Raw genomic sequence first — 72,089 nt, 5'->3', positions numbered from 1 at the left:
AATGCTTAATACTAATAACAAGATTAGTTCCAACAGGCGTGCAGCCCGTCGTCCTCGTCCGGGAGGAAGACGCACATCGAGTACCGCGACATGGCATCATCACCGGCCTTGTAGGGGAGCTTGAGCACCTTGAAGCCTTCATTGTATGAGACGAAGAGCTCGCATGTTCCCGGCAGGGTCATGAAGGGGACGTCGACGGGGTCGGCGCCGTCTAGGCGGTGGAACTCATGGTCCTCGGTGAGGTTCTCTGGGAAGCGGGTCTCCCACGCGCCCTTGAAGTAGATGGCGTTGGTGAGCACGAACCTCGAGTGGTCGGTCAATGAACCCTCCGGCAGGATCTCCCAGATGAGATTGTTCGTCTCCGCCGCCGCCCACTGGTTGATCTCCTTCCTGGTCTCCTCCCTGACCTCATCCTACACATGCACGTTGTAACAAACAATGACGTACCATTGCCAATATGAAACAGCGATCAACGTCAGAGATGAAGAAAAAAAGTTAGAGTGCTACCTCAGCGAAGTCGACGGCGCGTATCTCTGCCTTGTAGGACTCGGTGGCGGTGTGGAGGAAGTCCAGCGTGAGCTCCATGTGTTCCTGGTGAAATACACCGTAGGTGTAGGTGATGACAGGCCCACTGGAGCCGGACGGGTCGGAGGGGAGGCCGTGCACGAACCCGGCGAGCTCGTCGGCCGACGCGGCACCGAGCAGGGCTAGGAGCTCATCCAGAGTTCTGCCGCAGGCTCCGGCGGCCACCAGGCCGAGCGTGGTGTAGAGGGACAGCGGCGAGAAGGCGATGTTGCTGCCCCTGGTGTTGTCCCCCTCGGCGAGCTTCTTGGCCAGGCGGAGCGCGAACGCAGTCAGGCCGTCGGAGCCCATGGCCGGTGGCGGCGACGACCTGCGCTCCTTCTTGCTGTTGGAAGTTGGAACTCGCCTACTTGTTCTTCTCTTTATATTTTCTCCTTTTCTCAACTCCAGCGGTTCAATCTTCACGCAGGGTTTATATGCAACTACCAACCGACTAGCAAAGTCCTTTTCCTATACGTAGACAGCTAACACGGTTACCACATCCTTGCAATACTAATTTGACTACGTACTTCCTCCTTACCAAAATTCTTGTCTTAGATTTGTCTAAATACGGATGTATATTAAAACGTGACTTGATACATCCGTATTTAGACAAATTTAAAATAAGAATTTTGAGACGGAGGGAGTACTAACAATGCCGAATCTGACTACTACTAGGACTCTACACCCAGGACACGTACTGCTACGACGCAAACCTAGACAAGATTACCCAACACTTGCTTCGCCTCTCCGGCTCTTGGTCTGCCATGTGGTCGATGCGATTGACGGTGCTCAAGTGTTGGCGTAAATTAAGAACGGCGGATTGGCTGCGGGGTGCCTCTATGCACTATCGGTGACTCAAGGTTACGCTCCACGCATTGCCTTGGAGAGAGAGTTCTCATCCAGCGGATGAGATGTGACGACCACTGCGCCGGATGGGAGTAGTCGTCCTCTCGGTCGTGGTAGAAAGACCCGTCGTCAATGCCGCAGGAGTAAGCGGAGGCGAGTCTGATGATGTAGCAACCCCTGGCCCCACTGGTACAGCTTCTTGTTGCGCTCTCTAGCTGGGCCAAGTGGAACCACAACAGTCAGAGCACGGTGAGGCGCAGACTTCTGCAGCGAGGTCGATGACGCAGGAGTAGGGAGATCTTGGTCTGGGTGTAGAAAATGAGGCTAAAGCGTATGCTCTTAGCAGGGACGCGTGCATGTTTATATAGGCACAAGGCCGCGAGATATACAAGGGTTGTTAGGCTGTGGATTGATCTACAAGTCATAATCTAGATAAGACACAATCACAACAGCCCAACTATGGTTACAACTAACTACATGCACGCACGCGTATACGGTTTATAGATACACCGTATATACATTGTTTAACACTCCCCCTCAATCTCAACTTAGACTTATCTAAGTTGAGGTTGCGTCGAAATGCCTCCAGCTCCCTCAAAGAAAGGGGTTTAGTAAACCCATCTGCAACTTGATCACTAGTAGGAACAAAGCAAACATTCAACAGCTTGTTGGCGACCCGTTCCCGAACAAAGTGATAGTCTATCTCGATATGCTTTGTCCTAACATGAAAAACAGGATTGGCAGATAAATACGTCGCACCCAAATTGTCACACCATAGTGATGCTGCCTTGGGATGATGAATACCCAACTCTATCAACGTGTTTTGGACCCAGATCACTTCAGCAGTGGCATTAGCTAGGGCCTTGTACTCAGCTTCGGTGCTAGACCGAGACACGATAGCCTGCTTACGAGCACTCCATGAAACCAGATTTCCTCCAAGGAAAACTACAAAACCTCCTGTGGATCTCCTATCATCAGGATAGCCTGCCCAATCTACATCAGAAAACGCACTAATGAGCATGGAGTCTGACTTGCAAAGCTTAAGCCCATGACTCTGTGTTCCTTGAAGATATCTAAGTATCCGTTTTACAGCAGTCTAATGAACAGTAGTAGGAGCATGCAAAAACTGACAAACCTTATTGACAGCATATGCAATATCTGGACGAGTCAATGTTAGGTATTGTAGTGCTCCCACGATGCTCCTATACCTGGTGGAGTCTTCGGTTGCAAGGATGTCTCCATCATGAAGGGATAACTTCTCGAAGGTGGCTAAGGGTGTAGGCGCAGGTTTATATCCTGTCATGCTCATCCGCTGAAGTATCTCTTGCACATATTTTTCCTGTGATAGAAGAACACCACTTGCAATGTTTTTGACCTAAATACCAAGAAAGAAATGCAAGGCACCTAAGTCTTTCAGTGCAAAATCCATACTCAGATCCTTAAGGAGTGTTGTAACTGCTTTAGATGAGGATCTTGTAACAATAATATCATCAACATATATGAGCATAAAAATAGTTACTCCATGCCGATGATAAAAGAACAGCACCATATCTCCCTTTGACGCAAGAAAACCAAGGGATCGAAGTTTGGAGTACAAGCAATAGTACCAGGCTCTTGGTGCTTGTTTCAAGCTATAAAGTGCATTATCAAGTTTGCAGACATGTCGTGGTGAGACCGAGCTCTCATGCCCAGGAGGCTGCCTCATAAACACTTCCTCTTCCAGAACACCATGCAAAAACGCGTTCTTTACATCTTGTTGACGCATGCACCAATTCCGATAAATTGCAATCGAAAGAACTAGACGGATAGTAGCAGCTTTTACCATAGGGCTAAAGGTGTCCTCATAGTCAACTCCATACCTTTGCTTGAAGCCTTTGGCAACCAACCAAGCCTTGTACCTGTCAATAGTGCCATCAGACTTCCTTTTGATTTTGTACACCCATTTGCACTCAATGACGTTCCTCCCTTTGACAGGTGGAACGAGGCGTCACATTTTGTTATCCATAAGAGCAAAGTACTCCTCATCCATCTCCTTCCTCCACTTGGGGTCACCAAGAGCATCTTGTAAATTTCTTGGTTCACCTGCAGCACAAAAAGATCCCCAACGAACACACCCGTCTTTGTAAACTTTTGGTTTAGCAATGCCACTTTGAGACATGGTGTGAGTGCGCTGAAGGAAATATGCCCTAGAGGAAATAATAAAGTTATTATTTGTTTCCTTATATCATGATAAATTTTTATTATTCATGCTAGAATTGTATTAACCAGAAACATAATACATGTGTGAATACATAGACAAACAGTATGTCACTAGTATGCCTCTATTTGACTAGCTCAATGATCAAAGATGGTTAAGTTTCCTAGCCATTGACATGGGTTGTCATTTGATTAATGGGATCACATCATTAGGAGAATGATGTGATTGACTTGACCCATTCCGTTAGCTTAGCACCCGATCGTTTAGTATGTTGCTATTGCTTTCTTCATGACTTATACATGTTTCTATGACTATGAGATTATGCAACTCCCATTTACCGGAGGAACACTTTGTGTGCTACCAAACGTCACAACGTAACTGGGTGATAATAAAGGTGCTCTACAGGTGTCTCCGAAGGTACTTGTTGGGTTGGCGTATTTCGAGATTAGGATTTTTCACTCCGATTGTCGGAGAGGTATCTCTGGGCCCTCTCGGTAATGCACATCACTTAAGCCTTGCAAGCATTGCAACTAATGAGTTAGTTGCAGAATGATGTCTACGGAATGAGTAAAGAGACTTGCCGGTAACGAGATTGAACTAGGTATTGAGATACCGACGATCGAATCTCGGGCAAGTAACATACCGATGACAAATTGAACAATGTATGTAGTTATGCGGTCTGACCGATAAAGATCTTCGTAGAATATGTGGGAGCCAAAATGAGCATCCAGGTTCCGCTATTGGTTATTAACCGGAGACGTGTCTCGGTCATGTCTACATAGTTCTCGAACATGTAGGGTCCGCACGCTTAACGTTTCGATGACAGTTATATTATGAGTTTATATGTTTTGATGTACCGAAGGTTGTTCGGAGTCCCGGATGTGATCACGGACATGATGAGGAGTCTCAAAATGGTCGAGACATGAAGATTGATATATTGGAAGCCTATGTTTGGATATCAGAAGTGTTCCGGGTGAAATCGGGATTTTACAGGAGTACCGGGAGGTTACCGGAACCCCCTGGGAGGTTAATGGGCCTTAGTGGGCCTTTACGGAGAATAGGAGAGGCGGCCAGGGCTGGGTCGTGCGCCCCTCCCCCCTAGTCCGAATAGGACAAGGAGAGGGGGGCGGCGCCCCCCTTCCTTCCTCTCTCCCTCCTCTTTCCCCCTCCCAAGTCCTAATCCAACTAGGAAAAGGGGGGAGTAGGACTCCTCCTGGCGCGCCCTCTCTCCTGGACGGCCGCACCCCCCTTGCTCCTTTATATACGGGGTAGGGGGCACCCTAGAGACACAACAATTGATCAGTTGATTTTTTAGCCGTGTGCGGTGCCCCCCTCCACCATAGTCCACCTCGATAATACTGTAGCGGTGCTTAGGCGAAGCCCTGCGTCGGTAGAACATCATCACGTCACCACGCCGTCGTGCTAACAAAACTCTCCCTCAACACTCGGCTGGATCGGAGTTCGAGGGATGTCATCGGGCTGAACGTGTGTTGAACTCGGAGGTGTCGTGTGTTCGGTACTTGATCGGTCGGATCATGAAGACGTACGACTACATCAACCGCGTTGTGCTAACGCTTCCGCTTTCGGTCTACGAGGGTATGTGGACAACACTCTCCCCTCTCGTTGCTATGCATCACCATGATCTTGCGTGTACGTAGGAATTTTTTTGAAATTACTACGTTCCCCAACAGTGGCATCCAAGCCTGGTTTTATGCGTAGATGTCATATGCACGAGTAGAACACAAGTGAGTTGTGGGCGATATAAGTCATACTGCTTACCAGCATGTCATACTTTGGTTCGGCGGTATTGTTGGATGAAGCGGCCCGGACCGACATTACGCGTACGCTTACGCGAGACTGGTTCTACCGACGTGCTTTGCACACAGGTGGCTGGCGGGTGTCAGTTTCTGCAACTTTAGTTGAACCGAGTGTGGCTACGCCCGGTCCTTGCGAAGGTTAAAACAGCACCAACTTGACAAACTATCGTTGTGGTTTTGATGCATAGGTAAGAACGGTTCTTGCTAAGCCCGTAGCAGCCACATAAAATTTGCAACAACAACGTAGAGGACGTCTAACTTGTTTTTGCAGGGCATGTTGTGATGTGATATTGTCAAGACATAAGGCTAAATTTTATTGTATGAGACGATCATGTTTTGTAACCGAGTTATCGGCAACTGGTAGGAGCCATATGGTTGTCGCTTTATTGTATGCAATGCAATCGCCCTGTAATGCTTTACTTTATCACTAAGCGATAGCGATAGTCGTAGAAGCATAAGATTGGCGAGACGACAACCATGCTACGATGGAGATCAAGGTGTAGCGCTGGTGACGATGGTGATCATGATGGTGCTTCGGAGATGGAGATCACAAGCACAAGATGATGATGTTCATATCATATCACTTATATTGATTGCATGTGATGTTTATCTTTTATGCATCTTATCTTGCTTTGATTGATGATAGCATTATAATATGATCCCTCACTAAATTATCAAAGTACAAGTGTTCTCCCTGAGTATGCACCGTTGCGAAAGTTCTTCGTGCTGAGACACCACGTGAAGATCGGGTGTGATAGGCTCTACGTTCAAATACAACGGGTGCAAAACAGTTGCACACGCGGAATACTCAGGTTAAACATGACGAGCCTAGCATATAACAGATATGGCCTCGAAACACGGAGACCGAAAGGTCGAGTGTGAATCACATAGTAGATATGATCAACATAGTGATGTTCACCTTTGAAACTACTCCATCTCGCGTGATGATCGGACATGGTTTAGTTGATATGGATCACGTGGTCACTTAGAGGATTAGAGGGATGTCTATCTAAGTGGGAGTTCTTAAGTAATATGATTAATTGAAATTAAATTTATCATGAACTTAGTACCTGTTAGTATCTTGCTTGTCTATGTTGATTGTATATAGATGGCCCGTGCTGTTGTTCCGTTGAATTTTAATGCGTTCCTTGAGAAAGCAAAGCTGAAAGATGATGGTAGCAATTACATGGACTGGGTCCGTAACTTGAGGATTATCCTCATTGTTGCACATAAAAGTTACGTCCTGGAAGCACCGCTAGGTGTACCACCTGCACCAGCAACTGCAGACATTGTGAATGCCTAGCAGTCATGTGTTGATGACTACTCGATAGTTCAGTGTGCCATGCTTTACGGCTTAGAACAGGGACTTCAACAACGTTTTTAACGCCATGGAGCATATGAGATGTTCCAGGAGTTGAAGTTGATATTTCAAAAGAATGCCCGGATTGAGAGATATGAAGTCTCCAATAAGTTCTACAGTTGCAAGATGGAGGAGAATAGTTCTATCAGTGAGCATATACTCAAGATGTCTGGGTACTGCAATCACTTGATTCAACTGGGAGTTAATCTTCCGGATGATAGCGTCATTGACAGAATTCTTCAATCACTGCCACCAAGCTACAAGAGCTTCGTGATGAGCTATAATATGCAAGGGATGGATAAGACAATTCCCGAGCTCTTCACAATGCTAAAGGCTGTGGAGGTAGAAATCAAGAAGGAGCATCAAGTGTTGATGGTCAATAAGACCACCAGTTTCAAGAAAAAGGGCAATGGGAAGAAGAAGGGGAACTTCGAGAAGAACGGCAAGCAAGTTGCTTCTTAGGAGAAGAAACCCAAGTCTGGACCTAAGCCTGAGACTGAGTGCTTCTACTGCAAGCAGACTGGTCACTGGAAGCGGAACTGCCCCAAGTATTGGCGGATAAGAATGATGGCAAGGTGAACAAAGGTATATGTGATATACATGTTATTGATGTGTACCTTACTAATGCTCGCAGTAGCACCTGAGTATTTGATACTAGTTCTGTTGCTAATATTTGCAACTCAAAACAGGGGCTACGGATTAAGCGAAGATTGGCTAAGGACGAGGTGACGATGCGCGTGGGAAATGGTTCCAAAGTCGATGTGATCGCAGTCGGCACGCTACATCTACATCTACCTTCGGGATTAATATTAGACCTAAATAATTGTTATTTGGTGGCAGCGTTGAGCATGAACATTATATCTAGATCTTGTTTGATGCGAGATGGTTATTCATTTAAATCAGAGAATAATGGTTGTTCTATTTATATGAGTAATATCTTTTATGGTCATGCACCCTTGAAGAGTGGTCTATTTTTGTTGAATCTCGATAGTAGTGATACACATATTGATAATATTGAGGCCAAAAGATGCAGAGTTGATAATGATAGTGCAACTAATTTGTGGCACTGCCGTTTAGGTCATATCGGTGTAAAGCGCATGAAGAAACTCCATACTGATGGACTTTTGGAACCACTTGAATATGAATCACTTGGTACTTGTGAACCGTGCCTGATGGGCAAGATGACTAAAACGCCGTTCTCCAGTACTATGGAGAGAGCAACAGATTTGTTGGAGATCATACATACAGATGTATGTGGTCCGATGAATATTGAGGCTCGTGGCGGATATCGTTATTTTCTCACCTTCACAGATGATTTATGAAGATATGGGTATATCTACTTAATGAAACATAAGTTTGAAACGTTTGAAAAGTTCAAAGAATTTCAGAGTGAAGTTGAAAATCAACGTAACAAGAAAATAAAGTTTCTACGATCTTATCGTGGAGGAGAATATTTGAGTTATGAGTTTGGTCTTCATTTGAAACAATGTGGAATAGTTTCGCAACTCACGCCATCCGGAACACCACAGTGTAATGGTGTGTCCGAACTTCGTAATCATACTTTACTAGAAATGGTGCGATCTATGATGTCTCTTACTGATTTACCGCTATCGTTTTGGGGTTATGCTTTAGAGACGGCCGCATTCACGTTAAATAGGGCACCATCGAAATCCGTTGAGATGACGCCTTATGAACTATGGTTTGGCAAGAAACCAAAGTTGTCGTTTCTGAAAGTTTAGGGCTGCGATGCTTATGTGAAAAAGCTTCAATCTGATAAGCTCGAACCCAAATCGGAGAAATGTGTCTTCATAGGATACCCAAAGGAGACTGTTGGGTACACCTTTTCTATCACAGATCTGAAGGCAAGACTTTTGTTGCTAAATTCGGAGTTTTTCTAGAGAAGGAGTTTTTCTCAAAAGAAGTGAGTGGGAGGAAAGTAGAACTTGATGAGGTAACTGTACCTACTCCCTTATTGGAAAGTAATTCATCACAGAAACCGGTTCCTGTGACACCTACACCAATTAGTGAGGAAGTTAATGATGATGATCATGAAACTTGAGATCAAGTTGTTACTGAACCTCGTAGATCAACCGGAGTGGGATCCACACCAGAGTGGTACGGGAATCCTGTTCTGGAGGTTATGTTGCTAGACCATGACGAACCTACGAACTATGAAGAAGCGATGGTGAGCCAAGATTCCGCAAAATGTCTTGAGGCTATGAAATCTGAGATGGGATCCATGTATGAGAACAAAGTGTGGACTTTGGTTGACTTACCCGATGATCGGCATGCCATTGAAAATAAATGGATCTTCAAGAAGAAGACTGACGTTGACGGTGATGTTACTGTCTATAAAGCTCGACTTGTTGCAAAAGGTTTTCGACAAGTTCAAGGGATTGACTACGATGATACTTTCTCACCTGTAGCGATGCTTAAGTCTGTCAGAATCATGTTAGCATTTTCTGCATTTTATGATTATGAAATTTGGCAAATGGATGTCAAAACTGCATTCCTGAATGGATTTCTGGAAGAAGAGTTGTATATGATGCAACCGGAAGGTTTTTTCGATCTAAAGGGAGCTAACAAAGTGTGCAAGCTCCAGCAATCCATTTATGGACTGGTACAAGCCTCTCGGAGTTGGAATAAACGCTTTGATAGTGTGGTCAAAGCATTTGGTTTTGTACAGACTTTTAGAGAAGCCTGTATTTACAAGAAAGTGAGTGGGAGCTCTGTAGCATTTCTAATATTATATGTGGTTCACATATTGTTGATTGGAAATGATATATAATTTCTGGATAGCATAAAGGGATACGTGAATAAGAGTTTTTCAATGAAATACCTCGGTGAAGCTGCTTATATATTGGGCATCAAGATCTGTAGAGATAGATGAAGACGCTTAATTGGACTTTCACAAAGCACATACCTTGATAAAGTTTTGAAGAAGTTCAAAATGGATCAAGCAAAGAAAGGGTTCTTGCCTGTGTTACAAGGTGTGAAGTTGAGTAAGACTCAATGCCCGACCACTGCAGAAGATAGAGAGAAAATGAAAGATGTTCCCTATGCTTCAGCCATAGGTTCTATCATGTATGCAATGCTATGTACCAGACCTGATGTGTGCCTTGCTATAAGTCTAGCAGGGAGGTACCAAAGTAATCCAGGAGTGGATCACTAGACAGCGGTCAAGAACATCCTGAAATACCTGAAAAGGACTAAAGATATGTTTCTTATTTATGAAGGTGACAAAGAGCTCATCATAAATGGTTACGTTGATGCAAGCTTTGACACTGATTCAGACGATTCTAAATCGCAAACAGGATACGTGTTTATATTGAACGGTGGAGTTGTCAGTCGGTGCAGTTCTAAACAAAGCATCGTGGCGGGATCTACATGTGAAGCAGAGTACATAGCTGCTTTGGAAGCAGCAAATGAAGGAGTTCATATCCGATCTAGGTGTCATACCTAGTGCATCGGGTCCAATGAAAATCTTTTTTGACAGTACTGGTGCAATTGCCTTGGCGAAGGAATACAGATTTCACAAGAGAACCAAGCACATCAAGAGATGATTCAATTCCATCCGGGATTTATTCCAGGTGGGAGACATAGAAATTTGCAAGATACATACGGATCTAAATGTTGCAGACCCATTGACTAGCCTCTTCCACGAGCAAAACATGATCAGCACCAAGGCTCCATGGGTGTTAGAATCATTACTGTGTAATCTAGATTATTGACTCTAGTGCAAGTGGGAGACTGAAGAAAATATGCCCTAGAGGCAATAATAAAGTTATTATTTATTTCCTTATATCATGATAAATGTGTCAGGACCCCGATTCCAAGTCACATCAATCTAGCCGGTAACACCTCATATCACATTGCGGCCTCACGCACGATATCCCCACGGGTGTCGCCTTACCATGGCCCGGGACCGTTTGCGCCTTTTGGCTCACGTATATGATAGTGTCGCTAGCATCCATATGACAGAGAATCCGGGCCGACATGGCTAGTCGTGAACCCAAAGCGGCGCAGACCTATGGAGACAGGCATACATGAATCACATCGAGCATGTCGGTAATCAGTGAGTAAATCCAGGCTGTAGCACACTGGGCTAACAGGACTCCGGGGAACCCGGGCTGTAGCAGGCTAGGCAGAACTCCGAAAGTCACCGCGTGACATTTCCCCGAAGGGACAGACATAGGAACGAAGTGAAACACATGCTGGCCAGTCAAGTGTCCTGAGCAGTAGTGCTGGGCTAGCAGGACTCCGGTGAACCGGGCTGTAGCGGACTACTATGGCTCGAGGAGCACTAGACTACGTTTCCCCATAAGAAAGGCTGCCAAGGATAAACAACTAGATTGTTGGATCCCACACATACCAAGCATTTCAATCATACACACAATATGCTCGATACGTGCAAATACAACATGGCATCACAACAAAACTCTACAATTCAAGTACTTTATTTAAAGGCTCCAGAGAGCCATACATAACATGTTCATACAGGTAGGGGTCACATGACCCGACACTCAAGTCATACAAACATACAAGCACATGCGGAAGCAAATAGTCTGACTACAGACACTAGAAAGCAAGAAGGCTTCTCAAAGCCTGTCTATCTACATAGGGCCCTCCACACTACTAGAAAAAGGGCTATAGATGGGATTGACAATAATGGCACACCAGACAAGCGGTGTGCCATTAGTATATACTAATGGCGCACCACCTTCTGATACGCCATTAGAGTTGAAACTACTAATGGCGCACCTGGCCCAGGGTGCGCCATTAGTATCAATTTTTTTTGAACTAGTGCGCCTGTCCAAACATACTAATGGCGCACTTTTCCCTTGATGCGCCATTGCTATTTTTGATACTAATGGCGCACTTTTCCATGCGGTGCGCCATTGTGGTTTTGTAGGCAAGTGCCGCAGCCCGACCGCCCACCATCTCTCTCCTCTCTCTCTCGCACGGAAACCCTATCCTCTTCTCCCTCACCCCACGCACACACGTCTCTCGGCCTCGCCCCGGCCCCGATCCATGCTGCCTCCCAGTGCTCCCTCCTCTTCCTGCGCGGCGGCCCTTGCCCTCCTCTCTCTTCGTTCCCCTTCGCGCCTCCTCACGGCAGTCGCAGCCAAGGAGCCCGAGCTCGGCGGCGACGGATCGGAAGGCAGCGTCGGCGCTGGATCTGGGAGTGGTGGAGCCACCGCCGTCCCCGCTCCACCCTCTCCCGCGCCCCCCACCTTCTCTCCCATCCGCAGATCGAGAACCTTCTCTCCCATCCGCGGATCGGGAAGGGAAGGTCCCAGATCCACATCGGGTGGGTGGGTGGGTCCTTGCGCTTCGGCGCGCCGCCGTCCACCTGGGCCGCGACCACCGAGGTCCTCGAGGCCGGCCATGGAAGTCCGACCTGCCAGCAGCCATGCCTCGCGCCCGAAACCCTAGCATGCATGCCGCAGGAACGAGGTACAGCACCGGACCCCTATGCTCCTCCTTCTTCCATGGACTTCTCACCATGAGAGGTCTCATCTCTGTAGGAAGGAGGACAACGCCATGCAAGCTGCTCCTTCCCCTTCCCCACCAGGACCACGCACGCGATGGAAGGTATCCTCTCCTGTTGCTGCTACCTTAGCTCTTTTTCCATCTCCAGATCTGATTCCTGAGCATTTGTGTCTCTGACCTGATTTGGTCAAGGGGGAGAAAGAGAAGCTGCTCCCATCCGCCTGTGCCTTCAGATTTGGCAGCCCATACAGTACGCACACGGTTTAGGGTTGCTCAAATCCATTTACACTAGTTTGGATGAAACAGAGGCTGTCACAAATGCATCACCTCATGTAACTTCTTGGTCCGCTAGCAAGTTAGTAACTTGCATGTATTTTTTGGTGACAAACAAGTCTGACTCCAATGGATTAACTCTGTCCGTATCGCAAATTTGTTGGATTAACCCAGCAACGCTTTAGTTTTACTTCCCCCTCCCCCCTAGCTAGCTAACTCTTTTAAGGTCCAGTAGTGCGCTGTGATTAATTGTTCGGTTAAATCCAGTCCTGCTAGTCCGGCACACACAGATTTACTTTACTGGCCATGAATGGGCTTTATATGTTGTTGTTCCATATTATCAAGGGTTCACTGCTCTTTAGCGAGATTTTTTTAGTGCTAGTAGTATGAAGTCTTGTTTAATTAGTGTTTCTTCCTTTCTTGTGCATTTTTTTTGGATTCCTTGTCATGTAGTGATGACGTGTTAGCATCACTGGCTGAGTGCTAGTGCTGCTTTCATGCATACTACACCAGATACGTTAGTATCATTGGCACATGGTGACTGTGTAATTACCAACATGGTAACATGGCTGAGTTACTCGTTTTCTTTTTTGCTTCGGTTCGCTACTTGCTTCTCATCGGTAGAAAATCTTCTAAAGTCTCTCACTTGCAGATTGGGTCGATGTGGACTTCATCACTCTCCCCACCAGCATGGACTTCATACAGGTAGCACCTCCCAAATGCCACTCCATTTATCTGTATTCATGCACTCTATACCAGCTTATTAAAACTACACGAGTGTGTTGTATTGTTGGCCTGTGTCATCTTGTTAATTCTGGTTGGTCTCTATTTCTAGAATCCCTGCCTGCCTGTGATATTTGTTTTTTGGCAATGACAGGGCTGCCTATATGGTCCTATATTGTAAGTTTGCAGACTCGTATGGAACAATATCTATATTCCTCTATCTCTAGAATGTAGGCAGTTTGCTTCGCTCACATCACCAAGTTCTCCCACTATGCTTAAATCTACTCTACTCCATTTCCTGAGATGAAATTGTGATGATGGGAGTGACATTAAACAGCTTGAACATCTAATTGTGCATGTACTCCATTGTTATATACTGATCCATCTTGTCTTTGCCTCTTATTAACATTCAAATTGTTAATTGCATTCAAAGTGTTAATTGCAGGAGCAGACACAGAGGAGGAATCTGCTACCTCAAAGCAGTTGATCGACGCCGGGAGGGTGGGTACGTGATGTCGGAGGCTGCCGGGAGGGTGGTGACGAGCTACCGAAGAGATGAGTTCTGGCTCTCCTCGATGCCAGGACGAGGCGCTGCTACCGATCGGACGTGGACTCGATTGATTTTGATTTGAAATATGACGGGTTGTAATGTAAAATGCACTTCAGTTCAAAATTTCCTCCCCTTGCGAGAGGTATTCTTGGACGGAGGAAGTAGAAGATTAGTTATAGGATTTTGTTTTATTTCTGTGCAATTTTCTTTTTATTGGATACTTGTAAAGACATGGTAATATTCTTGCTATAATAAAAATTATGGTTCTATTTCATTTTTTGTTTTTAAATTATTTTTCCTTATAGGTTGTTTTTTTAAATTTTGTATTTTTTTTGTTTTTCAAATATACTATTAGTGGCGCATTTCAACCTTTATTGGTGGCGCACCTAGCTTTTTAGCTAGTGGCGCACCTCTAAGTTTACTAGTGGCGCACTTGGCTTTATTACTAGTGGCGCACGTAAGGGTTAGTAATGGCGCACTATTAGGTGCGCCATTACTGTCTGGGATAGTAATGGCGCACCAAATGTGCGCCATTACTAAAACTAACTAATGGCATGCTAGTAATGGCGCACCTAATGTGCGCCATTAGTAGCCAAAATAGGTGCGCCATTAATAACCTGTTTTCCAGTAGTGCCATGGCCATGATCACCACCTGGGTGGCAAGTCACTCATCAACGTCGAGATCTACATAAAACCCATCAGAGGGGGCGGTGTTGTCGTCTGAAAACAGCAATTAAGCAAACATGAGTACAAAGGTACTCAGCATATCTTACATCAGAACCTACTATACATGCTCATTCTCAAGAAGGGGGTGGAGTTATTGCAGCAAGCCAGCTTTGACTCTTGGCTAAGCTATCCTACGGAACTCCACTAGTAAAATAATTTTCGCACATGAGTCCACTAATCACCAACACAATACTCCACCGGGGATCCTCCCTCGTCATCCTACGAGGGGGCTGTCGGTGTCAAAACCGGCGGATCTCGGGTAGGGGGTCCCGAACTGTGTGTCTAGGCTGGATGGTAACAGGAGGCAAGGAACACGATGTTTTACCCAGGTTCAGGCACCTTGATGGAGGTAAAACCCTACATCCTGCTTGATTAATATTGATGATATGGGTAGTACAAGAGTAGATCTACCACAATATCAAGGAGGCTAAACCCTAGAAGCTAGCCTATGGTATGATTGTTGTATGATGAAGTTGTCCTACGGACTAAAAACCTCCGGTTTATATAGGCACCGGAGAGGGTTAGGGTTACACAAAGTCGGTTACAATGGTACGAGATCTTGAATATCCGCATCGCCAAGCTTGCCTTCCACGCCAAGGAAAGTCCCATCCGGACACGGGACGAAGTCTTCAATCTTGTATCTTCATAGTCCTGGAGTCCGGCTGAAGGTATAGTCCGGCTACCCGAACACCCCCTAATCCAGGACTCCCTCAGTAGCCCCCGAACCAGGCTTCAATGACAACGAGTCCGGCGCGCAGATTGTCTTCGGCATTGCAAGGCGGGTTCTTCTCCAAATTCCGTGTACCTGCTGAATAATGTCCGATTTTCATAATGTAGCGCACCTTGGCTTCCATGCCCAATAATGGTCGTCTTCCACATATCAAACGAATGCGAAAAGTCAGGGTATTTTTACATTCACACCCCTAGCTGCATAAACGAGCCGCCTATTTAATGGGATGGGGATTCAGATCCAAACCACACCTTCTCCTCTCCGCGAGTAATCATCAGAGCGCCTCCAGCAAAGGTCCATTCCAACATGGCCAGCCGTCGCAGCTCCTCCTCTCGCCCTTCCAGTCCTAAACCTAGAGACTGGGAGAGGTGCTCCATCCCACACAGCGAGCTTGTGTCGCTTCAGGCCAAGGGATTTCTCCCTTAGGCCTGTATGGTCCGAGTCCGAGCCGGACTCGCCACCTCTAATGGCGGAGAGCAAGCGGAGAGCACCCCCAATCCCTCCAAAGGAGAGCGGGTGTGCCTCGTCCCTTATCTCATAAGAGGACTTGGATTTCCAATTCATCCATTTCTCCGCGGGCTTCTGGAGTTCTACGGCCTCTAGCTGCACAATCTCACGCCTGGCTCTATATTGCATATCGCGGGCTTCGTCGCCCTTTGCGAGATATTCCTGGGTGTTGAGGCTCATTTCGCGCTGTGGAAGAGGTTATTCTGCCTGGTGCCCCGCTCTAAGGAGGGGTCAATGTATCAAGTGGGCGGAGCCGAAGTGTGGCGCATCGCCGGGACGGGATATCTATCCGGAACCCCAAAGAAGGCGTCCGAAGACTGGCCTTCGGAATGGTTTTATATAGAGGACGTCCCACTGCCGGATCCTGTTCGGATCGGCCTCCCTGAGTTCGATAGTGCTCCCTTAAAGAAGCGCCTGAGCTGGCGTCCACGGAGCCCTCAGAGGGAAAGTGACAGGGAAATCATTTACTTGATGGGCCGAATAAGATTGTTAGCCCATTTCGGACTGACCATAATCGGGGTTATGGCCGAATGCATTATGTGGGGGGTGCAACCACTTCAGTATAGAAGCCACCCCATGTGGGACTTCAACGGGGAGGACGACGCCACCCACTACGGCCGTAAGGGGCCGGATTCGGCTGCCGCTCTACTAAAGATCTTGTCCACTTTGTATAAGGGAGAAGAGGAGGAATTTCTCCGCGTCAACCCACAGGGTGGATTCTCTATGCACAATCCACCAAGATGGGTAAGCGGCCGCATTTACCTGCCCATCCGTTTTGTATTCCCATTGTTAAATATTTAGTCTAACGACTTCAACGCAGGAACTGCGCCGGGCTGTTAAGGAAATAAACAGCCCTCCTCCACAACCCGAGGACCCAGGAAGGTCCCTCGACCCGGCCTCTCAAGAGGATCCGGACATATCTGTGGAGCTGATTGATGGAGTGTTCCATCAATTGAACAAGGACAACGCCTTGGTGGCCATTACGGCCGATTACCCAGGGCTAATCCCGGCCTCCCAGGTAACTAAGATCGAAGTCCCAGTACCCCGAATAGGTGTCCGCCCTCTTGTGTTTGCAGTTTTCTGATTACAACCGAGCTTTGCAGGGGAGGTTTTTGAGACGGGAGGCCGAACCTGCGGCGGCAAGCCAACGAGGGGCCGCAGGGCCCCGTGGGCAGAAAAGAGGTGCAGTCCGGACCGAGGCGTCAGCGCAAAGGTATGGCGCGCCCCCTTATCCCTGGTGTTACACCTGCGAGGCATATTAACACTCGTGCTCTCTTCAGGACAAAGAGACCTCGCCAGACTATACCCGGAGAGGCTGCCAACTGCGCCTCCACCAGCCAGGCTCCAAAGCCTGGTCCGGAGGCGGAGGCGAACACAAGGCGCGCACCGGACGCTCCTCCGATGGAGGATGTGGACAGGTTGTCTGCCACCAACTCTGAGGTGGAGAGTGCCATGAACCACAGGCGTCGCCGGACAATTCTTCGCGACGCTTGTTTCTCCCAAGAGGCATTAGATGCCTTTAATTCGGGAGATGTGTACCTCCGTGCCGCTCAAAATGGTCTAGCCAGAGCCATGGAGCAATATGTAAAATACATACGGGCAAGAAAATTTTGGTAATTATATATATATACCAGTAGCCCCCGAGACTTGAAACAGTTAGGGTAACTGATTTAAGGATCATTTGTTATGCAGGTTCTTACAGAGAAGAATACCGTACTGTCCCAGGAGCTGGAAGAGTGCAAATCCCAACTAGAGGCCGCACTAGCCGCGGCAAGGGAGCCCAAAGAGACCCCCTCTGGTAAGATACACTTCGAAAGATTAGTATCTTGCGAAGTGCGGCGTGGGTGTAAATCTGACAAATCATATTGCAGATGGCGCCGGACTGGATCCGGAGAGGCAACAACTCTTACGCCGGCTAAAGGCCGGTGAGAGTATGCTGACAAGGGTGAGGCGGGAGAAGAATGATCTTTAGGACGCCAACACCAAGCTGGACGTTGAACTTAAAGATGTTCGTGGCCAGCTATCGGACTCCACTAAGGAGAATCAGCGGCTTCGACGCGGCATATTTAGTAAGTGCTTAAGCGAATCTTTGAAAGAAAAGAGTTCGGCGAGGAAGTTGACTAACAGAGTAATGTCTGTAGGTATGCTAACGGGTCGTCCTGCAGAGGAGATGCCCAGTTCTACGGGTGACCTTCTTCCCGAGCTCTCGCAACTGCACAAGCGAGTTCGGCAGGCGATGCGAGGCGTTGCCCAAGCCTTATGGCCTTCCCACTCCATGCCCGAGGGCCTTGGAGAGCTTTCGGAGAAGCTTAAGGGAGCTCAGCGGCGCTTCCAGTTGTGGAAGATATCGGCCTGCCAACAAGGCGCTAGGGAGGCCTGGGCCATGGTGAAGACGCGGTACACGAAGTCTGACCCAAACCACATGGCCGAGGTCAGACCTGTGGGGCCTGACGGGAAGGAGATCCCTGTAAGCTTAGTGTACGGCCAAGTAGAATTGGCCGCAAAGTATTCCCAGCAGGACTGTAAGTTAGACAGCCTGTTAGATGGTATTGAAGAGGAATACAATCAGTCAGAGTGACTATGTAATTTTTAATTGACATGTGTAATGCCTTCTAGCCGGATTGTAGACCGTTTGTCGTTGCCGACCTTTTGCTTCAACCTCAGGACCTGAGGTCCGGAGTGTGTCCAAATACCCTACCAGTTATGTAAGAACCGGGGTATGCATGGAGACCAAGCGTAGGGGTCATTAGTGCTTTATCAGACAAGTGCCCAACTAGTTATGTTATATTACATGGTTAGTAAGAAACATCTTCCAGAGAGAATAGTTCCGTTAGGGGTTCCTTTCTCTGGGAGGCATGCCCTAAAGTGCATGTCCGGACTGCAAACGCAGGAAAATCATCTGGGAGCATATATATAAATAAGTAAAAAAGGTCATCTTTTAGTTCACCGACCAAATATTCCCTTAAGAACGCTAGCTTTCAGCTTCACCTAGTCTGAGGTACACATCCGGCTGATCCGGCAGTAACAATCGCAGAGGTGCTCCCTTTACCACCTAGCCGGACAATCGGGAACATAGGGGTAAGCACAGGAGCCAGGCAACCCAGCTTGGCCAAAACTTAAGTCATATCGATGCATATAATGGTGAAGAAAAGGTACATGCAGAAGTTTGACACATGTGGTGGGCGTGAAGCCCGAGTAAATAAGCTTCTGTTAAAGAAGCCCCCAGGTTTAATGAGCGCAAGTAGCACATCACTTGAGGAGCCTTTAAGGGCTATAAAAGAAAAGAGGGGAAGGAGAGAAATGTAAGACAGAATATGTAAAAAATGGACAGAGGAAGGAGACAAACACAGAGTCCAGCGCTAGGCATAGAATCTTCGGAGACGGGCTACGTTCCATGGGTTCGGCTCGAGTCGGTTATCCGACGCATCTCGCAGGCGGTATGCTCCACCAGTCAGGACTTGGTCGATTATGAAGGGACCTTCCCACTTGGGCTTCAGCTTGTCCTTTTTCTTATCCGGCAGGCGTAGAACTAATTCGCCAACGTTGTAGTTTTTGGCCCGCACTTCTCTGCTTTGATATCTTCGAGCCTGCTGTTGATAGAATGCGGAACGGGCTTTTGCCACGTCGCGCTCCTCCTCTAAGGCATCCAAATTGTCCTGCCGATCGAGCTCGGCTTCCCTTTCTTCGTACATGCGCACTCGAGGTGAGTCATGAATTATGTCGCAGGGCAAGACCGCCGCTGCGCCGTACACCATAAAAAATGGTGTGTATCCGGTGGGGCGATTCGGCGTGGTCCGCAGTCCCCAGAGTACGGAGTCGAGCTCCTCTACCCAGTGCGTGTTAGATTCCTTGAGGGACCGCACTAATCTGGATTTGATGCCGCTCATGATGAGACCATTTGCACGTTCGACCTGACCGTTAGTTTGTGGGTGCTAGACGGAAGCGTAATCGAGCTTGATGCCCATGTTTTTGCACCAGAGTTTTACCTCATCGGCCGTAAAGTTCGTGCCGTTATCGGTGATGATGCTGTGGGGGATGCCACAACGGTGTACGACCCCGAATATAAAGTCTATCACAGGTCCGGATTCGGCCGTCTTAATAGGCTTGGCTTCTATCCATTTGGTGAACTTATCCACCATGACCAGTAAGTATTTTTTCTTGTGGGTTCCGCCTTTAAGGGGTCCCACCATGTCAAGCCCCCAGACCGCGAAAGGCCAAGTGATGGGGATAGTTTGGAGGGCGGTGGGTGGCATATGGCTTTGGTTTGCAAAAAGCTGGCTACCGGCGCATTTTTGGACCAAGTCTTGAGCGTCCGCCCGGGCCGTTGGCCAATAAAAGCCTGTACGGAAAGCCTTGCTTACAAGGGACCGGGCTGCGGCGTGATGGCCACCGAGTCCGGCATGAATTTTAGCCAGCAGGTTCCGCCCTTCCTCTTCGGAGATGCACCTTTCAAGGACTCCGGTAGTGCTTTTCTTATAATGTTCTCCCTCATGGACTTTATAGGCTTTAGATCGCCGCACTATACAGCGTGCCTCGTTTTGGTCCTCTGGGAGTTCCTGCCTAGTAAGGTAGGCTAGGAATGGTTCTGTCCACGGGGCGATAATGGCCATTATTACGTGGGCTGAGGTTGTGATTTCATTGGCAGAGCCTCCGATTGTGTCAGATTGTTCGGCGTCGGACAGTGCGGTTGGGTCCGGGCTAATATTGCCATGTTCCCCATCCCATACTACGGATGGCTTGAACAGCCTTTCCAAGAAGATGTTGGGGGGGACCGCATCGCGTTTTGCGCCGATGCGTGCCAGGACGTCTGCCGCCTGATTGTTTTCTCGGGCTATATGGTGAAATTCGAGCCCCTCAAACCGAGCTAACATTTTGAGGATGGCGTTGCGGTAAGCTGCCATTTTTGGATCCTTGGCATCGAAGTCTCCATTTATTTGGGATATCGTGAGGTTCGAATCCCCGCGCACCTCTAGGCGTCGAATGCCCATGGATACTACCATCCGAAGACCATGTAAAAGGGCCTCATATTCGGCTGTATTGTTGGAGTCCGTGTACATAATCTGGAGTACATATTGAACTGTGTCTCCTGTGGGGGACGTCAAAACGATGCCGGCCCCTAGTCCGGCCAACATTTTGGAACCGTCGAAGTGCATGATCCAGTTTGAATATGTGCCGTACTCTTTACGGAGTTCGGCCTCCGTCCATTCTGCGACGAAGTCGGCCAAAACTTGCGATTTGATAGCTCGCCGTGGCCTATAAGTTATGTCGAACGGGAGGAGCTCGATGGCCCATTTTGCAATCCGTCTCGTTGCGTCACGGTTGTTTATAATATCGTTGAGTGGTACTTCCGATGCTACTGTGATTGAACACTCTTGAAAGTAGTGTCGTAGCTTCCGGGATGCCATGAATACTGCATATGCAATCTTATGATAATGTGGGTACCGTGATTTGCATGGGGTGAGGACAGTGGACACGTAGTAAACCGGCTTTTGAAGGGGTAATTTGTGTTCGTCGGTTTCCCGCTCGACGACGAGTACTGCGCTGACAACTTGATGGGTTGCTGCAATGTACAATAGCATTTGTTCGCCGATGTTTGGCGCGGCCAGGACAGGGTTTGTTGCCAATACGGCTTTTATTTCCTCGAGACCGACTGTGGCGGCATCCGTCCACTCGAAGTGTTCGGTGCGCCGAAGGAGGCGATAGAGGGGTAGCGCCTTTTCTCCCAAACGGGAGATAAAGCGGCTTAGAGCTGCCACGCATCCGGTTAATTTTTGTATTTGTTTGAGGTCCTTTGGGATATCCAATTGTGACAAAGCTCAGATCTTGGCTGGATTTGTTCGATTCCTCTACCGGATACAATGAAGCCCAAGAGCTTTCCGGCTCGAACGCCGAAAACGCATTTTTCCGGATTTAGCTTGATGTCATATGCTCGGAGGTCGTCAAATGTAAGCCTCAAGTCGTCTGCTAGAGATTCGACATGTCTTGTTTTTACGACCACATCATCCACGTATGCCTCTACTGTTTTGCCGATCTGGTTTGCCAGACATGTCTGAATCATGCGCTGATATGTTGCGCCAGCGTTTTTGAGCACGAAAGGCATTGTGTTGAAGCAGACTGGGCCGTATGGGGTGATGAATGCCGTTGCGGCTTGGTCTGACTCTGCCATCTTGATTTGATGGTAACCGGAGTATGTGTCGAGGAAGCACAACGAATCGTGTCCTGCAGTGGCGTCAATAATTTGATCGATGCTGGGAAGGGGGAAGGGATCCTTTGGGCAAGCCTTGTTAAGGTCTTTGAAGTCAATGCACAGGCGCCAGGATTTGTCCTTCGGTACCTGTAACGCCCTCGATGCGGCTATATCTCCCACGTGTCGAAGCACGACTTAGAGGCATAACCGCATTGAAAGCAATGTCGCAAGTGAGGTAATCTTCACACAACCCATGTAATACATAAGGGAAAGAGATACATAGTTGGCTTACAATCGCCACTTCACACAATACATGAATAAAGCATTACATCATCCAAATACAATCAAGGTCCGACTACGGAACCAAAATAAAAGAAGAACCCCAAATGCGACAAAGTACCCCGATCGACCCCAACTGGGCTCCACTACTGATCAACTAGAACGAAACAACATAACGAACACGATCTTCATCGAGCTCCTCCTGAGCTTGGTTGCGTCATCTGTACGGACTCATCGGCACCTGCAAACTGGTTTTGGAAGTATCTGTGAGGGTCACGGGGACTCAGCAATCTCGCACCCTCGCGATCAAGACTATTTAAGCTTAGTAGGTAAGGCAAGGTAAAGTATGTGGAGCTGCAGCAAGCGACTAGCATATATGGTGGCTAACATACGCAAATGAGAGCGAGAAGAGAAGGCAAAGCACGGTCGATAAAAGTATGATCAAGAAGTGATCCTAGAACAACCTACGTCAAGCATAACTCCAACACCGTGTTCACTTCCCGGACTCCGCCGGAAAGAGACCATCACGGTTACACACGCGGTTGATATATTTTAATTAAGGTCAACTTCAGGTTTTCTACAACCGGACGTTAACAAATTCCCATCTGCCCATAACCGCGGGCACGGCTTTCGAAAGTTCAAATCCCTGCAGGGGTGTCCCAACTTAGCCCATGACAAGCTCTCACGGTCAACGAAGGAATAGACCTCCTCCCGAGACATTCCGATCAAACTCGGTATCCCGGTACAACAAGACATTTCGACAGGGTAAAACTAAACCAGCAACACCGCCCGAATGTGCCGACAAATCCCGAATCGGAAGCTGCACATATCTCTTTTCAGGACACACTCAGATGAGCCAAGACGTCGGGTAGGCCAGCCTAGAGTTGCCCCTGGTAGCCCCGGACATCGCTCAGTTGGCAACACTCAGAGGCACTGGCCGGGGGGGGGTTAAAATAAAGATGCCTTGAGCGCGAAACCCAAGGAAAGAAAAGGCTAGGCGGCGAATGGAAACCAATGTTGGGCATTGCTGGAGGAGCTTTACTTAAGGCGAACTGTCAAGGGGTTCCCATTATAGCCCAACCGCGTGAGGAACGCAAAATCCGGGAACATAACACCGATATGACGGAAACTAGGAGCAAGTGGAACAAAACACCAGGCATAAGGCCGAGCCTTCCACCCTTTCAAGTATATAGATGCATTAATTAAAAGAGATATTGTGATATCCCAACAAGAACATGTTCCAAAGGAACAATATCTCCATGTCAACAAGGAACAAAGCTTCAATCTTCACCTACAACTAGCAACGCTATAAGAGGGGCTGAGCAAAGCGGTAACATAGCCACACAACGGTTTGCTAGGACAATGGGGTTAGAGGCTGAACATGGCAATTTGGGAGGCTTGAAAGCAAGTGGTAGGCATCGTAGCATTGGCATAGCAAAAGAGAGCAAACTAACATAAAAGATAGTAGTGATTTCGAGGGTATGATCATCTTGCCTGAAATCCCGCAAGGAAGAAGAACGCGTCCATGAAGAAGACAAATGGACAGATGAACGGATCCTCACAACACGACGTTACCGGAACACCGAAGCAACCGAAAAGAAGCAAACAAATGAAACAACCATCACATAATTGTCATGGCACAATCAAGTATGATGCATGTCCGGTTTAAATATGCATGGCATGACAAAGTGCACAAACAATCCTACAAATTAAGTGGAGCTCATTATGCAACGGAGTTGCATATTGAAGAAAACACCACATCAATTATTTAGTTCGATCTCGTTTATGTACCCAACAATATTAAATGTTGATTAACATGGCAAGGGGTGAAGCACACCAAAACTACCTATCTAGGCAAGTTTAAATGAGGCCGGAAACAACGAACAACAGTTCCGGTAAATCCCCATGTGCATATATTAGGTTTGGTCCTGTTCTGCCCTAAACCATATTTTAGAGTTATTAAACATGCAAAGTAATGCCACCATGTTAAACTAGGCAAAATTCTACCCCATTTACATATAAAGTTTATTAAATTCGGAGTTACGGTTATTTAGTTATGAGATAAATCATTTTAGCATGGCATAGGGGCAAATTTAAACAAACATCATTTTAAGCATTTTAAACATGGATGGAAAAGACATATTATTAAACTAGACAAAATTCTGAGCAAGTTTCATATATAAATCATTTTAATATGATGCATCGTTTGTGAGTTATTATATGCATGTTGTTTAGGGGGCTTTCTATAAAAACTGCAAACTCTGGGATAAATAGACAAATTCGGTCAGGGAAAAAATATGTCCTGGGCCAAAACTGCTGCATAGCTGGGCTGAACAGGAGGGGCTGTGGGGAGCTCACCCATGGGCCGAGCCCGGCTGAAGAGGAGGAGGCCCAAACGTTGCAGATCTGGCCTCGGGTGTGCTTGTGGCCCAGGAGGCTGGCCACGTTGGCCCTTGAACGGGTCAACGAAAGCGAGCGGGCGAAGCAGAGCAGTACGACAGGGGCCAGCGGGCACGGCAGCACGATGCAGAGTAGCGCCAAGCTCCAGCGAGCGGGCAAGACAGAGGGAGAAGGTGGCAGCGAGGATCTCTCCGGCGAGGCGGTACTTGGCGCGGGGTCAACGGAGGCGCGGCAGGGAAGCTCGAGACGGTCAGCAGTGGTGCAGGCGGGGCGACGAAGAGGAGCAGTATCGGACAGGCGCGGCTCCTGCAGAGGGACTTGGCGGCGCTGGAGGTCAACCCCGACGGGGAAGGCAGGGCCCGGAAGGAGAGGGCACACGGCAGCTTCTATCGTCGGAGGCCACGGCATCAGGGGCGAGCCCCTTTCGTATCCTGGCAGAGAAGAAAACAAACGAGGGGGAAGATTAGAGGAGGAAAGATAGGTAAACAGGGGAAGAAAGGGGATGGGCGGCGACTCATCTGCTAGTCGGCAGCCGCTGAACGGAGGCGCGCGGGAGCAGGGGCTGGAGGGCTCCTGGTGCTCCGGTGGTTTGTGGTGACAGGGGGATCGGGCGAGCGGTGCTGGTTGGATGGATCGAGGGAGGAGGTTTGCGGGCTGATTGGAGGAAGAATGGGAATGGATCCTGAGGGAGATTTGGAAAGTGGCGGCGCGAGGGGGAAGGATGGGACAACTCTCCTTGATTTTAGGGTTGGACTGATACATATATAGCATGTGGATTTTTGGGTAGGGGCTACCTCGTCCCTCCGATCGAAATCGGGCGGTCGAAGAAAAAATATATTAGGAAGTCCAATTAACAAAGCGGAGACGTTTTGTAGATGTTTGGGGATGATCTGGACCCAATGGTGACGACTGCCCGGGTCGGGTCCGGGACAACTTTCGGACGCGCGCGCGAGGAGGGGCTGCGGGCTGACGAGAGAGGTTAGGTTGGACCTGGCGATAGGTAGTGAGCTGTGTAGATGTTCTCGAGCTGAGAGAAGAGAAGAGAGGGAGGCCCGGCAACAGTTTTCGGAGACCGAAAACGTCCGACGTTAGACCGGCTATACTGCCGGTATAGTTATCCGTTGGGGCGTCAAACGGACTCCGAACGCGATGAAACTTGGCAGGCGGTCTACCTACACGATAACAAGACCGCACGCCAACTTTCAACCCATTTCGAGAACATTTTCCGATCACTTATAAAATAATATTTCGGACATGTCGCGGGTGTGTGCAAGTGTGTCTGGGCTCAGAACAGAAAACGGACGGAACGAGGATACCGGGACGGATGCAAGTTTTGAAAACATGATGATGCAATGCATATGATGACATGACAAGATGCAACACGCAACCAAATGACATGGCAACGACAGCGAATAACTGGAAGACACCTGGCACATCGGTCACGGGGCGTTACAACACTCCACCACTACGAGAGGATCTCGTCCCGAGATCTAGAATGGCACCGGAGGGGAAAACGGAAGAGAAAGAGAAGAGGTCTAACTAAGTTGCTTCTTTGACAAACGAGTGAAACCAAAGAACCTTGAAAAAGGTTAAGCCATTTCGAGAAAAGAATGCAACGGAGATGAACAAAGTTGAAAACACTCCGATAGAAAGGAGGAACAAAGAAGAACAAATTCGTATAGCACTCCGGTTGGGAAGAGATGCAAGACTTGATAAGGCGAAAAGATCTAGAAGAGATGACACCACGCTCCGGTTAGATGGAAATGCAAGAAAGAAACAAGGTCCTGACAAAAAGAAAGAAAGGTTGAAGATAGCAACAAGACAATGCCTCCGGAACAAAGGGAAACAAGATCTTGAGAGAGCACGGTTACAACAAATTCTAGAACGGAGTTGTTGAAAACCAACAACGAAAAGAATAAGCTTGATATGGTCTTATGGAGAACATCTCAAAACTAAGAGGTGAAATTCTGCCACTAACGGAAACAATAGATTGGATTGATATAAACAAAGAGACGAGACTATATTTCACCGGGAGGATAGATGAAGAACTTGGGTCACTTATAAGCACCATAATTAGCAACAATCCTTAGGGAAGGCTTTGGTGAAATATAACCCAATATAATTCCAATGAAGAGATTGATGGATTTAAAATACCTCATTCTTGATAACTTGTGACTCACGAAGCACGAAGGGGAATTATCAAGAAGGACATAATACCACATCCAAAGATACGGTAGAAAGAAATTGCACTCCGGATAGCAAGATGAAGAATGCATGAGTTTCTTAAAAAAAGAATCTCGATGAACACTTCGAGAAGAAATATAAATCCTTGATGAACCATCATGTAGAATTTCCTAGAAGAACTCCGGTAACGAAAGGATGATCAAAACGGAATGAAGGAGAAGTTGAAAACACAAGTTGAACCCTTGCAATGATTAGATAGATCTTTGGAATGATAATTAGAGCTTGGAACTCTGGGAAAGAAAATATGAGCATCTCGAGCTGAGAATGTGATACGATGAACCACTCCGGAAAAGAAATTGAATAAACTTGATGAAACAAGAATAAGAATTATGTTATGTGTATCCTTCACCAATTTAATTTATGACGAGCAAATGGATTTGGCACACAACTTATTCTCGTAGCAAGGATAGCGCAAACTTGAGAAGGTCTTCAACGAACCACCGGTAGAATTGAAATAACAAATGAATTGATATGATAACAAGGTAAGAAGAATCTTGAACGAACCACCGTAAGAATTGAAAATGAATGAAGATAATATAAAGAAACACCGGGAAGAATTAGCAAATGAATGATGATGCTTGAGAGAATTTAGATACATGTGAACAAAGAGATCACGAGTCGATTAGAGTTCACTTGAACGAAGCACCGGTAAAATTTGGAGAACCATAGCTGAAAGTTGAGAATGAATAAATTCTGAGATGATGGGCTCCGGAGAAACAAACTGAAAAAAAACTCTTGAATATCTCCTGATGGGTGAAAAAGATTCTCACAATTGAAAACAATTATGAGAGGATGGCAACAAGCTAGAATCACGAATCTTGAAGAGAATAGATTAGATTAGGAGGAAAAACTCTTCTTCTGTCTTCAAATGTTGAGAATGACGACGAGAAACACCACCATGAATAATTTAGACACTCCGGAAGAATCAAAAGCGAAGAGGTTGAGCCAACGATGAAAAGAATTTGAAAGATCTTGGAGAAAAGCATTTGACTGGTGATAACTCATTCTTACGTCAAACTTGGAGAAGAATTTAGGATAGCTCCGGGAAAATAGAAGAGTCAGGTAAGATCCTGGGAAAAGACATGTGGGTTAGGGCCCACTCAAAATAAGCACCGTTGGAATGATTACTTGAAAGATATTGCACCGGTTGAATTAAATGACTTGAAAGAGATAACAACCTCGAAATAGATTGAACTGATCTTGAATGAAAAAAAACGAGCCTTCTGAGATATCTTGAGCACTCCGGGACAATAGAATAGCGAGAGGTGAACGATTTAGAATTGCACCGGCATGAGAAAGTATTTGAAACGAGGAAAAAGGATATTGTCAACACCGCAAACTTGGATTAAATCTACCGGAGAAGGGAAAAGAACGAAGGATGACGAACTTGATGCTCCGTTAGAATCTTCATGAGCAACACCGGGTAAGAATATTGAAAGAAAAGAATGAAGAGGCTTCACATGAATAAAATGGATACTTGATTCAGAAATCTGGTTCCTTGAAGTAACAAGGGTGGGAGGGAGGGAAAAACAAAGGCAGCTTGGGACGAATGAAACAAACACCGTTGAGAAGAAGTGATAATTGATCTTGCGGGAGTTGAAATGATCAGATCCACTTGAAGAGAAACACGCCGGTTTAAAAGAAATTGGCATGACAATCTCGATTATCCAGAAGGATTAGTATTCACATCGGAGTATGAGAACACCATTTGGGGAAGGTATGGAATCAACATTTGCCTTTGAAGCAACTCGAATACCACAAGTCAAAACAAAAAACAAAGAATTGGCTTGCAGAATAAGCCGGAACAAACATATGATAGAGATTTCGTCCGAAGTTTTCGTGGTGGGGCCTACACGGGCTCGATCGTACAGCACCATCATGTACAAGGCAGTGCACATGACATGCGAAGCGTCCCCGAGTCGGCATAGCCAAGGACTCTTTAAGACACAACGAGACCACTGTAAAACCGACCGTGAATAGGCGGACCACTAGACGTCGAACCCCAATTTCATATCATACATCTGTCAAAAAGATATCCTAAGAGCTACTTGAATTCCCACCTATGAAACTCCCGAAATTTTCCGGTTATGCAATCAGGTGTTGGGGATACAGGGGAAGCATAATATCTCACCCAAATCTAGCAAATCCTACATCCAGCTGTATCCATCCTTCAACACATAACCAAGAAAAACTTCGGAAACCATCTATCTCAACCTTCGAAAAGCATCCGTTATACAAGTTATGGCGATACTCCCGAACTCCCGCCCCAGTACTGGGTGGCGTCGAGGTTATCTCACCAACGAACTGCATAAAAGAGATTTTCGATGTCGGCGTACTAAACTCAAGTATTCCAGAACTGCAACGATAAAATTATGACGACAACACCTCAGAGCTCAACTCCCCGGGACACTTCCACAAAACCCCTGATAGGAGGCACCAAGACAATGTTCTCGTCACAAAACCATCGGAATGATTCCAAGATACCCGCGTGATCCTAAAATTTTTTTTAGTGAAATTTGAGAAGAGAAGAGTCAAAACTCTACGTCAGGATGCCTTACCAGAGCGATGAGGAGACTGGGAAGTAAAAAAGAATTCCTAAACTCTCCGATATATAATTCCTAAATGACTCAAATATTTTTCTAGACACAACTCGGCCGCTAAAAACGATCAAGCAATGGGGCTCCTAAGGTTGGGGAAGGCTCTGATTACCAGCTTGTAACGCCCTCGATGCGGCTATATCTCCCACGTGTCGAAGCACGACTTAGAGGCATAACCGCATTGAAAGCAATGTCGCAAGTGAGGTAATCTTCACACAACCCATGTAATACATAAGGGAAAGAGATACATAGTTGGCTTATAATTGCCACTTCACACAATACATGAATAAAGCATTACATCATCCAAATACAATCAAGGTCCGACTACGGAACCAAAATAAAAGAAGAACCCCAAATGCGACAAAGTACCCCGATCGACCCCAACTGGGCTCCACTACTGATCAACTAGAACGAAACAACATAACGAACACGATCTTCATCGAGCTCCTCCTGAGCTTGGTTGCGTCATCTGTACGGACTCATCGGCACCTGCAAACTGGTTTTGGAAGTATCTGTGAGCCATGGGGACTCAGCAATCTCGCACCCTCGCGATCAAGACTATTTAAGCTTATGGGTAAGGTAAAGGTGTGAGGTGGAGCTGCAGCAAGCGACTAGCATATATGGTGGCTAACATATGCAAATGAGAGCGAGAAGAGAAGGCAAAGCACGGTCGATAAAAGTATGATCAAGAAGTGATCCTATAACAGCCTACGTCAAGCATAACTCCAACACCGTGTTCACTTCCCGGACTCCGCCGGAAAGAGACCATCACGGTAACACACGCTGTTGATTCATTTTAATTAAGGTCAACTTCAAGTTTTCTACAACCGGACGTTAACAAATTCCCATCTGCCCATAACCGCGGGCACGGCTTTCGAAAGTTCAAATCCCTGCAGGGGTGTCCCAACTTAGCCCATGACAAGCTCTCACGGTCAACGAAGGAATAGACCTCCTCCCGAGACATTCCGATCAAACTCGGTATCCCGGTACAACAAGACATTTCGACAGGGTAAAACTAAACCAGCAACACCGCCCGAATGTGCCGACAAATCCCGATAGGAGCTGCACATATCTCTTTCTCAGGGCACACTCAGATGAGCCAGACGTCGGGTAGGCCAGCCCAGAGTTGCCCCTGGTAGCCCCGGACATCGCTCAGTTGGACCAACACTCAGAGGAGCACTGGCCCGGGGGGGTTAAAATAAAGATGACCCTTGAGTCCGCGAAACCCAAGGGAAAAGAAAAAGCTAGGCGGCGAATGGTAAAACCAATGTTGGGCATTGCTGGAGGAGCTTTACTTAAGGCGAACTGTCAAGGGGTTCCCACTATAGCCCAACCGCGTGAGGAACGCAAAATCCGGGAACATAACACCGATATGACGGAAACTAGGGCGGCAAGAGTGGAACAAAACACCAGGCATAAGGCCGAGCCTTCCACCCTTTACCAAGTATATAGATGCATTAATTAAATAAGAGATATTGTGATATCCCAACAAGTAAACATGTTCCAACAAGGAACAATATCTCCATGTTCCAACAAGGAACAAAGCTTCAATCTTCACCTACAACTAGCAACGCTATAAGAGGGGCTGAGCAAAGCGGTAACATAGCCACACAACGGTTTGCTAGGACAATGGTGGGTTAGAGGCTGAACATGGCAATTTGGGAGGCTTGAAAGCAAGTGGTAGGCATCGTAGCATTGGCATAGCAAAAGAGCGAGCAAACTAACATAGCAAAGATAGTAGTGATTTCGAGGGTATGATCATCTTGCCTGAAATCCCGCAAGGAAGAAGAACGCGTCCATGAAGAAGACAAACAGACGTAGATGAACGGATCCTCACAACACGACGTTACCGGAACCAACCCGAAGAAGCAACACCGAAAAGAAGCAAACAATCATGGTAAACAACCATCACATAATCATGTCATGACGCACAATCAAGTATGATGCATGTCCGGTTTAAATATGCATGGCATGACAAAGTGCACAAACAATCCTACAAATTAAGTGGAGCTCATTATGCAACGGAGTTGCATATTGAAGAAAACACCACATCAATTATTTAGTTCGATCTCGTTTATGTACCCAACAATATTAAATGTTGATTAACATGGCAAGGGGTGAAGCACACCAAAACTACCTATCTAGGCAAGTTTAAATGAGGCCGGAAACAACGAACAACAGTTCCCGTAAATCCCCATGTGCATATATTAGGTTTGGTCCTGTTCTGCCCTAAACCATATTTTAGAGTTATTAAACATGCAAAGTAATGCCACATGTTAAACTAGGCCAAATTCTACCCCATTTACATATAAAGTTTATTAAATTCGGAGTTACGGTTATGGCATAGGGGCAAATTTAAACAAACATCATTTTAAGCATTTTAAACATGGATGAAAAAGACATATTATTAAACTAGACAAAATTCTGAGCAAGTTTCATATATAAATCATTTTAATATGATGCATCGTTTGTGAGTTATTATATGCATGTTGTTTAGGGGGCTTTCTGTAAAAACTGCAAACTCTGGGATAAATAGACAAATTTGGTCAGGGGAAAAAATATGTCCTGGGCCAAAACTGCTGCATAGCTGGGCTGAACAGGAGGGGCTGTGGGGAGCTCACCCATGGGCCGAGCCCGGCTGAAGAGGAGGAGGCCCAAACGTTGCAGATCTGGCCTCGGGTGTGCTTGCGGCCCAGGAGGCTGGCCACGTTGGCCCTTGAACGGGTCAACGAAAGCGAGCGGGTGAAGCAGAGCAGTACGACAGGGGCCAGCGGGCATGGCGGCACGATGCAGAGCAGCGCCAAGCTCCGGCGAGCGGGCAAGACAGAGGGAGAAGGCGGCAGCGAGGATCTCTCTGGCGAGGCGGTACTTGGCGCGGGGTCAACGGAGGCGCGGTAGGGAAGCTCAAGACGGTCAGCAGCAGTGCAGGCGGGGCGACGAAGAGGAGCAGCATCGGACAGGCGCGGCTCCTGTAGAGGGACTTGGCGGCGCTGGAGGTCAACCCCGATGGGGAAGGCAGGGCCCGGAAGGAGAGGGCACACGGCAGCTTCGTTCCTCGGCGGCCACGGCATCAGGGGCGAGCCCCTTTCGTATCCTGGCAGAGAAGAAAACAAACGAGGGAGGAATATTAGAGGAGGAAAGATAGGTAAACAGGGGAAGAAAGGGGACGGGCGGCGACTCATCTGCTAGTCGGCAGCCGCTGAACGGAGGCGCGCGGGAGCAGGGGCTGGAGGGCTCCTGGTGCTCCGGTGGTTTGTGGTGACAGGGGGATCGGGCGAGCGGTGCTGGTTGGATGGATCGAGGGAGGAGGTTTGCGGGCTGATTGGAGGAAGAATGGGAATGGATTCCGAGGGAGATTTGGAAAGTGGCGGCGCGAGGGGGAAGGATGGGACAACTCTCCTTGATTTTAGGGTTGGACTGATACATATATAGCATGTGGATTTTTGGGTAGGGGCTACCTCGTCCCTCCGATCGAAATTGGGCGGTCGAGAAAAAATATATTAGGAAGTCCAATTAACAAAACAGAGACGTTTTGTAGATGTTTGGGGATGATCCGGACCCAATGGTGACGACTGCCCGGGTCGGGTCTGGGACAACTTTCGGACGCGCGCGCAAGGAGGGGCTGCGGGCTGACGAGAGAGGTTAGGTTGGACCTGGCGATAGGTAGTGAGCTGTGTAGACGTTCTCGAGCTGAGAGAAGAGGAGAGAGGGAGGCCCGGCAACAGTTTTCGGAGACCGAAAACGTCCGACGTTAGACCGGCTATACTGCCGCTATAGTTATCCATTGGGGCGTCAAATGGACTCCGAACGCGATGAAACTTGGCAGGCGGTCTACCTACACTATAACAAGACCGCACGCCAACTTTCAACCCATTCCGAGAACCTTTTCCGACCACTTATAAAATAATATTTCGGACATGTCGCGGGCGCGTGCAAGTGTGTCTGGGCTCAGAACGGAAAACGGACGGAACGAGGATACCGGGACGGATGCAAGTTTTGAAAACATGATGATGCAATGCATATGATGACATGACAAGATGCAACATGCAAGCAAATGACATGGCAATGACAGCGAATAACTGGAAGACACCTGGCACATCGGTCACGGGGCGTTACAGTACCATCACCAAGTTTGCTAGCCAGTCCGGATGTATTATATCTCTGATGAATCCGGCCTCCAATAGTTTGGCTAGCTCCTCTCCCATTGCCTGTCTCTTGGGCTCAGAAAAACACCGAATGGCTTGTTTGATAGGTTTGAATCCTTTTAGGATATTTAAGCTGTGTTCGGCCAGCCTGCGTGGGATTCCTGGCATGTCTGAAGGGTGCCAGAAAAAAATGTCCCAGTTCTCCCGTAGGAATTCTCGCAGTGCGGAGTCTACATAGGGGTTTAATCGTGCCCCGATAGAAGCTGTTTTATTGGGGTCCGTTGGATGGACCTGGAATTTGACTATTCCATCCGCTGGTTTAAAGGAGGTGGACTTGGATCTTTTGTCGAGTATCACATCGTCCCTGTTTACCATGGAGCGCAGCATAGTCAGTTCCTCAGTCGCTAGGGCTTCGGACAGTGCCTCAAGGGCCAATGCGGCTGTCTTGTTTTCGGCGCGGAGTGCTATGTCCGGATCACTAGCGAGAGTGATGATTCCGTTCGGCCCGGGCATCTTGAGCTTCATGTACCCGTAATGGGGTATTGCTTGGAATATTGTAAACGCTTCCCGCCGCAGCAGAGCGTGGTATCCGCTACTGAATGGGGCCACTTGGAATGTGACCTCTTCGGACCTATAATTATCCGGCGTGCCGAACACCACATATAGTGTGATTTTTCCTGCACAGCGCGCTTCCCGACTGGGGATTATTCCTCTAAAGGTTGTGCTGCTTCGCTCAATGCGGTTCCAGTCTATTTCCATTTTTGAAGGGTTTCCTCATAAATGAGGTTCAATCCGCTGCCTCCGTCGATGAGTACCTTTGTGAGGCGAAAGCCATCCACTATAGGACTGAGTACCAATGCGGCTGGTGCTCGAGCTGTTCGGAATTTAGGTTCATCGCTGGCATTAAAAGTAATAGCCGTGTCACTCCATGGGTTTATTGTTGCTACTTGATAGACTTCGGCGAGGCTGCGGAGTGTTCTTTTTCGCATATTATTTGATGCGAAAGTCTCGAAGACTGTTAAGACTGTACTGGGGTCCCTGAGGTGGCTTTCTACGGCCTCCGGAATTAGGAGATCTTCGCCCCTTTTGGCCACCTGCCAGAGTATCCAACATGCTCTAAGGCTATGAGTTGGTGTGGCGTCCACTGTACTATGAATTTTACAGGGTCCATTAAGCCATCCCTCCAGTACGGTTCCATGCCCTGTAGAGGGTTTTGGTTTTTTGGTTTTTAACCCGGGTGTCTGATGATGATGCACCCTTTTATTTCGGACGAGGTTTCTATTCAGGGCCGGGTTGTCCCAAAATTTAGTTTCGGTTTTCCGGGCGCTTTCCATCGCATAGTACTTTTGTACTATGGACGCCAAGTCAGCGAAGCGTGTAAGATCATGATGACCTGTGGCGTTGAGGATTCCCTTGTCCGTGCAATTATTGCAAAAGATTGAGATTGCGTCTTTCTTGCGGCAGTCCTTTATCATGTTCATAACCAGGAGGGACCTTGCCCAGTAATGATGTACTGTTTCTTCAAGCTTTTGCCTGGTTTGGGATAGATCGCTTATGTTCGGGTGGGTGCGTGGAATTAAATCCGGAACTTCACCCAATCTAAGACTCAGAGGCCAAGGAGTTTTCGAACTCTGAAGTTTGGATTCCTGGATGTTGTCCAGTGAATCTAGCCCGTTGCCTGATTATAAGTTCAGGTCTTGAGTTACATCCTCCCCTCCGCGGGTATCCGGCTTGGAGGGATCGGGAATACGGACGTAGCTAGTCCTTAAGATAGATGAAGAGTCGCCGCACTGTACCTCTACCACGGCAACGTGATGGGTGACTTGGGGAGAATTAATTTCTCTTAGATCGGGTTTAAGCCCAACCTGGTCATAATCCGTAGTGACCCCCAATGCGGCGATGCGATCCAAGAGCTCGTTTACGGAAGAGAGCTCTATTGGATCTAACTGCTTGACGAGCTCCGAGCTGACGTGAAGATTGCTTTTGATGACCCGAGAGGTCACCGTCGGCGCAACGGCCGAACAGGCGGTCATGAGAAAACCGCCTAGCCGGAGAGTTTGGCCGACAGCCAAGGCTCCCTTAGTAATGGCGCCGTCTTTAAATATGGGAAGAGGCATCCTTCCTGATTGCGACGGCACAGAGGAACTCTCAATGAAAACACCAATGTCGGTGTCAAAACCGGTGGATCTCGGGTAGGGGGTCCCGAACTGTGCGTCTAGGCTGGATGGTAACAGGAGGCAAGGAAAACGATGTTTTACCCAGGTTCGGGCCCTCTTGATGGAGGTAAAACCCTACGTCCTGCTTGATTAATATTGATGATATGGGTAGTACAAGAGTAGATCTACCACGAGATCAAGGAGGCTAAACCCTAGAAGCTAGCCTATGGTATGATTGTTGTATGATGAAGTTGTCCTACGGACTAAAACCCTCTGGTTTATATAGGCACCGGAGAGGGTTAGGGTTACACAAAGTCGGTTACAATGGTAGGAGATCTTGAATATCCGCATCGCCAAGCTTGCCTTCCACGCCAAGGAAAGTCCCATCCGGACATGGGACGACGTCTTCAATCTTGTATCTTCATAGTCCTGGAGTCCGGCTGAAGGTATAGTCCGGCTACCCGAACACCCCCATATCCAGGACTCCCTCAGGGGCCATCCTCGATACTCACACTTATCTTGAGTCTTTTAGTATTATCCATTAACTTGCCTATGAACTGTATAGGCAACCAAGTAGTCCTTTACCGCGGACGCGGCTATTCGAATAGTTTTATACCCTGCAGGGGTGTACTTCATCACACATGTTTTCACCACTTAGCGTCTACACACGACATGTGCTCGACAGACTTCAAGCGAAAACCGACGTGGGTGTAGACCACGACCTGACTAACCGCACAAGTCTCTAGTCCAGGTTTATCGCCTATTCAGGTTCCATCCACAAGGAAATCCCGCCGGGATGTCCTCAACGGCCCCAAACGATCTGTACAGGGTCCCGAGACGCCAAACGAGCGCCCGGCATACTCGGCCATAGTGTATCTACCGCATCATAGCCCACCCCTAGGGTCAGCGCTACGCACGGCCGCCCACACATAACCTACAAACACCAGAAACTAGTTGCAACTCCTGGACAGGGGACGAGAGGGGTCAGTAAGTCGAGCGGGGTCATATTTCAGGGCCCAATGTGTGGTAGTAGCTGAATCTTAAATCACGCATACAGATCTCAGTTCTTATGGACGGCCTCAATGAAACAACCCACCATGTAATCATACATGGCCTCTCATCGATACCTTTACCAAAACATGTTCAACACATCCCTCACATTACCGACATAATCATTTCACTCTAGCCCATCACCCAGATGAACCAGACCTGACACAACTCTAAGCATAGCAGGCATAGCAAGGTAGGAATCACATACATGGCTCAATCAACTCCTACACATGCTAGTGGGTTTCATCTAGTTACTGTGGCAATGAAAGGTCATGCAGAGGATAAGGGTTCAACTACCGTAGCACACAGCAGTTTGAATCGCGTTGTCTTAATGCAGTAAACAAGAGCAGAAGCGAGAACATGGGTTTGTATCGGAATGATCGATGGGTTGCTTTCCTGATGTAGTGGTAGTAGGGTACTTCCCTTTAGACGGATACTCGGGGTTATCCACGGAGGCAGAACCTACCACGAAAGACACACCAAACATAATCAACACATGACAATATGCAACAATATGATGCATGCTATGACATGGCAAAATGAATGCGTCTTGGCCTAATGCAAGCTAAAACAGAAAGGAATGAACTCATTTGAATCAAAGATTCAAATGTTAGTTCATTTAACATAGCCTTATTAGTGCATTATCTTATTTTGCTTAAACAGCAAGGTTATCTTGTTTTTTCATGCACGAAACCATTACAGATGGATAGATTGAATTTTTCTGATCATTTTTCATATATAAATGTTTGATTTGGAGCTATGGTTGATTTTATATGATTATTAGAAGTTTTAGCTATTTTCTGGAATTTCCTATTAAAGAATAATCCAGAAAAGGATTTACTGCGTCAGCATTGCATCAGAGTGACGTCAGGGGTCAACGGGCCGGTCTAGGTTAAACCTGACCAGTGGGACCCGCGTGTCAGTAGTTAATTAACTAACTAATTTTTTATTAGTGCTAATCTAAGTTAATTAGTTGGGCGGTCCCACGTGTCAGAGACTCAGGGGAGGTCAACCTGGGCCCACACGGGGTCAAACGGGGTCAAACTCGCCGGCGTTTAGCCGCCGGCGAGGCCAGACGCGGCGGAGCAGCGCGGGTTTTGCACTCCGGCGACCAAAAGGACGGCGGAGACCATCTACGTGATGCGGGGAGTGAGCCGCGTCGAGTGGTGGCAATGGGTGGAGCTGGGGTGGCCGGAAATGACGCCGGCGACGAGTTTGGCGGTGGCCGGAGCTCGGGTGAGCTCGGACTCGTCGCCAGGGGGCACGGAGAGGCGCGTGGTTTAGTGCGTTGAGCTCCTGGGGGTGCGGTAGGGCTAGTGGACAGGGTGGCGCGGCCATTGGGTGGCCGGAGCCTCGTCGGCGACGAGCTCCACGGCGGCGCGTGTGGGTGAGCTACGTGCAGTCGCTACGGGGCTCGAGAGAGATAACGGAGATGGTGGGGAGGTGGCTGAGCTCGCGGGGGTCATGTCGAGGCAGTCGGCGAGGTCGGGGACGAGCTGATGCGGCGGGGACGGCGAAGGGGATCTCCGGTGGCCGGAGTTGAAGACGAGCTCGGTGCAGCATCTCCGGGGCGAGCGAGCGCTCGGGGATGGGTCGAGGCGAAGTAGTGGACGACGGCGGAACCTTTTGGCACGGCGAGGCAACGAGTGGACGACGGTGGCTGCGGGTTTCATGACGGCGCGGGCGCGGCTGCGTCGACCATGGCGTCGAGGGAGCGAGGGAGAGAGGCAGGGGGAATGGGCGTGTCCAGGGGCTTGGGGCGTCGACGTGGAGGTCGTCCAGACGTCCAGGGGCGCGGGCGGCAAGCAGGTGGCGCCGTGGCGAGCTCAGGCACGCCGGCGTCACCTCCCTGCCTGCCTGGCGGGGAAGAAGCAGCTGGCTGGCGTGGGTCGGCACAGTGCTGGGCCGCCAGGTGGGCCGGCTGGTGGGCTAGGTGGGCTGCGCCAGGTAAGTTCCTTTCTCTCTCTTTTTCTGTTTTTTTCTTATTCTATTGTTTATGTAACTTCAGGGCTTTAATAAAAATGCCAGGGCATTTCCAAAAATCATAAAATTAATCATGGCTACTGCTTAGAATATATCCAACAACAAACATTTTAGTTATGATTATTTGAGCATTTAAAATATTTTATAGCATTTAAATGCCCAAATGCCAATACTATAGGAATTAATCCAATGACCTTAAGATGTCCTAGAAAAATGTGCACCATTTTTGTCAAAGGTTTTAACCCAAAACAAAAAGGGTGGGCTTTTTAGAAGGGCATTTCAGGTTCATTGAAAAAGTTTTTAGTAAACCCTAGTTGTTCCAGGGGGGTGCTGGGGGTTCTGTCATTCCCCATTTCAGTTTTCTGGAAATTTAAACATGATGCAAATGTTCAACCAATCCTAATGCATGACTAACACAGGGATGTGACAACTCACCCCCACTCAAAAGAATCTCGTCCCGAGATTTAGGATCCTCCGAGAAGAAGGTGGGGTACTCAGGTCGAAGACGATCCTCCATTTCCCAAGTGGATTCCTTTTAGGAATGGTGTGACCATTGAACCTTGACAAACTTAATATTATGGCGTCAAGTGGTACGCTCGGCTTGATCAAGGATACGAGCGAGATATTCCCGATATGAGAGGTTATCTTGTAGATCAAGCGTTTCGTGGTCCACTCCACGGATAGGATCCGCGAAGCAACGCCTGAGTTGAGAAACATGGAAGACATCATGAACTCTGGAAAGATGCGGAGGTAGTTCCAATTGGTAGGCAACTTCTCCTCGTTTGGCATGAATGCGAAAAGGTCCAATGTAACGAGGAGCCAATTTTCCTTTGATACCGAAATGATGGGTTCCCTTTAACGGAGTAACCCGAAGGTAAGCCTTCTCACCGACTTCATAAGTCATGAGCTTATGTTTACGATCATATTGGCTCTTTTGATGAGATTGGGCTGTTTTCAATTTCTCACGAATAACGCTAACCTGTTCTTCTGTTTCCTGAATCATATCCGGGCCAAAGAGTTGTCTTTCCCCGGTTTCTGACCAGTTAAGAGGCGTTCGACATTTTCGTCCATAGAGAACTTCAAAAGGAGCTTTGCCCAAACTAGCTTGATAACTATTATTATAAGCAAACTCCGCGAATGGAAGGCATTTCTCCCAACCCTTCCGAATGAGATGACAGAAGCTCGGAGCATATCTTCCAGAATTTGATTGACTCGCTCTACTTGACCACTTGATTGGGGATGGAAGGCGGTGCTAAAGGAGAGACGAGTTCCCATAGCATTTTGGAAACTTTCCCAAAATCGAGAGGTGAAGAGACTCCCACGGTCTGAGTTGATTTCTAATGGGGCACCATGAAGAGACACTATTCGGGAGATGTATAAGTTAGCTAGCTGGCTAGCGGTGATACTCTCACGAACAGGTAGGAAATGGGCTACTTTGGAAAGACAGTCGATCACGACAAAGATGGCATTATTCCCTTTCTTGGTCCTGGGAAACCCAGTGATGAAATCCATACTGATGTTATCCCATTTCCACTCAGGAATAGCCAAAGGTTGAAGGGTGCCAGCAGGCCGTTGGTGCTCTTCTTTAACACGACCACAGACGTCGCAACTAGCAATGTATTGAGCAATTTCTCTCTTCATCCTAGTCCACAAAAACCTCTGGCGTAGGTCTTGATACATCTTGGTACTACCGGGATGAATGGTGAGAGGGGAGTCATGAGCTTCCTTAAGAATCAACTGGCGTAAATGTTGTTTCTTGGGAACCACCAAGCGGTTCTCGAAGAAGACAACACCTCGCTCATCCATGGAAAAAAATTTAGCAACTCTGCTAGCAATGTTTTCCTTAATCCGGAATATGCCCTTACCACGCTTCTGGGCAGCTATGATTTGATCCGTAAGGTTAGGCTTCGCCACCAGGGTGGATAGAAATCCTCGAGGAACAATGTGAAGATTAAGCTTACGAAATTCCTCGTGGATAAGTGGTTGACTTTGTTGTAACATCAGGTTGTTACAATAAGATTTACGACTTAGCGCATCAGCCATGACATTGGCTTTTCCCGGGGTGTAAGTTATTCCTAAGTCGTAATCCGAGATCAACTCGACCCAACGTATTTTCCTGAGATTCAAGTCCGGTTGGGTGAAGATATATTTCAAACTTTGGTGATCGGTGAAGATCTCGCAACGATTACCAAGAAGGTAATGTCGCTAAGTTTTAAGTGCATGGACTACAGCTGCAAGCTCTAGATCATGTGTGGGATAATTTACCTCATGTGGGTGTAATTGCCGTGAAGCATAGACAATTACCTGACGATCTTGCATGAGTATGCAACCTAGTCCTTGTTGCGAGGCATCGCAATAGATAATAAAGTCCTTGGAGAAATCTGGTGGTACCAGTACGGGAGCAGATGTCACGCGTCTTTTCAGTTCCTGAAAGCTGAACTTGCACTGTGGAGTCCACTCGAACTTTTTATCTTTCTTGAGGAGTTCAGTTAGAGGTTTAGCAACCTTGGAGAAATTCTCGACGAAGCGGCGGCAATAGCTCGCTAAGCCAAGGAAGCTCCGAACTTGCTTGACCGTCTCAGGTGGAGTCCAATCAAGGACGGGTTGAACTCGCTCGGGATTGACAGCAATACCCTTACCAGAGATTACATGGCCTAGATAGGTCACTTCTGGCAACCAAAACTCACACTTGGAGAATTTGGCATAAAGGCGATGCTCTCGAAGTTTCGTCAATACCAGCCTTAGATGTTCGGCATGTTCCTATTCATTCTTCGAGTAGATGAGTATGTCATCGAGGTATACTATGACGAATTTATCCAAATACTCCATGAAGACCGAGTTCATTAACCGAGAGAAGGTGGCTGGGCATTGGTTAGACCGAAGGACATAACGGTGTACTCGTATTGGCCATAACGAGTAACAAAGGCCGTTTGGGAATGTCCCCGTTTCTGATTTTAATTTGATGGTAGCCCAACCTCAAATCCATCTTGGAAAAGACTGAGGATCCAGCGAGCTGATCATATAGATCGTTGATCCTGGTAAGCGGATAGTTGTTCTTGATGGTGACCAAGTTGACAGGTCGGTAATCTACAACCATTCGATCCGTTCCATCCTTCTTCTTGATGAAGAGGATGGGGCAAGCCCAAGGAGAGGAACTAGGACGGACGAAACCCTTTCTCAAGGACTCATCGAGTTGGTTCTTAAGCTCGGCTAGTTCTAAGGGTGCCATCTTATAGGGTCTTTTAGAAATTGGAACGGTTCCTGGAACAAGGTCTATCACAAACTCGACATCCCTGTCAGGTGGAACACCTGGCAGTTCTTCTGGAAAGACATCCGGAAAGTCTCGGACTACCGGAACATCCTCAAGGTCTGGAAGGGGGTTGGCATTTAGGGAGTAAAGCTGGCGCTTGGCCACTCGAGTTAAGACATTGACTGTCTTGCCCGATGGGTGAGTAAGTTAAACGGTTCTAGTGGCACAATCAATCTTAGCATAATGAGCTGACATCCAGTCCATACCCAAGATGATGTTTATGTCCGAGGACTTGATAGCTATTAAGGATGCAAGGAAGACAAGTCTATCGACAAGAATTTCGTTCCCATGGCTTACTCTAGAAGTTTGCCATCTAGAGCCAGGGGTTTGAATTTCCATGGAAGTGGGCATGTCACAGAATGTCGTGTTATGCAATCGAGCATAGTTCTCGGATATGAATGAATGAGATGCTCCAGTATCGAAAAGAACAGATGCCGGATGGCAATTAACAAGGAGCATACCAAGGACGACGTTAGGATCCCTCATGAGCCTCCTCGGCTGAAACATAGTTGACATGACCACGTGCAGTGGTGACCGGCTTGGCGTAGATTGTCTTTCCCGCTGGCTTACCACGACCAACGGACTTTCCAGACTGATTGGGGTTGTTGTTCTGAGGACACTCTCGGCTATAATGACCCGGCTCTCCACACTTGAAACATGTCACAACATTGGGGCGTGGAGCAGCATTAGCAGCGGGGCCACCATAGGGCTTGGACGGTGCAAACTGCTGGTTGGGACGAGGCGCCTCAAAGGATGGCCTCGGAATGAACCTGGGTGGCAGTGTCGTGCTTGGAATCCACACCCGGCGCTTCTGAGATCCAGAGCCGGATGAAGAGCCAAAATCACGAGAGTACTTGCGTGAAGCGTCACAATCAGACTGGCATGTCTCAGCACTGATGGCTTTATTGACCAACTTCTGAAAGGAGGTGCACTCGTGCAGACGAAGATCATGGCGAAGCTCAGTGCTAAGTCCCTTGCGGAACCTTGCCTGCTTCTTAGCGTCGGTGGATACCTCTTCAAGAGCATATCGTGCCAGATTCCCAAATTCACGACTATATGCATCCACAGTCAGCCTTCCTTGGGTGAAATTGCCAAACTCTTCCCTCTTGCGATCTATGATACCTTCTGGAATGTGATGCTCACGGAAAGCCTCACTGAATTCATCCCAGGTAGTGATTTGGCCGACCGGGCACATAGCTTCAAAATTTTCCCACCAAAGGCTAGCAGGGCCTTCGAGGTGATAGGCAGCATAAGTAACCTTATCAGCTTCGGCTACGTTGGCAGAACGTAGCTTGTGGGTGATGCTGCGAAGCCAGTCATCCGCGTCGAGGGGCTCGATGGAATGGTTAAACTTTGGTGGGTACAACTTGATGAAGTCATTGATTGACACCAAGTCATTTTGCTGATGGCGTGCAGTGTTCTACTCAATCCGCTCCAACAAGCGGTTAGTCTCACGCTTGTTTCTTTCCGCCTCCAGCATCACTTCGGCCAGAGAAGGCGGGTGAGGCAAATTTTCACCCCTAACTGCACTGGCTTCCCCCTGCTCCGGGGTAGCAGGGTTGCTGCGGGTGTTGACCATCCTAGGAGAAAACAAGACAACGGTTTAGATAAGGATGGCACAAACTTAGCAAGGAAGTGCAGAATGTAATGGATAACACGGAATGCAGAGATGTTCATCCGTATGTCATGGTAATATAGAACTGCCATATATATACCAACGGTCATACATACCATACATAGTTTAGTACAAGCCCAGGCTACAGTACAACTATGATGAAAGACGTTACATCTCATCGGAGGCATTCCAAGCTCCTATACATTATTTGTCTACACCTCCGGAATTGATTACACACAAATTCATATTCCACATGTCACGCAGGACAGTGGAGATACAGCTATTACAATATTAGTGATACTACTACTAACTCAGACAGCTCCATAGTAGTCCTCATAGAAGTCACCTCCATAGCCTGGAAGTTCAATGTGATCATCCGGGAACAGACGGTCCTGAGGAGCTTGTGGACCAAAGGGGCTAGGATGAGGTCTTGGACCAACAAACGGTGGCCTGCGGGGACCACGGGGTGGGGTGATGCCTCCCACATCACGCCAATCCACCATGTCTGGCAGAGCAGATCTCACAGGATACAGATCCCTTGTATCCATACATCCAGCTTGCACCGCCAGTGCAAAGCGAGTCAAAGTGGCCCAATGATCAGCACGGGTGTTGAAAAGCTCCAGTCTCAAGGCCCGATTCTCTCGGTCCTTATCCTCGAGCATCTCGGCAGTGCTACGAGTTAGTGAGTCCTCCTAAGTGGGGTCAGCATAGATAGCCTGGAGATACCCTTGCACTCCCGGGAGTGAAGCTGGCATATAACGGAAGTCGGTGTTCCGAAGCAGGCCAGTCCGGACTCGCATGATGCTCATCATGGAATAGGCAGCATCCTGCACAGCCATCTCAACAGTAACCCCGAGTTCATAGGAACAGTGGAGGGGCTCGGTAGATCCAGGATAAGAAGGAAATATCCTGACGGTGCAGAAATATTGGCTTTGATTAAAGTCTCGAAATTGCTCTTCGACAGTGTATTCGGGATACCAACGGTAACCCGTCTCGATCATTACCTGGACTAACATAGCAGTATGACCGGGCACATCGAGGCACCGGGTCAGGCGAACCACTTGGTTTTGAGCACGAGTGGCCATCTGAAAGCAAAACCACAATGCAAGGACATTAGAATTTCTAGGGAAAATTGGACAGCATAACAACTGTAAATGCTCAGAAAAAGATTTGAGACATCCACAACAGTTGCAATACCACTCAACAACATCATATCAAGGTTCTGATTCAACTGGCAACATACTAAAAGTAGTAGAAACTGTACTGAGGCTTGTAACAATAATCCTATAAGCTACTACGAATTAGTAACACGTGAACCTGACAGAAGAAGAGAGCCTAGTCCTTAACCCATGTTGAATGAGAAGAGAATGACTCACATCAGAGGGCATAAGGTAAAGGAGTAAAAGAGCCTTACGTTCCCTCCCACAATCAATTCCCCTACATATAACTAAAGCATTTCTAGACTCGACATCGACCAGTTTGGCTCAACGAACCTACAGGCAGTCCAGCTCTGATGCCAACGCTGTCAGGACCCCGATTCCAAGTCACCTCATATCACATTGCGGCCTCACGCACGGTATCCCCACGGGTGTCGCCTTACCATGGCCCGGGACCATTTGCGCCTTTTGGCTCAGGTATATGATAGTGTCGCTAGCATCCATATGATAGAGAACCCGGGCCGACATGGCTAGTCGTGAACCCAAAGCGACGCAGACCTATGGAGACAGGCATACATGAATCACATCGAGCATGTCGGTCATCAGCGAGTGAATCCGGGCTGTAGCACTGGGTGAAGGAAATATGCCCTAGAGGCAATAATAAAGCTATTATTTATTTCCTTATTTCATGATAAATGTTTATTATTCATGCTAGAATTTTATTAACCGGAAACATAATACATGTGTGAATACATAGACAAACAGAGTGTCACTAGTATGCCTCTACTTGACTAGCTCGTTAATCAAAGATGGTTATGTTTCCTAACCATACACAAAGAGTTGTTATTTGATTAACGGGATCACATCATTAGGAGAATGATGTGATTGACTTGACCCATTCCGTTAGCTTAGCACTCGATCGTTTAGTATGTTGCTATTTCTTTCTTCATGACTTATACATGTTCCTATGACTATGTGATTATGCAACTCCCGTTTACCGGAGGAACACTTTGTGTGCTACCAAACGTCACAACGTAACTGGGTGATTATAAAGGAGCTCTACAGGTGTCTCCAAAGGTACATGTTGGGTTGGCATATTTCGAGATTAGGATTTGTCACTCCGATTGTCGGAGAGGTATCTCTGGGCCCTCTCAGTAATGCACATCACATAAGGCTTGCAAGCATTGCAACTAATGAGTTAGTTGCGAGATGATGTATTACGGAATGAGTAAAGAGACTTGTCGGTAACGAGATTGAACTAGGTATTAAGATACCGACGATCAAATCTCGGGAAAGTAACATACCGATGACAAAGGGAACAACGTATGTTGTTATGCGGTCTGACCGATAAAGATCTTCGTAGAATATGTAGGAGCCAATATGGGCATCCAGGTCCCGCTATTGGTTATTGACCAGAGAGGTGTCTCGGTCATGTCTACATAGTTCTCGAACCCGTAGGGTCCGCACGCTTAACGTTCGTTGACGATATAGTACTATGTGAGTTATGTATGTTGGTGACCGAATGTTGTTCGGTGTCCGGGATGAGATCACGGACATGGCGAGGAACTCCAGAATGGTCCGGAGATAAGGTTTGATATATGGGATAATAGTGTTTGGTCACCGGAAGGGTTCCGGAAATCACCGGAAGGGGTTCCGGATGTTTCCCAAAATGTTTGGGTACGAGAACACTTTATTTGGGCTAAAGGGGAAAGCCCACAAGGTTTTTGGAAAGCGCAAAAGGAAGTTTTACGGAGTCCAGGGGCCAGACGCCAGGGTCCCTGGCGTCTGGGTCCAGACGCCGGGAACCCTGGCGTCTGGCCCTGGAGTCCGAGAAGGACTCTTGCCTTTCGGGTGAAACCGACTTTGTGGAGGCTTTTACTCCAAGTTTTGACCCCAGGGCTCAACATATAAATAGAGGGGCAGGGCTAGCACCAAAGACACATCAAAAACACCAAGCTGTGTGCCGGCAACCCCGTCCCCTCTAGTTTATCCTCCGTCATAGTTTTCGTAGTGCTTACGCAAAGCCCTGCGGAGATTGTTCTTCACCAACACCGTCACCACGCCGTCGTGCTGCCGGAACTCATCTACTACTTCGCCCCTCTTGCTGGATCGAGAAGGCGAGGACGTCACTGAGCCGAACGTGTGCAGAACTCGGAGGTGCCGTGCTTTCGGTACTTGGATCGGTCGGACGTGAAGACGTACGACTACATCAACCACGTTGATATAACGCTTCCGCGAACGGTCTACAAGGATACGTAGATCACACTCTTCCCTCGTTGCTATGCATCACCATGATCTTGCATGTGCGTAGGAAAATTTTTGAAATTACTATGTTCCCCAACACTGGGCTAACAGGACTCCGGGGAACCCGGGCTGTAGCAGGCTAGGCAGGACTCTGGAAGTCACCGCGTGATATTTCCCCGAAGGGACAGACATAGGAACGAAGTGAAACACATGCCGGCCAGTCAAGTATCCTGAGCAGTAGTGATGGGCTAGCAGGACTCCGGTGAACCGGGGTGTAGCGGACTACTATGGCTCGAGGAGCACTAGACTACATTTCCCCATAAGAAAGGCTGCCAAGGATAAACAACTAGATTGTCGGATCCCACACAAACCAAGCATTTCAATCATACACACAATATGCTCGATATGTGCAAATACAACATGGCCTCACAACAAAACTCTACAACTCAAGTACTTTATTTAAAGGCTCCAGAGAGCCATACATAACATGTTCATACAGGTAGGGGTCACATGACCCGACACTCAAGTCATACAAACATACAAGCACATGCAGAAGCAAATAGTCTGAGTACAGACACTAGAAAGCAAGAAGGTTTCTCGAAGCCTGTCTATCTACATAGGGCCCTCCATGGCCATGATCACCACCTGGGTGGCAAGTCACTCATCGACGTCGAGATCTACATAAAACCCATTGGAGGGGGCGGTGTTGTCATCTGAAAACAGTAATTAAGCAAACATGAGTACAAAGGTACTCAGCAAGTCTTACATCAGAACCTACTATAGATGCTCATTCTCAAGAAGGGGGTGGAGTTATTGCAGCAAGCCAGCTTTGACTCTTGGCTAAGCTATCCCACGGAACTCCACTAGTAAAATACTTTTCGCACACGAGTCCACTAATCACCAACACAATGCTCCATCGGGGATCCTCCCTCGTCATCCTACGAGGGGGACATCCTCGATACTCACACTTATCTTGAGTCTTTTAGTAGTATCCATTAACTCGTCTATGAACTGTATAGGAAACCAAGTAGTCCTTTACCGCGGGCGCGGCTATTCGAATAGTTTTATACCCTGCAAGGGTGTACTTCATCACACATGTTTTCACCACTTAGCGTCTGCACACGACATGTGCTCGGCAGACTTCAAGCAAAAACCGATGTGGGTGTAGACCACGACCTGACTAACCGAACAAGTCTCTAGTCCAGGTTTATCGCCTATTCAGGTTCCATCCGCAAGAAAATCCGGCCGGGGTGTCCTCAACGGCCCCAAACGATGTGTACAGGGTCCCAAGATGCCAAACAGGCGCCCGGCATACCCGGCCATAGTGTATCTACCGCATCATAGCCCACCCCTAGGGTCAGCGCTACGCACGACCGCCAACACATACCCTTCAAACACCAGAAACTAGTTGCAACTCCTGGACAGGGGACGAGGGGGGTCAGTAAGTCGAGCGGGGTCATATTTCAGGGCCCAATGTGTGGTAGTAGCTGAATCTTAAATCACGCATACAGAACTCAGTTCTTATGGACGGCCTCAATGAAACAACCCACCATGTACTCCTACATGGCCTCTCATCGATACCTTTACCAAAACATGTTCAACACATCCCTCACATTACCGACATAATCATTTCACTCTAGCCCATCACCCAGATGAACCAGACCTGACACAACTCTAAGCATAGAAGGCATAGCAAGGTAGGAATCACATACATGGCTCAATCAACTCCTACACATGCTAGTGGGTTTCATCTAGTTACTGTGGCAATGACAGGTCATGCAGAGGATAAGGGTTCAACTGCCGTAGCACACAGCAGTTTGAATCGCGTTGTCTTAATGAAGTAAACAAGAGCAGAAGCAAGAACATGGGTTTGTATCGGAATGATCGATGGGTTGCTTGCCTGATGTAGTGGTAGTAGGGTACTGCCCTTCAGACGGATACTCGGGATTATCCTCGGAGGCAGAACCTACCACGAAAGACACACCGAACATAATCAACACATGACAATATGCAACAATATGATGCATTCTATGACATGGCAAAATGAATGTGTCTTGGCCTAATGCAAGCTAAAACAGAAAGGAATGAACTCATTTGAATCAAAGATTCAAATGTTAGTTCATTTAACATAGCCTTATAAGTGCATTATCTTATTTTTCTTAAACAGCAAGGTTATCTTGTTTTGTCATGCATGAAACCATTACAGATGGATAGATTGAATTTTTCTGATCATTTTTCATATATAAATTGTTTGATTTGGAGCTATGGTTGATTTTCTATGATTATTAGAAGTTTTAGCTATTTTCTGGAATTTCCTATTAAAGAATAATCCAGAAAAGGATTTACTGCGTCAGCATTGCGTCAGAGTGACGTCAGGGGTCAACAGGCCGGTCCAGGTCAAACCTGACCAGGGGGCCCGCGTGTCAGTAGTTAATTAACTAACTAATTTTTGATTAGTGCTAATCTAAGTTAACTAGCTGGGCAGTCCCACGTGTCAGAGACTCAGGGGAGGTCAACCTGGGCCCACACGGGGTCAAACAGGGTCAAACTCGCCGGCGTTTAGCCGCCGACGAGGCCAGACGCGGCGGAGCAGCGCGGGTTTTGCACTCCGGCGACCAAAAGGACGGCGGAGACCATCTACGTGATGCGGGGAGTGAGCCGCGTCGAGTGGTGGCAGTGGGTGGAGCTGGGGTGGCCGGAAACGACGCCGGCGACGAGTTTGGCGGCGGCCGGAGCTCGGGTGAGCTCGGACTCGTCGCCAGGGGGCACGGAGAGGCGCGTGGGTTAGTGCGTTGAGCTCCTGGGGGTGCGGTAGGGCTAGTGGACAGGGTGGCGCGGCCATTGGGTGGCCGGAGCCTCGTCGGCGACGAGCTCCGCGGCGGCGCGTGTGGGTGAGCTACGTGCAGTCGCTACGGGGCTCGAGAGAGGGAACGGAGATGGTGGGGAGGTGGCTGAGCTCGCGCGGGTCACGTCGAGGCAGTCGGCGAGGTCGGGGACGAGCTGATGCGGCGGGGACGGCGAAGGGGATCTCCGGTGGCCGGAGTTGAAGACGAGCTCGGTGCAGCGTCTCCGGGGCGAGCGAGCGCTCGGGGATGGGTCGAGGCGAAGTAGTGGACGACGGCGGAACCTTTTGGCACGGCGAGGCAACGAGTGGACGACGGTGGCTGCGGGTTTCACGACGGCGCGGGCGCGGCTGCGTCGGCCATGGCGTCGAGGGAGCGAGGGAGAGAGGCAGGGGGAATGGGCGTGTCCAGGGGCTCGGGGCGTCGATGTGGAGGTCGTCCAGACGTCCAGGGGCGCGGGCGGCAAGCAGGTGGCGGCGTGGCGAGCTCAGGCACGCCGGCGTCACCTCCCTGCCTGCCTGGCGGGGAAGAAGCAGCTGGCTGGCGCGGGCCGGCACAGTGCTCGGCCGCCAGGTGGACCGGTTGGTGGGCTAGGTGGGCTGCGCCAGGTAAGTTCCTTTGTTTCTGTAACTTTAGGGCTTTAATAAAAATGCCAGGGCATTTCCAAAAATCATAAAATTAATCATGGCTACTGCTTAGAATATATCCAACAGCAAACATTTTAGTTTATGATTATTTGAGCATTTAAAATATTTTATAGCATTTAAATGCCCAAATGCCAATACTATTCCAGGGGGGTGCTGGGGGTTCTGTCATTCCCCATTTCAGTTTTCTGGGAATTTAAACATGATGCAAATGTTCAACCAATCCTAATGCATGACTAACACAGGGATGTGACAAAATGTTTATTATTCATGCTAGAATTGTATTAACCGGAAACATATACATGTGTGAATACATAGACAAACAGTATGTCACTAGTATGCCTCTACTTGACTAGCTCATTGATCAAAGATGGTTAAGTTTCCTAGCCATTGACATGGGTTGCCATTTGATTAATGGGATCACATTATTAGGAGAATGATGTGATTGACTTGACCCATTCCATTAGCTTAGCACCCGATCGTTTAGTATGTTGCTATTGCTTTCTTCATGACTTATACATGTTCCTATGACTATGAGATTATGCAACTCCCGTTTACCGGAGGAACACTTTGTGTGCTATCAAACATCACAACGTAACTGGGTGATTATAAAGGTGCTCTACAGGTGTCTCCGAAGGTACTTGTTGGGTTGGCGTATTTCGAGATTAGGATTTGTCACTCCGATTGTCGGAGAGGTATCTCTAGGCCCTCTCGGTAATGCACATCACTTAAGCCTTGCAAGCATTGCAACTAATGAGTTAGTTGCGGAATGATGTACTACGGAACGAGTAAAGAGACTTGCCGGTAACGAGATTGAACTAGGTATTGAGATACCGACGATCGAATCTTGGGCAAGTAACATACCGATGACAAAGGGAACAACGTATGTAGTTATGCGGTCTGACCGGTAAAGATCTTCGTAGAATATGTGGGAGCCAATATGAGAATCTAGGTTCCGCTATTGGTTATTGGCCGGAGAAGTGTCTCGGTCATGTCTACATAGTTCTCGAACCCGTAGGGTCCACATGCTTAACGTTTCGATGACAGTTATATTATGAGTTTATATGTTTTGATGTACCGAAGGTTGTTCGGAGTACCGGATGTGATCACGGACATGACGAGGAGTCTCGAAATGGTCGAGACATGGAGATTGATATATTGGAAGCCTATGTTTGGATATCGGAAGTGTTCCGGGTGAAATCGGGATTTTACCGGACTACCGGGAGGTTACCGGAACCCCATGGGAGGTTAATGGGCCTTAGTGGGCCTTTACGGAGAAGAGGAGAGGCGGCCAGGGCTGGGCCGCGCGCCCCTCCCCCCTAGTCTGAATAGGACAAGGAGAGGGGGGCGCCCCCCTTCCTTCCTCTCTCCCTCCTCTTTCCCCCTCCCAAGTCCTAATCCAACTAGGAAAAGGGTGGGAGTCATGGCCGGCCGCACCCCCCCCCTTGCTCCTATATATACGGGGGCAGGGGGCACCCTAGACACACAACAATTGATCAGTTGATCTTTTAGCCATGTGCGGTGCCCCCCTCCACCATGGTCCACCTCGATAATAATGTAGCGGTGCTTAGGCTAAGCCCTGCATCGGTAGAACATCATCATAATCACCACGCCGTCGTGCTGACAATACTCTCCCTCAACACTCGGCTGGATTGGAGTTCGAGGGATGTCATCGGGCTGAACGTGTGCTGAACTCGGAGGTGCCGTGCGTTCGGTACTTGATCGGTCGGATCATGAAGACGTATGACTACATCAACCGCGTTGTGCTAACGCTTCCGCTTTCGGTCTACGAGGGTGCGTGGAAAACACTCTCCCCTCTCGTTGCTATGCATCACCATGATCTTGCGTGTGCATAGGAATTTTTTTGAAATTACTACGTTCCCTAACATGCACACAGGAGAGGGCAAGGCTGGTTGATCAGCCCGAACCTGAAGCCTGTTTGTTGATGCAGAAACAGCATAATCGGAATTGGACACAGAATCTGCAGAAGATCCAGAGTGTGCCGCACCGGATCCAAGGGAGAACTCATGTTGAGATCCCGTGGCAGAGCTTGGTGCAGACCCGCCACTTGGCGGCGAAGGACTCGGCGCCGGCGGCTGGGAGGAGCCCGATCCGCCCAGGCCAGTGCGCCCCGCGCCAGGACGGCCACGTGGGCCGCGCTCGACCGCAAAAGAGGGATCTGCGGCCCGCACCGAGGCGGGCTGGCGCGACCAGGGGACAGGGCGATAGCGGGCCTGCCTGGCCGACCGCCGGTCTCATCTACATGCAGCGATCCCATGGGAGATTCGCCTGACGTCGCTGCAGCGCCAGATCCCGAGGAGATACGCCCGCCAGAATCAGCATCGAAGGCCGCGCGCCTGGATCTTCTGTGGAATCTCCCATTTGCTGCATAAAATCATGACTGTTTTCGCCAATTTCTTCGTGATTGACCGGCCCTGTTTCCTGCACACTATGAGCAGACCCTTCATCAAGAGTATTAGCCATCGACACAGGACCAGCAGCATCGACTCCCCCTGGAATAAAGTTGGGTGAAGGTAGAAGATGGGAGGGGAGCAAAACAAGTTCTTTGTGGAGTTGGGCACCGGCATTTGGATGAAGACTAGCAAAGGGAAAAACTTGTTCATCAAAGACCACGTCACGAGAAATATAGACTCGTCCGGAGGAGATGTCTAGACATTTATATCCTTTGTGGAGAGTACTATAACCCAAAAAAGCACATTGTTTGGAGCGGAACTCAAGTTTATGCTTGTTAAAGGGACGCAAATTTGGCCATACGGCACAACCAAAAATGCGAAGAAAGCTATAGTTGGGTTTTGTGCCAAAGAGACATTCTAGTGGAGTTTGATTTTTGATGACTCTACTAGGCACACAATTAATGAGGTACATGGCTGTGAGGAACACTTCTTCCCAAAACTTCATGGGCATAAACGCATGTGCCAAGAGAGAAAGACCAACTTCCACTATATGTCGATGTTTCCGCTCAGCGGATCCATTCTGTTGGTGCGCATGGGCACAAGAAACGTGACGAGTAATGCCAATGCGCTCAAAGAAAGAGTTCAAACTTTGATACTCACCAACCCAGTCCGTTTGCATAGCAATAATTTTGCGATTAAACAAACGTTCAACATGAGCTTGAAAAAGATGGAATTTCTCAAACACATCAGATTTGTTTTTAAGCAAATAGATCCAACTAAACTTGCTGGAACCATCAATAAAACTGACATAGTACTTTTGCCTGCCTACAGAGACGGGTCCATGACCCCAAACATCGAAGAAAACTAGCTCTAAAGGAGCTTGGGATTCACTAACTGAGCGAGGATAAGGAAGTTGATGGCTCTTGGCCATCTGACATGCATCACAAACTAGAAGATGATCTTGTTTATTGGACACGGGAAGATTAAAATCTCGAACAATTTTCTGGACGACCGGAAGAGAAGGATGCCCTAGACGCTTGTGCCACCGGGATGTAGATGGTTTGATCGCCCCAAGGGCTTGCCCTTGGGGAGCACTGTGTCGCCCGGTGCTGGAAACAAACGCCACCTACTCTTGCTTTGTAGTATGGTCCTCCGGGTATCCTGATCCTTGACAAGAAAAGTTTCAGGGTGAAGTTCAATAAACACATGATTATCTTTCATGAGTTGATAGGCAGAAAGTAGGCTTTGCGGAGAATTAGGAACATGCAAGATATTGTTTAGTTTCAATGATCCGGAGGGAGTAGATAAAACTGAGTGCCCGATGTGTGCAATGTCCATACCTTGTCCGCTGGCCGTATGAATCTATTCGTTGCCGGTGTAGCGGTCCCAAACAGCGAGATTTTCCAGTTCTCTGGTGAGGTGATCGGTGGCACCGGTGTCAAGATACCAATTTGTATCTACACTGTATGAATGAGTAGCGTTGGCAGCACGATGTTGGCTGCCATTGCCACCATCGCCACCACCATTGTTGCCGCTACCACCACCACCTCCTGCGGGGTTGCGAACATTGTTGTTGTAGTTCCTGTCGTAGCGTTTCCTGCAGCGCCACGCTCCATGCCCTTCCTCCTTGCAAATCTGGCAGCGCTCGCGGTCACCGCGGTCACCACCCTACTTGCGCGGCGCACCACCAGAAAGCCGCCACCGGAGTTGTCGTTGTAGCGGGGCGGTCCTGAGTTGTTGTTGTAGCCGCCACGACCGCCACCGCTGCAGCAGCCGCCGCCGCGGCCGCGGCCACCACGAGACGTGAGGTTGGCCGAGTGGTTGGAGTGGAAGGCCGCCTGCTGGGCGGTGATGTGGGCCTCAGCCTCCAGGAGCAATGAGAAGAGCTCAGTGAGCCCGATCTGTTGATCCGTGGCAGCGCGTGTGGAGACGGCAGAGACGAAGCCGTTGTAGTCGGGTTCGTGCACCAGGCCTTGGAGGATTTGATCGACAAGATCATCCTCTCCAAGGGGCTTCCCGGCGGCTGCGAGTTCATCGGCGATGTCCTTCATCTTGGTGAAGTAGGCTGCGGCCGAGAGGTCTCCCTTGCGCGTGTTGCCCAGGGCGGAGCGGAGCTAGATGGTGCGTGCCCTGGACTGTGATGAGAAGCTCTGAAGCAGGGCTTGCCAGATGCTAACAAAGGTGGTGTGATTGGAGACTTACATGAGAACATCGCGAGAAAGAGAAGCAATCAGGAACGTAAGCACCTGTTGATCCTCCGTTACCCAGATGGAGTACTCCGGGTTGGGCGCGGTGACGATCTCCTTCTTCCCATCTGCGATCTCCTTCTCAGAGACAAGGAGGGCGTCCGGTTCCTTGATAGAGCCGTCGAGGTAGCCCATCATCCCTGTCTCTTTGATATGCGGTGATGACCCACAAGTATAGGGGATCTATTGTAGTCCTTTCGATAAGTAAGAGTGTCGAACCCAATGAGGAGCAGAAGGAAATGATAAGCAGTTTTCAACAAGGTATTCTCTGCAAGTACTGAAATAAGTGGTAACAGATAGTCTTGTGATAAGATAATTTATAACGAGCAACAAGTAACAAAAGTAAATAAAGTGCAGCAAGGTGGCCCAATCCTTTTTGTAGTAAAGGACAAGCCTGGACAAACTCTTATATAAGGAAAAGCGCTCCCGAGGACACATGGGAATATCGTCAAGCTAGTTTTCATCACGTTCATATGATTCGCGTTCGGCACTTTGATAATTTGACATGTGGGTGGACCGGTGCTTGGGTGCTGTTCTTACTTGAACAAGCATCCCACTTATGATTAACCTCTATTGCAAGCATCTACAACTACAACAAAAGTATTAAGGTAAACCTAACCATAGCATGGAACATATGGATCCAAATCAGCCCCTTATGAAGCAACGCATAAACTAGGGTTTAAACTTCTGTCACTCTAGCAATCCATCATCTACTTATTACTTCCCAATGCCTTCCTCTAGGCCCAAATAATGGTGAAGTGTTATGTAGTTGACGTTCACATAACACCACTAGAGGCTAGACAACATACATCTTATCAAAATATCGAACAAATACCAAATTCACATGACTACTAATAGCAAGACTTCTCCCTTGTCCTCAGGAACAAACGTAACTACTCACAAAGCATATTCATGTTCATAATCAGAGGGGTAATAATATGCATAAAGGATCTGAACATATGATCTTCCACCAATTAAACCAACTAGCATCAACTACAAGGAGTAATTAACACTACTAGCAACCTACTAGCACCAATCCCGGAGTTGCAGACAAGAATTGGATACAAGAGATGAACTAGGGTTTTGAGATGAGATGGTGCTGATGAAGATGTTGATGGAGATTGCCCTCTCCCGATGAGAGGAGCGTTGGTGATGACGATGGCAATGATTTCCCCCTCCGGGAGGGAAGTTTCCCCGGCAGAACAGCTCTGCCGGAGCTCTAGATTGGATCCGCTAAGGTTCCGCCTCGTGGCGGCGGAGTTTCGTCCCGAAAGGTTGCTTCTTATTTTTTTCTCGACGAAAGACTTCATATTGGAGAAGATGGTCATCTGAGAGCCACCAGGGGGCCCACAAGGTAGGGGGCGCGCCCTAGGGGGGGCGCCCCCCACCCTCGTGGAAAGGGTGTGGGCCCCCTGGTCTTCATCTTTGGCGAGGATTTTTCATTATTTATTACAAGGTATTCCGTGGAGTTTCGGGACTTTTGGAGTTGTGCAGAATAGGTCTCTAATATTTGCTCCTTTTCCAGCCCAGAATTCCAGCTGCCAGCATTCTCCCTCCTTATGTAAACCTTGTAAAATAAGAAAGAATAGCCATAAGTATTGTGACATAATGTGAAATAACAGCCCATAATGCAATAAATATCGATATAAAAGCATGATGCAAAATGGATGTATCATGCGGCAGGACTTGCGCCTTCCACACCAAGAAATTTTCCCTGGTGAGCTCTTCGGTGATGGTGTGGCCGAGCGACACGAGGGAGGGAGAAGCCATGGCAACAGAGGAGGAGGATGACATAACTAGATGAGTTGGAACAGCAACGTATCTCCCTTTGACACAAGAAAACCAAAAGACTGATCTGATGGAAGAGACTAGGCAACATATTATACGTCAACACTCCTCCTCACGTGTGGCTCCCTCAGGCCTAAACGTGGATCGAAAGTGGACTGCAATTTTATTGCGCCAGCCGGGTCTTGGACTCAAGACCTCTTGGCTCTCATACCATGTGGAAAATGAGGCTATAGCGTATGCTCTTAGCAGGGAGGCGTGCATGTTTATATAGGCACAAGGCCGCGAGATATACAAGGGTTGTTGGGCTGTGGATTGATCTACAAGTCATAATCTAGATAAGACACAATCACAACAGCCCAACTATGGTTACAACTAACTAGATGCACGCACGCGTATACGATTTATAGATACACCGTATATACATTGTTTAACACTGGGCAGGAAGCTGTTGTGTGTTGGGCGTGTTCCTTGGCTGCAATAATGCCAACCCCACCGATTCCAGCTGCTCATTGTGAGCATGCATGTAATGCTACCTGATCCAGCACCTCCCGGGACTACCACGGGCGCCCGACTACCACAAGCCATACAAAGGGTCCCAGAAGCATTTCTAGTCGAAACACCAGCAAAATAAGGGGCAGGCAAGGCCATCAGCAAAATAAGGGGCAGGCAAGGTGTTGGTGATAGAGGCTACAACTAATTCGAAATGTTTCCGATGAAGTCGCCTTGGCCACTTCTAGATTGTTTACGACCCCCCCCCCCCCCCCCCCCCCCCACCACCACCACCACCACCACTGTACTTCCTGTGTAAGGTAGAGGGGCACGCTACAATTGACTTCCCAACTCTAAATGATGGGCCATCGTATTCGTGGAGATAGTTTTCACTGCATCGAGGTTGAGGAAGAAGAGGGGGGAAGTTCCTGGACAAAATCGAACGCAACTACTATGCACTTCCCTCCTCGGTTCACGACAGAGATGCCTGAAGCCGAGCTCAAGAACTAAGAAGAGGGACCAAATGGGACCGACAAGTGGTCCAACGCTGAGCTCAAGTTGGTAGAGGAACCAGATGGGACTGGCAAATGGTCCAACGCTAAGCTCAAGTTGGTAGAGGAACCAGATGGGACTGGCAAATGGTCCAACATACAATCATGGATTTCTCAGTGTTGTACCCCTCAAAACAGAGCCTTGGCCTATGTTAAGAGCAAAGAGTTGAGATTAACCCTGAAGAAAATCGACGTGGTGTTTGCAGAAGCTGTAGTCTACTCTTGAAAGTACATGGGTTAAATTGTAGGGAATCTAAGTCTCTCCGCAAGAAGATTGAAACATTGATCTGGTGAAAAGTGAAAAAGTGACGCCATAACCGTTCCGTTATGTCACAGTGATCAATGAAGTTTCTCTCTTCGGGGTGGAACCAGTGCTCTCATCGGCGTGTGTTGCATCAACCCAACCAAGTAACAATCAATTCACTACAGAACGTACAGTGAGAGCACCAATGACCACACTTATTGCATCACCAGTCTATCACCATGTTACTTGCGGCAATAAAACCCTGATATCTCTCAGCACCACACTTATTTATGGATGCATCCATCAGGTCATGATGGGAGGATGTATCAACGTTGAGCTTGCCAAAATGCAGAGATGGATGACCATCGATATTTTAATAATGACAGAAAAACAAACAAAGGGCCAAATTCTGCGACGTGCGATTATCTATTGTTGTTTGAGGCAGAATAGTACTTAACTAGGAGCTCGAATAAAATTACTACTGCTTATTATTACTGTGAGCTAGAAGGGTCGAGTACATGACCGGCAAAGACCACGGCCCCTGACACCTCCTCCACGATATAAAACGCGAACGGGTGGTCGGCGATGAACTCCAACGATCTCCTTGCACATTGCTTCTTGCGGCCAATGACGGCAGTGCAGGCAGCTGCCACGGTGCCTTCCTCGTTCACTTCGACGACAGCCTTGTGAAACACCTCGTCCAAGCGCACGTCGCAGACGCTCTTCTCCATGATACCGGACAGGTCGGCCTCCTTGCTGAATGCCTCCTGGACTCCTAGGCCACGAAGGACTTTGGAGTTTGGAGAGACCGCAGAAGAATGACAGCTTGAACTTGGGCGGCAGAATCTCCCTCACACTGCTACGGTACATCGGCACGTGGTCGAGCAGGGAGCCGCCCACCTCCTCCAGAGAGCGGACCATATCATGCGACCCCTCTTCCTTGTCCGGGAGGAAGACGCACATGGAGTACCGCGACATGGCACCGTCACCAGCCTTGTACGGGAGCTTCAGCACCTTGAAGCCTTCGTTGTATGAGACGAAGAGCTGGCATTCTCCTGGCAGGGTCATGAAGGGGACTTCCACGGGATCAGCGCCGTCAAGGCGGTAGAACTCGCGGTCTTCGGTGAGCTTCTTGGGAAAGCGGGTCTCCCACGCACCCTTGAAGTAGATGGCGTTGGTGAGCACGAACCTCGAGAGGTCGGTCAATGAACCCTCGGGCAAGATCTCCGAGATGAGATTGTTCGTCGCTGCCGCCGCCCACAGGTTGATCTCCTTCCTGGTCTCCTCCCTGGCCTCATCCTACACATGCACGTTGTAACAGTCAATGAAGGACCTGTACCATTGCCAATGTGAAACGGCGATCAAAATACTCCCTCCGTCCCAGAAAAAAGTGTCTTAGATTTTTTTAGATACGGATACGAAAGTATATAGTCGCATTTTAGTATTAGATACATCTGTATTGTGTCTAGACAAATCTAAATTCTAAAGCAAGAATTTTGGGACGGATGTAATAGTTGAGTCAATTGCTACCTTAGCGAAGTCCACTGCGCGTATTTCGGCGCTGTAGGACTCGGTGGCGGTGTGGAGAAAGTCCGGCGTGAGCTCCATGTGTTTCTGGTGAAACACAACATAGGCGTAGGTGATGATCGGCCCACCGGACCCGGACGGGTCAGCAGCGAGGTCGCGTACGAATCTGGCGACCTCGTCAGCCGATGCGGCACCGAGCAGGGCTAGGAGCTCATCCAGGGTTCTGCCACGGGCTCCGGCGGCCACCAGACCAAGCGTGGTGTAGAGGGACAGGGGCGAGAAGGCGATGTTGCTGTTCATGGTGTCGTCGCCCTCAGCGAGCTTCTTAGCCAGGCGGAGGAGCGCAAACGCCGTCAGGCTACCGGAGCCCATGGCAGGTGGCGGCGAGGACCCGCGTGCCTTCTTGGTTGGCCTCGCTTCCTCCTGGTCTCCCATTGACGATGTTTACAAGCGTTGGCGTAAATTAGCAATAAGACGGCGGGTGACTACGGGACAATATATAAGAACGGCGCATATCTAATATGGTAAGTATGTGGATGCTAAAACCCTAACCAAAAAGATGTTTTGGCCGTCGGATTTTGATTGCCAAACAATGGGATATGATCTCTCCGTTGGATCTGATCTTATCAATATGATCAGCCAATAATAATCATCCGAGTTGAGGCCAACCAGATCAGGTTCAGACTCAGGGTTTCAGAATCAGAAAAAAAAAAATAAGGCTTGGGTGGCCTTTGGATGGTCTCTATATATGTCCTGACCGAAAACATTCGATATCAGCATGGCATAGTGCTGGGTTCAGACTTTGATATCAGCGGATGAGGGTTCAGGCTTTGGGACAGAATGCATCTGACAAAATACAACTAGCCAACTGCAGATGCAACGTATATGTCAGGCTCCACTCTGAATTAGCTGTTTAATTAGATACCACTATATGTGAGGCTCCACCTCTGATCTCTATCCAATAGCCGGCATTCAAGTACCCTGCTGGCCCCTTTTAATCAAGTCGCTGTCATCTTCCCCTTCTCTTTTTACCATTCAGTAATGTAATAGCTCTATATAAAGCCTTGGATCCCTCCTCGACAAGGCATCGAATGTAATCGGGTTGTAAACCCTAGCTGCCACTGGAGTAATTGGGCTCTACATTCCCCTTTGCAATATAAACCCTAGCATGACTCCCCTCTAAATTCCAGGCTAGCGACTGAGTCCTTATGTAATTGGTGGAGTGAATTGCAATCAAGTACATATCTGAATTTGCTACCACATTTCTTAGGGGCCCCAAATATCTACCATTTTCCTTGCTAATTTTCTCAATAAACACTGATGACCGGTTTGGGATGATTTAATCCAATTTCTGACAGCCCGTGTTTGTTGGCTTTTAGTTTTGAGGGAGGGCCCATCCGTCAGCCACCCAGTTTTCCAGCCAACCCACTAAGCCAGCAGTCCACCTACATCTTAATCCTAACCATGACCGGATCGCACAACCACCAGGGAGACCGCCGCATGCGCGCTCGACGGCGGCACGCCGCCGTGAACCCTCCTCCTGCCGGCCTCCGGCGACGCCACCGGAGAGCGATGCCCCCCGAACTTCTCCACCTCCTCCTGCTCCTTCCCAGCCTCCCTCGCGACGCCCTGAGCCGCCTTGAGGTCATGTGCGCTCACAGCCATGGCACGCCGCCTCACCGCATCGGCGGCCCATTGCTCTCCTATGACTATCTGCCATCTTTCTTCCGACCTCTTCTCTGCCCAGCTCCTCGTGGCCATGCTCACCCATACCGGCGTGCCCGCGGCACTCACAGTGGCGGACATGTCGGCCAGCCAGAAGGACGACGCCATGTGCGGGGAACCTGAGCTGCTGGGCGTGCCACGGCGATGTCCGAGGTGGGAGGAGGTGCCCGACTGGGAGCAACACGGCGTCATCTCTGATTTAACACTCAACGCAAACAGACAACGCAAACAGTGTCATGCGGACCTAAACACGGCCCAGGATGTCAGGAATTGTATTAAATCGCCCTTAATCGATCATAAGTGTTTATTAAGAAAATTAGCAAGGAAACTGGTAGATTTTTGGGGCGCACACGAAACGTGGTAGTAAATTCAGATATGAACTTAAAATGTGATGGTTTTTTGTAATTCACTCTAATTGGTGAGTGAGCGAGCATGATCTTGACACTATACATGAAATAGCAGATTAAAATACATACAATGTTTTGAGACATTATACTATCGAACAGATCTATATATTTACTGACCTAATATTCGACATTAAATTGGCATGTGGATAACATAAAATCCCTAATCAATTCAGGATCCCTAATAAGATCATAAATGCGGCAGCATGACATGAGCTTGGATGATTACAAGTCATTCACGAAACACGCATACTGTCAAACAGGGTCTCTTATCTATCACCTGACCTAGCATTCAACACAAGTATATGGCATGTGAATCTTGATCCCCAAAAACCGAACCCATCACTACAGTATGACCGACGGTTCGTGCGTATGTACCTACCGGAACCAGATTACCAGTTTACCTATTAGAGTACGTAATGGGCCTCTAGGCTGACGGTATAGCCCGTTAGTCTTAAGGTTAATTAAAGATAAGAATCACTTACTTAGGGGTCAAGTAAACCATATTTAGGAGTCAAGTAACCTCTCTATATAAAGAGAGAAGATGTATCAATCTAATCAAGTAAGAATTAAAAAGAAAATCCCTTCCATCTTGCCCGGCTGATGGCCTTTTTGGCCACGGCCGGCCCTCTCGCGTCCTCCTTCTAGCAGCGCCATAACAATTTGGTATCAGAGCTAGCTTCGGTTCGATCATGTCTTCACCGTCGCCCAACCCATCTCTTCCGCTGCCGGTCACCTCGTCGCCTCCGACGACCACCACGACCGTCGCCCCGCTCCTGCCCACGCCGGGTTCCTCCGTCGCGCTCACCCCCACCGTCCTCACCCCGGAGGAGGTGTCCGGAGCGCTGCAGGACCCAATCCAGTTGGTCCAGGAGATCCGCATGTTCTTGGCCGGGTCCTACGGGCCACACCCGGCTGCGCCGCCCATCGCCGCCACCGTGCCGCCGTGGCTGCCGCTGCACCAGGAGGCCTCCGCCGCGCTCGCCGGGCCGCTGCAGCTGCCATCCACCGCCGCGCCCTGGCTACAGCGGCAGCCGCAGCTCCTGGCAGCCTCCGCCACGCCCGGTGCTCCACTGCAGCAACCACCGCTGGTCAGCTTCGGCCCCGCATCGACCGCGCCGACGGGAGTCCCGATCCACCAGATCAAGTTCCTACCGTCGCCATTACCGCTTCCCAGGGCGTCCCCATCCAGCTGATCAAGTTCCCACCGTCGCCATCACCGCTTCCGGCTTGGATCACTACCCGCCACGTGTCGGCGGCGGTGAGGCTGCAGGCTGCTGCGCGCGGTCTCCTAGCACGTCAGCGTGTGCGGGAGATGCGTGGTCTACAGCTGTCGCACCTCCCAGCTGCGCTTCGCTGCGCAAAGGACCTCGATCTCGTCCGCTGCGTCGAGGATCTTGGGCATGCTGTTTTCCCCGCGGGCAACGATCTCAAAGTCTGCGAGATCGGCGGTTGGGGGGCGCACCCCTCCTCGTCATTCTCCATCGCAAGCCCTCCACTCTTCTTTGTGCGGTGCAGACCAACAGCTGTCCGGCGGGGAGAAGGAAGGGTGTCACCGACAGGAGTGCACCGCGTAGCACCACTGCATTCCGCCGGCCGCCGCGAGGGCGCCTCTGCTGGTCGCTCTTGCGACCACTTCCAGGTGGCCATACACATGCACTCCTTTTGTCCAGATAGTGTCCATGGAATCCAGGTGGCTGTACATGTGCACGTCCGACGTGCGGATGGTGTCCATTTTTTGTTAAGGGGTCCAAAATAAATCAATCCAGTCCATTTCAGGTTGAGAGTAATAAAACAAGCCAAGATGTAAAAGGCTTGTTTTTTAAGTGTTATGTTTGTTTTGCGTCGAGTCATGGTTATAAGTTGGTTAGGCTGCAGCTCAAGGACAAGCTGGATGTCCAGGTGGGGTGTAGTGTTAGAGTATGTAATGGGCCTAATGGCCTGGACTGGCGGTATAGCACGTTAGTCTTATGGTTAATTAGAGATAAGGGTCGCTTGCTTAGGAGTCAAGTAAGCCTTACTTGGGAGTCAATTAAACCTCTCTATATAAAAAGAGGAGATGTATCAATCTAATCAAGCAAGAATTAAGAAGGAAATCCTTTTCATCTTGCCCGGCTGTGGGCAAAAGGCCTCGGTGCATACGGCCTACCCATAGTATATATGTTGTATATACATCACTCACTATGTAGCTTCACCAACTTTAGTTCACATGTCTAAAAAAAACAAGTTTAGTTCACTGTATCCGTCAGTCAGTAACTGCTGGCATCATACCAACCAACCAGTTCCTGCGGCACATCAGGCAACGAGGATCCCGGTAGGCGGCGAAGAGTAGGCGTATTTTTTCAATGGGCTTCGTTCCGTCCTCAACATTTCCACTGCTCTTTACCATTCATTATCTTCTCTATAAGTTCTCTTCCTTCTTCAAGAGTCAAAGACATGAATCGTCCTCTTGCACTCAGATCAAGAATAGATTTGGATTCATTATTAATTCCATGAGAAAACATATGATATATAACATGTTCAGCATAACCATAGTTAGGGCACATATTCAAGAATTTAGAATATCTTCCCCAGGCTCCATGTAAACTTTCACCATCTTCTTGAACGAACAAGGTGAGGTTTCTTCGAAGTTTAGTAATCTTTGAACCAGCACACCTCAACCAGCTGGTTATACTTTCTTGAGACAATCAATTATACCAATTTCAGCATCACCTTTTAGAGAAAACTTGAACCTTCTTGCCGGATAGTCCCGTGGGTCATAGTGATTCTCTAATGGCCATGTAACAACTTTTAACACAAAGAAATAGCATAGTGCAGAGTGAATCACCCCTTGAGAAGAAAAGCAAGGGGTGGACATTTCCGGGCTTGCGACCAAGAGATTATTCAAATCGCGTTAAGGTTTAGAACAACCTATCATTTTCCTTTGTGATCTTAATATGGATACACTAGAGGGTGTGAAGAGTACAAGGCAATACCCCACAACTTTGAAGTGGCAAGATGATGGTAATTAATTAGAGAGAGATAATCTGGGCATCAAAAAGAGCGATGAAAATTAGCTCTGACAAAATGGTGAGAAAAACAGAAAATAAATAAAATGCAATAATAAGTAAATAGAATTGCAATGCACCACATCAAAAATCAATTTTACACTAAAAATAGATTTGGAAAAAACAGGCCACGTGTAAGCAAGCCTGCAACATCACGGAGTCATTCATCATCTCCGTGATTGCCACATGGCAAGGCCATTGTCGAGCCTAGCTGTAAGCCGAGTGCCTTTTTCCTACATGCGAGTTTTGTATGTAAACCAAGAATATTTTTTTCGACGCACTTGGACGTTGTTGTGCGTTTTCCATTCCATGCTTGCGTTATGTCGATGTGAGCCTAGTACCCGTGTTTCTGTACTGGTCTTAACACTGCCACGCCGCAACGTGATTTTCATGCATCCGTCCGGTCATGATAAAAAGAACTGATGCATCATCGTTGAGCTTAACAATATGCGGAGATGGATGTCTATCGATACTTACAATTAAGTATTGTCGATTTATAGTTGTTTGAGACATAAATACTCCTTATTAGTACTTGTTTAGTTTATTTTCTACTACTTATCTATTATTGTTGTTTGAGACATAAATACTCCTTATTAGTACTACTGTGAGCTAGAAGGGTCAAGGACATGACCGGCAAAGACCACGGCCCCTGAGACCTCCTCCACGATATAAAACGCGAACGGGTGGTCGGCGATGAACTCCAACGTTAACGGCCTCCTTGCAGTCTGCTTGACACGTCCAGTGACGGCAGTGCAGGCTGCAGCCACGGTGCCTTCCTCGTTCACCTCGAGGACCGGCTTGTGGAACACCTCGTCCAGGCGCACGTCGCAGTCGGCGGTCTTCCTCACGAGGCCGGAGAGGTCAGCATTCTCGCTGAACGCATCGCGGAGTCCGAGGCCCCGTAGGACATTGGCGAGACGGCAGAAGAATGACATCTTGAACTTGGGCAGCATTAGCTTCCTCACCCTGCTACGGTGCTTGGGCACGTGGTCCAGCAGAGAGCCGCCCACCTTCGCCAGAGTGCTGGCCATGGCATGCAGCCCGTCGTCCTTGTCGGGGAGGAAGATGCACATGGAGTACCGCGATGACATGGTGGCAGGGGTGGCGGAGGAATCACCGGCCTTGTACGGGAGTTTGAGCACCTTGAAGCCTTTGCGGTGTGAAGCGAAGAGCTTGCATTCTCCCGGCAGGGTCATGAAGGGGACGTGGTCTGGGTCCGCGTCCCCGAGGGGGTGGAACTCGCGCTTCTCGGTGAGCTTTTCAGGGAAGCGGGTCTCCCAGACGCCCTTGAAGTAGACGGCGTTGGTGAGCACGAACCTTGAAAGTTGGGACAATGACCTCTCCGGCAGGATCTCCGAGATGAGATTGTTCGTCGCCGCCGCCGCCCACTTGTTGATCTCTTTCCTGATCTTCTTCCTATCACCCTGCAAGCACAAGGACGCACGTCGTGTAACAGTTTAACAAGGTTATGTCAACCCGTGATCGACGGCGGATAGGAACGAAAATATTATTAAGTGCTTGTTGTGCTGACCTCGGTGAAGTCGACGGCGCGTATCTCAGCGTTATAATATAAGACTCGGTGGCGGTGTGGAGGAAGTCAGGCGTGAGTTCCATGTGTTTCTGGTGAAACACACCGTAGGCGTAGGTGATGACCGGCCCACCGGAGCCGGACGGGACGGCGGCCAGGCCACGCACGAACCCGGCGACCTCATCGGCCGACGCGGCGCCGAGCAGGGCTAGGAGCTGAACCAGGGTTCTGCCGCGGGCTCCGGCGGCCACCAGGCCGAGCGTGGTGTAGAGGGACAGCGGCGAGAAGGCGATGTTGCTGCCCCTGGTGTCGTCTCCCTCGGCGAGCTTCTTGGTCAGGCGGAGCGCGAACGCTGTCAGGCCGTCGGAGATGGCGGGTGGCGGCGACGACCCGCGCGCCTTCTTGCTTGGCCTCTCCACCTCCTGGTCTCCCATGGCGTCCGATGCGATTGACGGACGATGTTGAAGTGTTGGCGTAAATTAAGGACGGCTGATGGCTGTAGAGGTACGTATATAAGGACGGTGCATGGCTAATATGGTAAGTATTATGTTGATGGTAAATAAACCCTAATCAAAAGATCTTTGGCCGTCCGATTGTGATTGTCAAACAATGGGATATATAGAATCTCTCCGTTGGACCCGATCTTATCAATCGGATCACATCAGGCAATAATCGATGTACGTTGAGTTTTTCAGAAAAGTAGACGGTTCAGGCTTTGGAATGCAACCAATCTGACAAAATACAACTAACCGACTATCTAGCTTACAGCATAGGGCACTAGTACCAACAGACCTATCATTCAACATTACAATGGCTAATGAGCACTATGGCATGAGCTGGGATGGCTACAAGTCATTCACGAAACACGCATACTGTCAAAGAGATCTAACTATATATCTCCCGACCTAACATTTGAGCATTCAGGCACGAGCATGGCATATGAATCTCGAACCCAAGACCCTAACCCACCAATATAGCTTGAGCCCAACGGGTCGTGCGTACGTATCTACCAGAACGAGATTACCACCCAAAGTCAAAGTATATGTGCTGTATACATCACTCACTATGTTGCCTTCACCAAGTTCAGTTCCGTCTATCCGTCAGTCAGTAACTGCTGGCATCATACCGACCAACCAGTTCACACGGCGTGTCGGGCAACGAGGATATCCCGGTAGGCGGCGCAGATGAAGGCGTACGCGACGATGAGCACTAGGATGTCATCCAGCAGACCACGGCACCCCAGGAAAGCTGGAAACAAAACAGCGTAATCATATACATACGCTCTTGTTTGCCAGAGGAGAGGAGTAAGATGACTGAACCAACTAGCTGCCTTACCTTCAGGGAAAAGGTCAATAGGGCTCGCGAGGTACACCAGAGCGAGGGTTGCCTGCAAGCCATCCAACAAAGTCGGTTTAGAATAGCAAGATTTTAAATGATCAAAGTGATGTTAGATTGTACATGCTTGACGAATTTGTATCATGACTGCTGCTAGTTACCGGTAAGACTGAAACATTGCTAATAGTAAACTCAGTGGCCGAAGCTAAACCAGTAGTTCAAGGTTCACACAGAAGGGTAACTGAAATCAGACACGATAGCATATCCTATCTAATCCGGACGATGGCCCAGACCTAGAGCAGAGGATGACATAGTAAAACAAGATCCTACAATGGCCTAAACAGACAAACACCGAGGAGAAAATTCGGTGATTCTTCAAGACTTGATCATAGTTCATTTATCTTCACGACAGTCTAAACCTCGACAGCAACATAATATTCTATGTTCAATTTCAAAAGCTTTGCATGGTGGGGTTTCAGCAGAGTATATGCCAGTATCCAAGCAAGATAACTCGGAATATTATGGAAGTATAATTAACTCAGAAAGGTACAAGGGTTTCAATATGCAATGACTGGTGGTGATATGCTAGATGAGATGGGCTTTCTGAACTCACACATATTTTCCTAATTCTTATCAAGTACTGCCTCCGTTTCTAAATATAAGCCTTTTTAGAGATTTCAATACGGACTAGTACGGATGTATATAGACATATTTTAGAGTGTAGATTCACTCGTTTTGCTCCGTATGTAGTCCATATTGGAATCTCTAAAAGGGCTTATATTTAGGAATGGAGGGAGTAGTTTCTAAATCATCGCATGCCAAGAATCGACAAGCATTCAGGAAATGAAATTTAGCCATATATATAACGAAAAGTTCATCCAATAAAAAACGCCATTCTCTTGAGAAATATGAAATTGATCCCCCATTACTCAAAACAGAATTTCCAATGAGATAACAGTTGTTATTCAAAGTGCATTACATGAGTGATGTGGAAATATAAAAAAATATGGAAACAATATATAGTAAAATATGAAGAAAATAACAAAGAGAACATAAATATTGGCCCACTACAGGTGAAATTATAAAAAACCACAAGAAGGAACTATGATGTACAATAATCTCACACTTTCTATGATTTTCCATATGAATTCGACCTATGAATTTCGGTGTTTGACATGGACAGGCTCTGTAATTCCTTTTAGAGTGTAGCAACCCAAAAAACGACTTTCAGTTGGTAAACTAGTAATCTAGAAGCGACAACTCAGAACATCATGAAGTAATTAACTAGGATTTTGGAATACTGATATCGCTCTACTGATCCACTGACACCATCCAGAATCTAGTAAATAGCTCACTGCAAGCACTAGAGTATGCTATCTGGTCCCTAATTGCCATTATCCAACTATCAGGCCCAACAACATCGCATGATAAATGAAGATGGTAGAACTGAACTAATGGACACATGGATGGACTTACTGCCAATGCGACTTGGATTTTGAAGGAGGAGGGAGGTTCTTGGCGTGTGTCTCTGAATTCTGCCAGCATCCTCCTCATGTAAAAGGGCTGGTCCAGCAACCACTGCAAAAACAGATATCCAGCAAATGAAAAGCATTGCCTGCCATTAGATGAGATGAAAAGAAAAACAACCACAGTTTTATGTGATAAGAGCATGCTTTTGACTCTTAGCTTGTGATTCACATACAACATGCATCTGCGTTGGATAGTGATTATGTCTAACAATTGCCGAGCATGCTCAGTTCCAGATAGAGAACAAATTAGTAATTAGTACTTGTTTGACTTCACTATTGTACAACAGACAATCAAAGTTCAAGACCATGAATTTGGCAGCATGGTGAGGATTACACGTACTCTTACTTCTAATGGACTAACATGGATGGGTGCAGCCTTTCTAGCTGGGCAGAACAGTTGTCTTTACAGGCAAGTCTTACAAATATATATGAACATACAGTAACAAATTAACATAATCTGTGAACTCAAATAATGTTGCACAAGCCATTTAACCAAGAATTGTCTCTGATAATTTACATTGCTCAATTAGTTAGTTGTCAATACAGTGTATCAACAACCGAGTATCAAATGTACCCTACTACCCTCAGATAGACATTTGAGTCTCAGTACCTGGATTTATTTCAAAGCAAATTCAAAGGGTTACTTGCCACTTTTAGGACAATGGACTGTACAAGTATGCGGTGATAATAGAACTGCTTCAACAGACTGATATAGATAAATTAATAGGATTTCATCAAACAAATCTAAAATAGTACAACTCTGTTTAGTTATATTTTCAGAGATGGAAGTAAAATTTCATTTGAAAATGTCCGAAATTTATACATGAGAAAGAAGCCAAGGGAAAAAAATCATGTACTGATCTCTAATCAAGTGCACTTCGGCCTTTTCCACTGATGTAATCTAGACTGCAATGGCACTCAGTATAGGTAGAAAGGGTCTATCTAGAAGACATGGCAGGTATACCTGTATCATACTGTGAGGTACTCCAGCAAAACGGCCATTGTACTGCTGAATTCGGTTCATGACAGGAGCGATTTCTGGCTCATCACGCAGCAGGGAAGCAACTTCAGAAGGTACCAGCAGCGTTATGGGGCGACGACAAACAGGGCAATTGGATGGCCGAAGGACAGATCCCTGTAGCCACACCCCCACAATGCAATGTCCTGTACACAAACAAATGGCAGTGCCAGCAGTGAGTAATTTTGTTTATCAATGGTCCAGGACCAAAGCGTTTGCCAGCAGTCAAACTAACCAGCAGCCCAAAACACAAAGCCGACTAGCCGAGTCGAGCATCAAACTGAAGTAAGCAAAGCAGCATAATTGAGCATTCCAGTACCAGCAATTGACACTGCCATGGACTCAAACATTGCACGAATTAATGCACTAGACTTACATGGACAAGCATCTGAAGTTCCACAAGCGCACAAGGTCCATACATATAACATAATGTCTAGGAATGATCAGACATGCCAGATGCCACACAACAATTACAAGACAAACATGATCCGAGCTGCAAACCCTGCATCATAACACATCTACAGATGCCAAATGCACGGCCCCGAACAAAATGGCATCAAACTCTCCCCCATAACGCTGAAAATCACACAAGGCAGCACAGCCAAGCACTTATCGGAACTAAGCAATTTAACTAAAATCAGCACATTACAAGCCACGGAGGTGCGCGCATAGCAGAGGCACCACCAACCAAACAACCCGCATGGAATTAACGAACAACTGCGCGACATCCGCCATGGCCAAATGCGTGTCCATGGCTAAGCAGCTACCGGAACCAAGCAATCCATGTCAAGTCGGCACACCACAACGCCGATCCGCACCCGCGTCCAACGAGAGGCTGCGAAGCATTTCAACCCAACCCCAACCCCAACGCAGGCCCCGTATCGCGACGAAGCATATATACGAAACGCGGACGCGAAATCGAGGAGCCAAATCGAGCGCGCGCGGGCGCGGCGGCGCGCGGAGCAGCCCGGGCGGAGAGACCTACCTAGCGGGCGGAGGGATTGGAGGGGAAAGGCGGCGAGCGAAGTGGTGCTTACCGCAGAACCAGTGGGAGCAGTTGGCCTGGTGGGGGACGGAGATGTCGACGCCGCGGCACACGGCGCAGTGCGCGCCGACGGGAGGGGCCGCGGAGGCGGGGGCGGACGCCGGGGCCATCTCGGGGCGGCGCCGTCCTCTGGAAACTTCTGGAAGCATCTGGAAGCTCGGTCGAGGGTTTTCCCGCGGCGCGCTCCAAGTGAGGTGAGGTGAGGTGAGGTGAGGCGAGGGGCAGTACCGGGAGGCGGAGAATGCGGGAGGATATTTATAGAGCCGGCGTGGCGTCCCAAGGGGGAAGGGAGGCAGGTCAACAGGTATTCTCCAAGGTCAAGCCAAAAAGTCTCAAATCCCGATCAGCTCTTATATTATGGAACAGAGAGAGTATATAAGAGAGCGATCTCCATGGCCAGCTCAGATCATCGCCACCTTAATGTGCTTGAGACAACATGTCGCCCCCGCAGGCACCACCAACGGGCCCGCCTGAGACTAGATTAGGCCCACACAACACATCTGCTACTGCCGAGCGCGCACGAGGAGAGTGATATATGAGACACAAAGACAGCCCATAC

General features: G+C 48.3%; 2 protein-coding genes and 2 pseudogenes across 2 annotated transcripts in view; all 4 read right to left on the bottom strand.

The window, feature by feature from the left end:
- Nucleotides 1–585, bottom strand: part of LOC125547292 (serpin-Z2A-like) — a 1,667-nt gene extending 1,082 nt beyond the window's left edge. The window contains exons 1-2 of the mRNA XM_048711226.1: nt 508–585; nt 35–413 (exon numbers count right to left, since the gene is read on the bottom strand). Coding sequence (XP_048567183.1) covers nt 35–413; nt 508–585 — 457 coding nt within the window. The remainder of the gene's footprint in view (nt 1–34; nt 414–507) is intronic.
- Nucleotides 586–58,863: 58,278 nt separating this feature from the next.
- LOC125549400 lies at nt 58,864–59,980 on the bottom strand (annotated as a pseudogene).
- A 5,694-nt stretch (nt 59,981–65,674) lies between these two features.
- Nucleotides 65,675–67,037, bottom strand: LOC125549399 (annotated as a pseudogene).
- A 308-nt stretch (nt 67,038–67,345) lies between these two features.
- On the bottom strand, nt 67,346–71,739 carry LOC125549398 (E3 ubiquitin-protein ligase RNF170-like). The gene is made up of 5 exons (XM_048712822.1): nt 71,523–71,739; nt 70,432–70,631; nt 69,415–69,516; nt 67,939–67,990; nt 67,346–67,851 (listed from the first exon to the last, which is right to left on the bottom strand). The coding sequence occupies exons 1-5, from the start codon at nt 71,677–71,679 to the stop codon at nt 67,742–67,744; spliced, it is 621 nt and encodes a 206-aa protein (XP_048568779.1). The 5' UTR covers nt 71,680–71,739; the 3' UTR covers nt 67,346–67,741.
- Between the last annotated feature and the right edge of the window lie 350 nt (nt 71,740–72,089).

This window comes from Triticum urartu, chromosome 3, assembly GCF_003073215.2.
Source record: "Triticum urartu cultivar G1812 chromosome 3, Tu2.1, whole genome shotgun sequence".
Lineage (NCBI taxonomy): Eukaryota > Viridiplantae > Streptophyta > Magnoliopsida > Poales > Poaceae > Triticum > Triticum urartu.
The sequence above is the reverse complement of the archived record's forward strand: the minus strand, read 5'-3'. Positions and strand labels throughout refer to the sequence as shown.

Bases quoted from the DNA above. Each gene is read 5' to 3' on its own strand.
- LOC125549398 (XM_048712822.1), bottom strand. From the start codon at position 71,679: ATGCTTCCAGAAGTTTCCAGAGGACGGCGCCGCCCCGAGATGGCCCCG. The intron at 70,632-71,522 runs GTAAGCACCACT...GTTTGTGTACAG, and splicing joins CTGCTCCCACTGGTTCTGCG to GACATTGCATTGTGGGGGTG. The intron at 67,991-69,414 runs GTAAGTCCATCC...GATGGCTTGCAG, and splicing joins AAATCCAAGTCGCATTGGCA to GCAACCCTCGCTCTGGTGTA.